The following is a 72,089-nucleotide window of genomic DNA, read 5'->3' on the forward strand; positions in this document are numbered from 1 at the left end:
GCTCCAAGGTCGGTTTTGTTGAGCTATATCTATTTCTGTTATAGGTGCTAGGGTACTAACTTCGAGGTTTTCCCCTCTCCAGGTTATGGAAGCTTTTAACGAGTTTGTTGTGACGATGGAGGATCGTGTGCATGCTCTTCGCAACGAGAGTGAGGTGGAGAAAGAAAAGGTTGAGGTCCAAAGGGTTACAGAGGAGCTTCGGACGACCAAGGAGGAGGCTAGGAAGAAAACTGGAGAGGCGATGATCTTGAGGGATGAATGGAAAAGGGCTCGCCAGGAAAGGGTGGTGTTTGAGACCGAGGTCGCTACCCTCAGGACCAAGGTCGTGGAGCTCGAGACTGATCGTGACCGGGATATCTGTGGGGGTTCTCGCGCCGCTCGTCGTGAAATTGCTAACGGCTTCCGAGAGGTTCTAACTTCCTTGGAGAAGAAATGGGTTGACAAGAAGAAGGAAGTGTTTGCTGAGATTCAACTCCACGAGGTGGTTGCCAAGCTCGATCTGCTGAATGAGATCAAGGATGAAGGGCTGGTTGTAGAAGACGAGATCGTTCGTCTGAAGGAGATGGAGAAAGATTGCAAGGTCGCTGCTAGTTTGGCCGCTGTTCCGGATTGGTCAGTCGCGGGTCTTGATCTTCCTCAAGTTTCCGAAGACTTGATTGACGACGAGGCTGCGAGCTCATCTGCTAGAGAAGAAGCTAACTCTTAGGTTGTCTTCTTTTTCATCGTTTCTGTACCGGATCCGAGCGATTTTTCTGTTTCATTTTTGATTTCGTGTTTTTGAATGGATAACTATGACTTTCGGAATATCTTTTCTTTTAAAGATTTTATTCCTCTTTCCAGTTGAAATCCTGTGGTGCCCTTGCCCTTTATAAGGTTTCGTTTTGTTTTGAATCGGTTCCATGTTTCGAACGAGGCTTCCTATTTTCTTTTATTGATATGTCGTCGAGAAGAGTGAATTCCCGTGAGTCCGAAAGGGTACGAGGCCGGAATGGGAGTGTCGGCACAGAAAGAATCTGTTCTGGTGATGTGAGCGAAGTGCTTACAGAAGTTCTTCGCGAGGAGACCCGACTTTCCCGTCCTCCCGCTAGTGGAGAGGGGAAGGATCTTGGGGGAGAAAGGGTGGTGGTTCGTACAAACCCGAACAGCCCGAACGGCTCGGAGGGGCGAGACCATCCTCCAAAGAAAGCGAAGGTTACTGGTACTGATCATCATCATGGCGTTTCGGGCGACAACACTGTTGCGTAACCGTTTCATTGGAAATTTTCTCATTCTAAGGATTGTCCGATCACGAAAGATCCAGACAACCTTGCTCATCTGGTCAGGCATTTCAAGCCGGCCGGATGTACGCTCCCTTCTCTTTGGAATATGACAGAGCGCGATGCATACGTTAAGATGGCTGTTGCGCTAGCTAAGGTCAGTTTTTAATATCAATGATATCGACTCCTCAATTTTTTTTTCTTCGTATTGATATGTCGTGTTCCAGGCTATGAAGGATAATAATGAATTCACAGTGACTTTAGAAAGGCGTTTGCAGGTTGTCCCGCGTTCCAACGAGCTTTACGAGATTAAGTAGGTCGTGTTCGAGAGCTAAAGCTCGGTTTGAAGATGGCTTGGGATCGAGAGCGTGCTAACGCTGCTCAGCTGGCTGCTGCCGAAAATCTAGGGAATCAGGCTGCTTCGCTCAAGGCTCGTTTACAAGTTGTGAGTAAGGAGAGGAAGTCGGCCCTCGAGCAGGTTTCCTTTTTGGAGGCGAAGATCGAGTCTTCCGCGAGTAAATTTGCCGATGATCTTTGTCGTTCTACTTACGATGCTAAGAAGGCCTTGGCCGACAATTATTTAGATATGTTGATATCTTTAAAGGAGAAATGGGAGAAGAAGAAGGCCGCAGCTGACTGTGTGGTCCGTCTTAAAGAAGTTATGGCTAATATCGATCTTCTGAAGGAGATAATGAACAATAACCTGTTGGCTTCGAATGAGTTGCTGCGTCTTCGAGCGAAGGAGGTCAAGCTCGGGTCCGAACTTGACGTGATGGCGGTGTCGGACTTCTCTGTTGGGAGGCTGGATCTTCCTCAGATATCGGAAAATTTACCGGAGGAATTCAAAGCGAAAGTTCCTTCTGAGTGGGTGAATGAACCGGGTGGCGAGACGAAGCGCGCGGGTGGCCAGTTCGAGGATGGCGAATTTGACGCCGAAGAGTAGTTTCAGGGATTCGCGTTTTGCTTTTGTTTTTCCCTTCTGTTTTTTTTTTGCATTATTCTTTCAATAAAGAAAAAGAACTGCGAGTTCCTGAATTATTTTTCTGTTCTTATGTGGGCCGATCTTTTGAGGCCATGGGTCGAGTTGTTGTAGATACTTTTTTCGATGTATGTTTGGTATGACAAAAAAATTTGTTAATGAGCTTTGCCGCGTTTCTGGCGGGGCTGATTGTGCCCGAAGACTTGATCAAGGTCTCGGTTTGCAGTCAGTCGTGTTTGAGTATTTCGAGGATTTGCACTTTGCAGATATGGGATATCTGAACTTGATGTGTTTTGAATCAAACTTGGATTTTATTCAAAATGTCGGTATGGTACAAAATTGGTACAAAAATGGTCGCTTGACGTTTAGTTCGAGGTTGATGTTGTCGTGTTAGCGTATTTCGATTGTTGAACGGAGTGGGTTGCGGTATGCATCTTTCGGACTTTGTGGTTGGTGGGTGACTGAACTCGTGTTGTGAGTTGCCTACGTATCCTCGACAAGGGATCAAGTCATAACATAGTTCGATTGTATTCCCAAGAGGTAGGGTCGTTTATTCTGTTGTTTGTGTACGTGTGTACGTTTATTCGGGGTCTTGAGCGCTGATTAAGGATGTGGCTCGATATCTTTAAAGCTTGTGAGGTGGCAGGTTCTGGAGCTTTTCTGGCTTCCTTTGATAGTTTCGATCCCTTTTGGAGTTGGGAACTTCATGCATTGGTGATAGGTTGAGGGAACTGCCTTCATGTTGTACAACTAAGGTCTTCCAAGGATTGCGTTGAACGGGGATGGACGATCTATCACGATGAACTCAGCGATTTTTTTACTTCCCCGGCAGTTACGGCGAGCTTGATTGATCCAAGGGAGTAAGTAGTTTCTCATGCAAATCCAATTAATGGGGTTCGTTCTTGTTTAAGGAGGGCTTCGGTGAATCCCATCCTTTTGAATGCGTCGTAGAAGAGGACTTCAGCCGAGCTTCCTATGTCAATCATGACCCGAGATAGTTCGCAACCGCCGACAACGAGTCGTATTATGAGGGCGTCGTCGTGTGGTTTATCGGGATCTGCAGTTTTGTTCTCGTCGAAAGTTATTTCGTGGTCTGTGGTCGGGACCTGATAGTGGCTCTCTGATTCCTACGTTGTTCTTGGGTTTTCCTTGGTGTGCTTTGATCGAGTTAACCGAGTTGCAAAATTTAGAGCCTCCGTATATAAAGTCGATTCGTTTTTGCTTTTTTCAGAAGCCGGGAAGCCCCATTCTTTGGTCGGTGCTAGTTGGTAGTGTTTCTGCTCCCCAGACAGGTCGCGATTAATCGTTCGCGTGCTGTCTTTTTCCGAATTTGGGGGCCGATCGGTCTCTCTAGCAGTTCCCGGACCTTGGCCATCTTATGTTTTCGCTTACGGTTAGGGATTTTCCTGAAGGGAGTCTTCGTATTTGGATTGTATTGGGGAGGGGAGGCTCTGTCGAGGTCTTCTAAGGTGCGGATTTCTACTGTGATATCGATGCACACTTTTCCTTTGGTCTGACCTTCGATTTTGTTGGGGATATTGCGTTTTGGTCCCTATGAAATCATGTCGACTCTTTTCTTTGGCGCTGAAGGTGGAGAGCTAGGTGATTCAAGCTCGGTTTCCCTATTTTTTTTATTCGAAGAGCTTTTAATTTTCCGGTTGGTTTTCGGAGTTACTGGCGCTTCTTCTTCTTCGTTATCTTCACTGGTTTCTTTATTTTCGTTTTGACTGCGAAGTGCTGCTCGACATTCCTCGGTCAAATGACCCTTCCGATTATGGAAGTCACAGTATTTGTTAAGATCGTACGTCGACGATTTCTTTTGCGGCGAATTGTTTATCGCATAGGAATGATGCCCTTTGGTTGCTGGTTCTTTAGAAGCATTAGTCTTTTTGGCGGCGTTATTTTTGTTCGCGCTTTATTGTTCCTTTAAAGCGGCGACCTCTTCTTCGTGGATTGCGAAATAGGAGGCTCGATGTAGGGCGTCGTCCAATGAGACAGGTGCTTGTACCGCTATTTCTTCTCTAAATTTGGATGAGAACCAGACGCCGTTCTTTAGTGCTGCCAAGGCCACAACTTCGTTCGTATGTGAAATCTTGGCCTTGATTTCTCTGAACTTGTTTATGTACGCTCTTAGCGGTTCGAAGGGTGCTTGCTTGAGATTCCAGAGATCCGCCTCGGTAACCCTTGTTTCTATGAAAATTGAGTATTGTTTGAGGTACGTAGATAATAACTGGGTGAAGTTATCGATTGAGTTTTCTTCCAGGCCAGCGAACCACTCGAGAGCGGCTCCGGTGAGATTTTCAGCGAAGAAGCGACAGTAACTGGCCTCTTTTTGTCATCGTTGATATGCGCTCTCGATATTGCTAGTCTGAAGGCTCGTACGTGAGCTTTGGGGTACGAGTTCCCGGCATACTCGGGGAATTTCAGTTTTCCAACATGGTGCAGTCTTACGCTGGCGATTCGATTCATGAACGGAGTTCTCCTTGTCTCTTCGATAACCATATCTATGTGCGAAGCTGAGCTTGTTGCCATATGAACGATGGCGTGTATCCTCTTAAGCTTGGCGTCGTTTCTTTCGATGTAATTCTGGAAAGTTCCAGTTTCATTCGGGATCCTCTAGTCTTCTCTTTGAGGATCTGCGTCTATGGATCTGCGGGTGTCATATCCTCGGGCTTGTCCTATTGGATCATTGAATCCAGTTTGCTAGAAAGTTCCCGTAGCAGGTGGGGTTCAATTCTCGGATGTTGGATGGCCCAGTGGTGGAGTTCGCGTTCTTGGCTCGCCAGGTCTTTCTGTGTACTCGTTTTGTGGTTGGATCGGCGTACTTCGTGGGCCTTGTAGCCCGGTATCTATTTCGTCCAGTACGCTATAGCTTAAGCTTCGGTAGGCCATGCCTTGTTCCAGGGTTCGTTGCGAGTTTTCTCCCATGCAGGATCGAGCACTCGGGAACTCTGGAGTGATGAAGGCTCCGAGATTGGTTGGCGGTTGGTTTCCTTCTCGGGTGCTAGCTCGGTGTTCTGCGATTTCCCTTTCGGCCTGATCCAGTCGATTAGCAATGGTTCGATAGGCGTTCTCTTGGTTTCGAGATTTATCAGTTAATGTCGAGACCATTCCTCGTAGCTCGGTTACTTCTTCTCGAGTTTGAGCAAGAGGTGATGTGCCGCGGTCCGAGCACCGACCTGCCTGGATCATGGACACGGCCCAAGGTGGCGATCTTGTCAACCATTTCGACCAAACCGAGGTTCACTCTTCTGATCATACTAGACAGACTGATCGAGCCGTGTACCGGATCGACCAGCGAACGTCCGGATTGGAGCTTTGGCCAGACCCACGACCAAATGATCGAACTGACCGAACTAAAGCTCGTCTTTCCCGAACAACTCGACAAGCTAAGGCTGATGGTCAAGCTATAATCAACTTAGGACGAGCCAGTTTCGATTCAGACCGCGACTTCTCTCTTTTGGCCTCTTTGGTTCGTACCGCATGCACCGGCGACTGTGCTGATTATCTTGCTTCCTTGTTCGATCTGATCATGGACTTCTCCTTTGGATATTTCTCTAAGGCAAGGATCCTTAAGCTCTCAGAAGACTTGGGCCACGCTGGAACGCAACTTATCCGATTCGAACGTCCCACGGCCTTTGCAGAACGTCATGCGGCCCTTGCTGATCGTCCCGCTCATGTGCTGATCCTTTCCGCCTTGGACACAGCCAGCTCAGATGAATCTTGACAGGAGCCGAACGTACATCTTGACTAGTCTTCTCCATTTTTCGTGTCTTGACCAGATCTAGTCAATTTTATAGTTTCTTGGTCTTGTTTTCCTACAATTCTATTTATTGTCTTTGACTACAAAACTCTATAAGTATGTAATCTCTTCTAAGGAATAAAGCAATAGATTTTGTCTGAATTTTCTGAGTTGAAACTCTTTGTTCTTTGTAAGAACTTGTCTTGTTTCTTAGTGAGTCATATCCAAGTAGACACTTCCTCTAATCGTTGGACTTGTGACTCATATCAAGCAACGACTAGGGACCCTTCTTTTGGTGGACTTGTGAGTCATATCAAGCACCAACTGAAGTCGGGAATATCAGAGGCCTTCCGCAACCTTCGTGCGACCCTTCAATCCATCTAGTTCTCCATCCAGAGTTCATATCCAAACCGTACCAGTAGAGTGATCCGTTCCTAGGGTCCTTCAAGTGGTATCAGAGCCACTGTTCTGGTATCTTCTGAATCATTCCATCTTCTCATCTTCCATTTCTTCATAAGCACTTCTTCTTCTACCTTTCTTGAATCCGAGCCCCTCATTAACATCCACCATATAAAAAAAAGATCTATAAAAAGAAAAAAAAAAGAGAAAAACAAAAAGAAATCGAATGTTTTATTTGTGGATTGGTGGTGGAAGAGAAAACATGCTGGCTGAAGAGAAATCCAGCCTTTGAGGTGGTTAAAACGGATTCCCAAACCAAAATCTCTTATCTTTCTCTCTTAAGAAATTCCCTTGTGTTTGCTTGGAAATTGTCCATTGTGTTTCTTTGATATGTTCTTCTTAGAACCTTGAGTGGAAACTTGTTTATGAGACTATCCAAATTCTGAGAGAAACACTTGAGTGGGCGAGATCAAACACTTAAGAGTGTGAGGATTATTTTTATCTGTCAACCTTGTGTGTTGAGTAATTTCAGGTTAAGATGTTTGAAGCTGATCAAAGAAGGCTTTTCAGTCAGTTTGAAGTTCGAGAGTTTTGTGACAACCTGGTAGAGGGAGTGGTGAAAGCCCTCAAGGACGTCAGCCAGATCCATAAGAAAAGCACATCCACATGTGCACCTATAGCTGAGCCATCATTATTCATCAGTGAAACATCCAAAGGTAAATCTGAAAACAACCTTGAAGATTTAAAAGATTTTTCAGATTCTTTACCAATTTTTGATGAGTATGATGAAGAGCTGATTGAAAGTTTGATGATTTGTGAGGATAATTGTGATCTTCCTTTTCCAGAACCTGATTTTATGTTTGATAAAGAAAATACTATTGCAGAACTAACTTTTTTTCAACTGGAGCATCCGAGTAGTCTTTTTCTATTTTCACAGATTTTGAGGAAAAGCCATTTGACTACACACATCAAGGACCGCTTCTTGGCACCAGGAGACCCATGGACGTTGATCTTTATCCCATCTTTGATGAGGAAGATGATCACTTGGACGAACTTGGTCCAACCTTTGTTGAGAAAGCACTAAGCATCATGCCCATCATCATGGAGAACCGACTTTGCTTTGATCCCGGCACAACTCCTACGCCTTTGTCCAAAGAGCACTGTAAGGAAATTTGTATCATCAGTTCTGTGCCTGACCTGTTTGATAAAGTCAGTTCCAATGACATAAAACGTTCTGGTCTTGATCATCTTGAAAAGTCGTTTGAGCTTGATTTGCAACAACTAGTTTTCTGTTCTATAAAATCGTTTGATTCATTTGTCTTCAAAGAAAATAGCTTTAGTCTGAGATCTTATGGACATGAACTGATCACTGGAATTTTGTTTTCATTTTCATATGCTTTGGACGATTTTTTGGTTAGCACATTGCTGGAACAGAATTCATATAAAGCTGAAACTGATTTTTGTGGTGATTCTGTTTTGAAACCTGTCCATTCTTATTCTGAATCTGATCTTGAACTAAAAATTTTGTGTTCTTAATCTGATCAAGTTATGCTCGTTTTGGAAATGTTCTATTGCAGTTCATGCCTTGAAAACATTCTGATTTACAACACCTTCTTTGATAAACATGCTGAGCCTTGGATAAGAAATTCTCAGTTTGAACTTAATCTTTTGTGTTCTAAATCTGAGAAACTTGCGCATGTTTTGAATTTGTTCTTTAGGAACTGTGCTATCACGTGCCTTGACACCATTCTAGTGTACAACACTTACTTTGATAGGATTCATGATGATCTGAAACGTGTGCTACATGTTCTAGGGAAAGAAACTTTGGTTTCTGATCTGAACAAGTACTTGTCTTGCACATATGATCCTGATATTTTAATGTTTGTTTTGAGTGTCCAGGATAAACATCATCAGTCTCCAAGAGGTGTCAGGAACAGAAGCAGAGATGGTGCTTATCAGTTTGAGATTTGGAGATGCATGTACTCGAGGAAACCAACTTCAAAACTCCAAGGAAGTTTCTGTCTAAAATGTTCATTCTCTGAATTTTACATGATTTTAAAATTCTTTTTGTCTGATTCATTTTCTTTTGATTCAAGTAAAATAGATTTGACGTCAAATCCTTTTGAAGAGGGAGGGAATGATGTGCCGCGGTCCGAGCACCGACCTGCCGGGATCATGGACACGGCCCGACCAGCTCGACCAAACTGAGGTTCACTCTTCCGATCGTACCAGACAGACTGATCGAGCCATGTACCGGATCAACCCGCGAACGTCCAGATTGGAGCTTCGGCCAGACCCACGACCAAATGATCGAACTGACCGAACTGAAGCTCGTCTTTCCCGAACAACTCGACAAGCTAAGGCTGATGTTCAAGCCAGAATCAATTTAGGACGAGCCAATTCTGATTCAGACCGCGACTTCTCTCTTTTGGCCCGTTTGGCTCGTACCGCATGTACCGGCGACTGTGCTGATGATCTTGCTTCCTTGTTCGATCCGATTATGGACTTCTCCTTTGGATACTTCTCTAAGGCAAGGATCCTTAAGCTCTCAGAAGAATTGGGCCACGCTGGAACGCAACTTGTCCGATCCGAACGTCCTGCGGCCTTTGCAGAACGTCCCGCGGCCCTTGCTGATCGTCCCGCTCATGTGCTGATCCTTTCCGCCTTGGACACAGCCAGCTCGGATGAATCTGGACAGGAGCCGAACGGACATCTTGACTAGTCTTCTCCATTTTCCGTGCCTTGACCAGATCTAGTCAAGTTTATATTTTCTATGTCTTGTTTTCCTACAATTCTATTTATTGTCTTTGACTACAAAACTCTATAAGTATGTAATCTCTTCTAAGGAATAAAGCCATCGATTTTTTCTGAATTTTCTGAGTTAAAACTCTTTGTTCTTGTAAGAACTTGTCTTGTTTCTTGGTTAGTCATATCCAAGTAAACACTTCCTCAAATCGTTGGACTTGTGAGTCATATCAAGCAACGACTAGAGAGAGACCCTTCTTTTGGTGGACTTTTGAGTCATATCAAGCACCAACTGAAGTCGGGAATATCGGAGGCCTTCCGCAACCTTCGTGCGACCCTTCAATCCATCCAGTTCTTCATCCGGAGTTCATATCCAAACCGTACCAGTAGAGTGATCCGTTCCTAGGGTCCTTCAAAAGGGGTCGGAGATATTGGCCCCGTCGATTGAGTTCGGGTTAGATCGTCGGCAGGCTTCCTTTCTCCAGGGCGATTCCAGACTCGAGCTCCGGTTCGGTCAGGGATCGAGGTCCGATCTGGAACCCAGGTTTGCTCTGGTGCCCAGGTCCGATCTGGTACCGAGGTCCGATCTGGTACTGAGGTCCGATCTGACCCTCGATCCTGGTTTGAGGTTCCGATCGAAGGGATCCGTTACGTTTGGGTTGTTTCGACCGTCCCATCAGCACCTGTCGGTCCAGTGGGTAAGTTTTCGGTTCTTGGGTCAGATCCAGCAAGATCGACGTCGTTGATTCTTGATTGCTGGGTTCCGATGGTTTGATTGGGATCCATAGTCGCGCTTAGGAAACTTAGATCAGTTTCTTAGCAAAGATATTTTTCGCTTATCTTCCCCACAGATGGCGCCAAAATGTAGATCCTAAAATCTACATTAAGTATTTTATAGTGATTGAAAGTTTAATCTGGAGCAGAAAAAGATGATGTGGGCAGCGATATCTTTAGAACACAACGATATAATCAGATTCCAGTAGGCAAAGATGGATTTTTATAGATTAATAAGATCGAATACACCAAGAGGAATAAGATCCAACATTACAAACGAGGTCGATAAGAGAAAAGACTTAAAGCGAAGTCAAACGCGGTTGATGTGTGTGTATTGCTCTCTGTCCTTCTTCGTATCAATCGATCTCTTCTTATAGCGGATCGATTCCGGATTTCTCTCAACCTCTCTGCGATCTCCTGCTCTTCAAAATCTATCTCATTTTGTTCGCCGGAGTCGGGCCTCTTCATTAGTTGCGCGGCCCAGGTTACTATGGCCTAATTACATAGTTGAACGAAATGGGGTCCAACAATTTTTATGCTTAAATAATAAATAAAACAGTCACATTAGGTTGAATATACAACTTCTAGAATCCAACATATAAAATACATCAACAATACATATTCAAAATTTATAGATCTACCTTTAAATGAGAAAAAGATGAGAACCATATAATGAAAAATCTGCAAAAACAAGATAAATTAGTTAGAAAGAGATAAGAAAAAAAAAGAGGAATTGATATAAATTTGGTGTTTTCAAGTTCAAAGAGACTGAAGAGGAGTTGAAGAATTTTAGAGTCAGAAACATTATACTTTTGTTGCAGCCATTTGAGAGGAAGAGATAAAATGATTAAATTTTATTTATATAAAAAGTCAAATTCCAATTAAGTGAGACATTTTTGATTTAGAAGACTTCCCTGGAAGTCGTCCAACATAAAATGCATTAGAAGACTTCCAGAGCAGTCTTCCGTGGAAGTCTTTTAGCATAAAATGCATTAGAAGCCTTCAAAGAAAGTCTTACATGGAAGTCTTCTAACATTGTTCCTTACTTGATCTTCCATCTCATGGGCCAGTGTATACTTGGAGCAACAAAAGGAGTGAAGGGATAATCTCCAAGAAGCTTGATTGGGCCTTGTTTAATGACTATTGGCTCAACTCCTTTCCTCAATCGTACAATGTGTTTGAAGCAGGGGGGTGTTCAGATCATTTACGAATTACGATGTAGGATACATTTGAGTTCTGAGCAGAGGCGACCAAAGCGGCCTTTTAAATTTGTTAATGTGGTGGCGGGTCCAGAAGGTTTCTTACCAATGATGTCGCAGTACTGGATGACGACGGAACTCATATATTCATCGACCTCATCTCTATATAGATTCTCCAAAAAATTGAAGAACCTGAAGCCTGAGATTCGGACTTTAGCAAAGGAGAGTATGGGGAACCTTACTACAAAAATGAAGGAAGCATATGCAGAGCTTTGTTTAAAACAAGAGCAATGTATGCAGAATCCTTCAGAGAGAAACTCAGAAGAAGAAAATAGAGCCTATGAGAGATGGGATAAAGTATCAGGTCTGGAGGAAAATTTCTTAAAGCAAAAATCAAAGGTGCATTGATTTAATGTTGATGACAAAAATAACAAGGTGTTTCATAGAGCAGCCACTACTCGAGACATTCAGAACTCGATCAAGGAAGTTGTATCTCGAGATGGAAGAGTGGTACAAAAACCAGACGAGATCAAAGAAGAAGCAGAGGGTTTTTTTAAGGAATTTTTGCAGCATAAGCCAGATGGGTATACGATTGAGTTCTTTAAGTCAGCATGGCCGATCATTGGAAAGGAATTCATTATCTCCATCAAATCTTTTTTCGAGAAAGGTTTTTTGCCTAAAGGCATCAACTCAACAATTCTGGTGCTGATACCTAAGAAGACTCCAGCTCGTGAGATGTGAGATTATCGCCCGATATCTTGCTGCAATGTCATCTATAAAGTCATCTCAAAGCTCATTCCCAACAGAGTAAATAATACTCTTCATGACTTCATCGCATTGAATCAATCAACTTTTGTAAAAGGCAGACTTCTTATTGAGAATCTCATACTTGCTACTGAGCTGTTGAAAGATTATCATAAGAATTCTATCTCAAGGCGGTGTGCTTTGAAAATTGACATCTCCAAGGCTTTTGATTCAGTCCAATGGACTTTTCTTTTGAAAACACTTGATGCAATGAATTTTTCAGGAAAATTCATTCACTGGATCTCTCTTTGTATCACGACAGCTTCCTTCTCTATTCAGGTGAATGGCGAGCTTGTTGGATATTTTCAAAGTGAGAGAGGGTTAAGGCAGGGATGTGCTCTCTCATCCTACCTTTTTGTCATCTGCATGGACGTGCTGTCAAAGCTTTTGGACAGATCTGCTCAAAGACATCAGCTCAGTTACCACCCTAAGTGCAAGAACTTGAGCCTCACGCACTTAAGTTTTGCGGACAATATTATGGTGTTCACGGATAGGAGAGTAAGATCAATAGACAGCATAGTGGCTGTATTTGATTATTTTGCAAAAATCTCGGGCCTAAGGATCAGTACGGAGAAGTCAACAATCTATTACACGGGTATATCATAGGAAGAACAACAGCAGCTAATAAATCAGTTTCAGTTTGCTTCGGGGATACTATCGTGCGGAATTGGTTTTTTTTTGTTGACAAATTTATTATCATGTATATTTGTTCACTATATTTAGGAATGAACGTTCGATTTTTGGTTTGATTCCAGATTCTTTTTCGGCTTAGTTCTGGTTCGCTTATAGTTTTTTGTTTAAAAAAATATAGAAAATGTTCGGTTATTTATGAATTTGGGTTTAGTCTAGATTTAGTTGTTTTGGTTTTGGTTTGGTTCAAATAATAATGGTAGAAATAGATAAAAAAAAAAAAATTCCGAGTTCAAATCGATAATTTTCTCATCAATTGTTAATTTTGTTGCAATTTGTTTTATATGTACGTTACCTCGTTCATTACCTCACTGAACCATTCCAGTGATCTCTTTTCTCTTGTTAATTACCCAATAGAAATAAGCTCGTTTTGTATTGCTTCTATGGACATCAAATTGTGGTTGGTACCGTCTTCGATGGATTTTTGGTTCTCGATGTTGTTAATGTAAAGGACGTCCCTAAGTATACTAATTAATGGGTTCACACTGATCTCTAAACCTACCAGAAGCAATACATCGTAGTTTCTATAATTTTGTTCCGGGGTCATCGATCAACACCCTCAGAAACTTTTCCATGCATGTATATACTGATTTATATTTAAAAATGAACAACATTTGTTTAATTGATACATAACAGAATTCTGGAAAACAAAAATCACGCTTGACATGGAAACATTTGAGCTTAAAACATAGACACGTTTAGTTAAAAAAATTTCTTTTACAGATGTTCATATAAGAAAATATACACACATTAAGTAATATCTTATTATATTGAACTTGTTTGGCAAAAAGAAATTATTATATGTAATGTGAAACAACTACATATGCAAAAATGCACCTTCAAAGTCTTTTCAAGTTAGTACGTAAATGTCATGATCTTTGTTAAGGGAAAAAGTGAAGCTTTTAAGGTCGTACAACCTTTTTTTTTGGCATCAAGGTCGTACAAATTGTTAGTGGAGATTAATGCTAATTTTTTTTTGTGCTGTGTACGAAAGTATTGAAATAACAAAAGCAGATATTATCAAGCTTAAGTTCATTACGAAAATAAGTCTTCTAATTTACTTCGATAGGACCTTGTGTAGACTAATAATATATATATATACCTAACAATTTTTAGTTTTAATGTTTATTTTTATTAAAAAGTTAAATTATTAAATTATACACAAATTTTAAATTAATTTTATAATATAAAAGGTGGAGTGCGATCTACTACCTCCATTCCTGAAAGTAAGATGTCTTAGATTTTTTTTTTGTTCCACAAAGATAGATTTTCTATATTGTTAAGATACTTTTTTATTGGTGGAAAGTTATTGGAAAGCGTATAAAAAGTAAAAAATAAATTAAATTATAAACATTTATTAAATTCTTAATAAGCGTGCATACTCTAGAAAATCTTACTTTCAGGAACAGAGGGAGTATATAGAACCTCAGATTGGGTAAGCAAAAAAGTTCCATTAATGAAATCAAATAGTGTATAGAAATGGAGAGGGGATTGATTGCTGGGGACGGGATTGATTGCTAGTAAGCCAGAACGGTGAACGCATGAAACGAAGACGACGGAGAAGACGAAGAGAAAGGAGCCGATACTCGATTTTGGACATCGCGTGTCTGGCGTGGCGGAGAGCTGTTCTCCTATTGGCCAGTTTTTTAATCTGACGTGGACACCTCTCTACTCCTCATGTAACCTTTTTAGTATTAGTTAGATAAGTCTTCTAATTTACTTCGATAGGAGTAGTTGATTATATGCACCTTGTGCAGACTAATAATATATATATACCTAACAATTTTTAGTTTTAATGTTTATTTTTATTAAAAAGTTAAATTATTAAATTAGACACAAATTTTAAATTAATTTTATAATATAAAATTTTGATATTCTATTCATATTGGTAATCAATGTATTAAATTTACTCTTTTATTTCATAGTTGTATCTATGGGATATAGATGTTGGATCAAAATCTTATATATACATATATACACTTAATGTATTTGTGGACTGAAAAGAAAAGAATTATAAACAATCACAACATAATATTAGTCATTAAAATTTTAAACTAAATATAAGATAAAAGTAATTATGAAATTATTGGTAGATATTATTAATATCAATTGTTAATATTTATTTATTAATTAAATATTCTAAATTTTTTGACAAGTATATATATTATAATATATATATATATATTTTAAATAACAGTATATATATATATCAGTTGAATAAGTTAATGTTTATTGATTATCTTAAATATAATTATATTTATTAAATAAAATTTTAAATAATTATATTAATTACATTAATGATTTATCCTAAAATCATGGACAAGATGACAAGTAATCAAATTCATTTCTCAAATAACAATATACAATATAACCTCTTTAAATTAATACTCTATAAATTAATATACACTAAAAATCTCTATAAAATAATATAATTTTATAGTCCCGAATCGAGTTTTTGGTTCAATTAGTATATCGATAAATTAATATCTCTATAAATTAATAAAAAAATTATAGTTTTGGTGTAGTTCCGACATTATTAATTTATAGAGGTTTCACTGTAGATACATTATCGTGTTAATAAACATATAATAAAGTGGTTTTCATTTTGTTTCGAAGCTTTTCACTGGAGCATTGTATTTTCCCAAACAGTAGTATGTTTGCAAGTGGTAAGCTTCTTTGATGGATTTTCAACATATTGGTGACTACATGTACGTTGTTAATCCAGCTTCCTGTTTCCTCTCTACCAGCAGCTGCCATTCAAGTTCCTCAATCTAGCAGATAAAGTGATATGTGATAGTTTCAGAAAAGATGAAATGTACTAAACCCATGTTCCTCTTGCGGTTATGGTAAATACTTTTACCTTTTCTTGAAGGGTTTGTTCTTAGTGTCTCGTTCCTTGATCTTTGGTTGTAAACCGAACATGGTCTCCATTATCTCATATTTTCGTATTTTTCTTTAATATTTTTCTTCCATTTTTCAACCTACAAAAAATAACACAACCCATATGTGGAAATGTCAACTTGAATTTAGGTTACTATTTTTCTCATATATCAAGATTTCAGTATTGTCTAGCTGCTTCTTGGCAGGCCCCAACTCTATCCCTCTAACTATGGTAGCAAAATTCAGTGAGTTTAGCGTTTCGTTTTTGTCCTTCTCGTTAGAGTCTCATCACACAAACAAGAATGTAACAGGACAATAATTCACAAAATCAAATCAAACCAAAGTTAGATCTAGATTATTCAAATTGAAATTATATGACTTTCAGGCAGTCCGGAACAAATTTCAATCGATTTCAATACACAAAACCTTAACAACCTAGATGGAACTTGCGGTCACACTTAAAGCTAGCCCATGCTCGAACGCCATCTTCAGCGACCCTCTTGAGACAAATCAAACACACAACCAAGCTAAAACCATCTCCTTCGACGCAAGAATAATCATTGGTGACACCACCTTTGTCGGCGAGATCATTGTCGCCCTAATCGATTTAGAACCGTGTTGCATAAACCCTATAACCAAAACCCAGTTAAAAACAATTGAATCAGTTAAGTTTGGTTTAAATTAGATCTGATTTAATTTTAAGGATTTTCCGAGCCATAAAATGTAAATATAATGAAATTTGTATTTTAATCCAGATTTTAACGTAAGTAATCGTATGTTTTAATCAATAAGTTCAAAAATTAATGACAATATTTTACGGTAGATAGAAATAAGAATTTAGGGATCCGATTGGTAATGGTTGTAGCTTTAAATTTTTGCTGTAAAAAAAGATCTGTAGACTTTTTGATGTGGCTTTAAATTTTATTACTGTAGAATTTTATGGAAAGCACTAAAAAATTGCTTTAGATATTTGGCTCTACAGAGCACTTTTACAACTGTAGATTATTTCAAGAGCTCTGGTTTCAAAAAAAAAAATTTAAAGCTTGATTGCTCTGAATTTGGTGCCGTAGAAATAAATATGGCTGTGGACAGCACCTACAACAACTACCAATCACCCCCTATATTATAGGGTCTGATTGGTAATGGCTGTAGCTTTAAAATTTTTGCTGTAGAAAAAAATTTGTAAACTTTTTGTTGTGACTTTAGATTTTATTGCTGTAGAATTTTATGGAAAGCACTAAAAATTGCTTTGGATATTTGGCTCTGCAGAGCACTTGTATAGCTGTAAGTCATTTCAAAAGCTGTGGTTTCAAAAAAAAATTTAAAACTTGATTGCTCTGAATTTGGTGCTTTAGAAATAAATAGGACTGTTGACATCCCCTACAGCAACTACCAATCACCTCCGTAATAATATAGTTGCTGCTGCTCTCTGATAAAGCTATCCACCTTAGCATCATGTGGGTCCCATAAAGGTAAAAAAAATTTTGGTCAACATTTTTATCTTTTGATTTGTAATACCATGTTTTGTTTACTATCAAATGGGCTTCGTAACAAAATTGAAGAAAATGCCCAGTTGACCTCTTTAGTCCGTAAGCTTTCTCTTGTAAGGAAATCTAAAAGCATCTTTATCGCTCTCTTTTGAGCGTCTATCAGGGGGGAGAGCCCACGGTTCAGAAAAAACAGTATGTTATATGTGTAAAATAAAAGATGTGTATTGTGTGTTTTTTGCACTGTTCACGGGCCCCACTGACACGTGTCGGTCCGCGATTGATGCGTTTTATAATTTTATTTTATTTTAATCAGGAAAAAAGATAATAAATAATACAAAAGTAAAAAATAAGAAACTGTTTTTTTAATGAGGTTTAGGGACAAAGATGCTCTAAGATTTTCATCATCTGTTCATACTCATTTGACAGCACACAGAGTGACGTTTGGATTTTCGTTAGCAGTTTATCTTCTTCAACCTCTACATCTCCCCATCTTTAATCAATTCATCATTAATGGTCCAAGAAAGACAGGTATAAAATCACGACATAATCGCAGTTCAAGGTTCATCTCTAATTGGATCTCTCTAGACACAGAGTCGCAACTCTCTCTCTCTCTCTCTCTCTCTCTCTCTCTCTCTCTGGTCAATTTCGGCAATCACCATGTCAAACCAACCTGAATCTTCCGACTTGTAAGTCTCCCCCCAGATCTTATCGTTTCGTTTTACGACCATAAAGTTTCGAACTTTCTTATCAAGATTAGGGTTTATAGTTGATCTCTCCTCTATAAGCTGGTTTTGACTCATCTGGTTTTGTTACATGAAGTAAGAATGATTTCAACTCAGCTATCCTTGAGAGGAAGAAGTCTCCTAATCGATTTGTTGTTGACGAAGCCATTGACGATGACAACTCTTCCTTCTCTCTCCATCACTCCACCATGGAAAAAGCTGCAGCTTTTCCGGGTGATGCAATTCTCATCAAGGTTTGTTTTTGTATTCTTTTTTTTTTCATATCTTAAGTCTGAATTGCTGGAATCTGAGATTGAATGTTGGTTTAATTGTTACCAAATTAGGGTTTTTGCTTGCTTGATTGATGAATTGTTACGTGATTGCACTTCTTCTCTCTTGATTTGTTGATGAATTCTACATCACTAAGACTTCTTTTCTATTGTTATTATCTTTGTAAATGCATGGAGTTAGGGTCTAATTGTCATGTCATGAAAAATGATCCACTTCTGGCTTTGCAGGCTAAGAAAAGGAAGGACATTGTCTTCATTTTGTTTGCTGATGAATCATGTGAGGATCCTAAGATCAGAATGAACAAGATCGTAAGGTCCAACTTGAGGGTTAGACTGGGTGATGTCATATTGTCATCTCTGCTCACCAATGCCCTGACATCAAGTACTGAAAGCGTGTGCACTAGGTTGCACGGGTACGTCGGGTTGGTGCCGTCTCACGTACCGGGTTCGGCGAGGGCACGGGTACTCCTCGAAACGTCCCCAATACGTCTCGAGTAATGCAGGGACGGCAAAGACTTATATGGGGACGGATCTGTGAGTTGACCGAGTCGTCTCAGAAACATTTCTAAGCCATGTTCTTGATATTTTGCTCGAAATATGATTAAGAAGGTTACATCTATCATTTACATGTTAAAAGCAATCAAAATGAGATAATGGAAACATAGAAATCAAGTAATGAAATTTCTGGTGGCCATAGATTTGGGTTGCAGATCTTCTGGGTGGAGAAGATAAAGGGTCAATGACTATTTTACCATTCATTAATAGAAATGGAAAAACTAATTATATGTTTATGAAGTCATGAAATTCAAGTAATGAAATTTAACACGTTTCTTTACCCAAACTAGAGAAGTCAAACTTATTATCAAATGTTGACTAACTGAACTACTGTGTTTTTCTGAAATATTTTCAGAAACAAATACTTTCGCCATCACATTGGTTTATTCTAATGTTTTAAAAAGATTAAATTAAATTTGAATATAGATTTTATCTTACTTTTATGTTTAACTGATTATATATATATATGTATATCTATATTTGTTGCCGTATCTAAAATTTTTGGTTTTGTTTTCCGTCCCCGTTCCCGACCCCGTTTCCAGTCCCCGTATCCGTGCCAGGGCTGCTTAGCGTGTGCATCTCTTGCCTGTTGATGATACTGTTGAAGGTGTTACTGGAAACCTCTTTGATGCTTACCTACAACGTAAGTTAGATCGAATCTTTAATTCTCTTTCATATCATTCATTATCAATCTCTATCTTTTGGAGTGTATGTTTGTTGCTTTTATGTCACTATTATAAGTTTTGAATGCCATATGTGAGAGGACGAATGAGGAGTATGGAGTTCAAAGTTATCGAGACTGATCCAGCTGAGTACTGTGTGGTCGCTCCAGATACATATATTCTCTGTGAGGGTGTACCAATTTCGTGGGAGGATGAAGAAAGGCTGGCTGATGTTGGTGATGTCAGGAAACAGATGGCTCAGATTTGAGAACCTCCTTTTAAGGCATCCATCCACAACTATGCAAGTCAACTGGTGTGAAACCACCAAAGGGTATTCAGAACCTCCTGGACCCGGAAAGACTCATTTGCTGCACTGTGGCTAATGAAACTGGAGCGTTTTTTCTGTATTAATGGACCAGAGATCATGTCGAAACTGGCTGGTGAGAGTGAGAGCAACCGCATGAAAGCTTTTGAAGAGGCTAAGAAGAACGATCCTTCCATCATATTTATTGATGAGATGGATTCTATTGCACCTAAGAGAAGACTAATGCGGAGAGATAACTCTCGTATCATATTTCCTGCAACTATTTATTATTGGGGGGATATTTATTTTGTTTTCTAATAGTTAATGAAGTGTGGACGGGATTTTCAGAATTGGTCATGTTGTTAACTAATTCCATTAAAACATGTTCACAAAGAAACACAAAATATGTTAACATAGCATCATCACTTGGAAACATATTTAGGACCCTATTTGGATTTTTAAATTTGAAACCAAATATGGATGACTGAAATCATACAGGGCCAAATGTTTTTATAACAAACGAAAATGGAAACACTCACATCTATTTGGAAATGACATAACCATGTCCACTTTTAATCACTATGATGTTTGCTTGATGCACACGTTCCATAATATACATTATACTATGAATTCTATGCCTCAAACCCTGGGTGAGAGAAATAAAAAAACAACCTGGTAACTCACATGAATGATATAAACTTTTAACACAAAAAAAAGAATCATGTAGTCAATTATTCTTGAAGATAATAGAGTTGATTGAGTACAAAATTAATATATGTTTCATTGATCTTGCTTACAGTAAAATTATGAAAAAATGTTGGCATCCTAATAACGAAAGACCTAAATAACCATACTTCAATACACCACACAATCATATTCAAGTACAAATAAAATTACGAAAAAAATGCTACATATAACGAAACACCTAAATAACCATACTTCAATACACCACCACAATCATATTCAAGTACAAATCTTAGCAAAGTAAAGACCACAACAAAATACTACATTACCAACATTTATACAGAGCAACAATCTACGTTGCACGGAAGCTTCATCGGACGTCCGCTTCCCGCTTCGGAACCGGAATCGGAATCGGAACCTTGTGGAAACTTACGGAATCTCGCTTCCAGAACGCTTCCAAAATATTCTTTTTAAAAACACGTTGGAAGCTTATGATTCCGTTTTGAAATCACGCTTCCGTTCTTTAAAAAAATACAAGGTTGAATATCAATAAAAATATAATCGTAGTTATTAATTTCTGTAAAATCAAAATTTTAATAGTAATGAATAGAGAGGATATAAATATTAAAATTAATACTATAAATTATCTTTATGTATTGAGGTTTTTACTAAACATATATCATATATTCAAATATATTGTGTCAATTATTTATGAAGAATTAACAATAATTAATATAATAATTTCTTTTAAACTTAATTTATGTCTATTTTCACAGTTTTAATATGAAATCATTACAAAATTATTACAAATGAATAAATAATTTATTTAAATTTATAACTTATAATTTTTAGTCCTAATTTTTTTTAAAGAAAATCTTATATTTTAATATATATATATATATACATATATATACATACATATGGATATACGCTTCCAATACGTACCCGCTTCCTAATTTTTCAAAAAATCTCGCTTCTGCGCTTCCATACGCTTCCGCTTCCGCGTACCCGCTTCCGTTTCCATGTAAGATAGGCAACAATCACATTCCGACCCCGCGCCTGGTATAAAATAATAGATTAGATGTTTATTCTGTTAATGGGCTTTGAACTTTAAAAAGTGGCGACGCTTTGATAATATCAGGATCAATATTATTTAATACCACAAATTGCAACGTGGCAATGTTTGCTTGGAAGTAACCAGCTCCTCACCGCTATAATGAAATGGATCTTTCATTTGAATTCGATATTTTTCAAAAAGAAAAAAAGCAAAGATATTTGATTCTGATCAATTCTTTTTTTGTAACGAATTGAAATTCTGATAAATTATGAAAAAGTCTTATGTTATTTCTTTTTTTTTCTAGATGGAATATATACTTTTTGTCTATTTTAACTGCCTTTGTTTTTTCATGTAATTATGTTGCCCCATTAAACTGATAAATATCCCCTTTTTCTTACACTAGGGGCGTAGTCCGCGGAGATATTGACAAATACATACGTTGTTGTGATTCTAAAATATTATAGGAGGTGGAGTCAAGTGTTTAATTTAATATAGTCGTAGACTCGTAGTGGTTATCAGAATAGATGTATAAGAAGTAGAGAAGGGGTAATGTGAATCATACAAATATGAATATATTGACAGCCAACAATCAGCTAAAAGTGAGCATGTTCGTTTTGGATATAAACTCATAGTACTGATTAAACCTCTTAAGTTGTTTCATTAATTTTGACCAAATTAAAAAAAAAAAAGTTGTTTCATTAATAATTGACATTTAATATTTTTTGGTGTCTAAATTTTCTAATCAATTTTAATATAATGGCTGTAAAAGAGGGAACATTCATGCAAGGTCTACGTGAATCTTCTATGGTTACGTGACATATGTTTTACTATGCGAACATGCAGTTGTGCATTTTGATAATGTATCTTTCATGTCCTCCGCAACTTCTTTTATCATTCAATTTCTTTCTTGTTATCAATATATGACTTCACCAAGTTGCAAGAACATTAATTTTAGTATCTTTCATGTCCTCCTCAACTTTCTTTTATCACTCACTTTTTTTCCTTCTACTTATTATGAAACTTAAAGTAAATAGTTACATTTTATAATTTTAATAATAAAATAAATAAACAAATAAATGTTAATTGAAATATTTTAACAAATACTAAAAATAATAAAAATTGTGCAAATTTATTTTATTTTTATTTATTAAATATTTAAATGTATTTATATTATTTTACCTTTTTCATCCTGAATTTTAGTAACCAATAAAATATATAATCAAACTATATGATGATGGTTGGTGCAAGAAAGATTAGATATTGAGATTCTCATACCAATTTTAACAATAAAATTATATTATGTTTGATTTAATGGTTGAAATTAAAAGAGAGTAATACACATTTGCAAAATAAACTATTTTAATTGATTCTCTTTGTAGTACCCTATTTTATTAGTTTCCAAATCTCAAATAGAGAAGACAACAAAAAAAACTTATAACTTGATCAATTTTTTATTTTGTGCTAACACTTCGGTTTTTGTTTGTTATTTGTATTGAAAAAGATAAAATCTTTTTCTTCATAAAATAATTAGGAACCAAATAATTAGAAGACGTCCAAAGGTTGAATCATATAGTTGAAAACGTCCAGAGGATCAACAGAATTACTAAGACCATCATTAACGCTGAAACCGTTTAGGTGGTTTCTTAGAAATTCTTTTTTATTTTATTTTTTATTTTTTTTGTCTGAAAAAAAAATCAAAAAGGAACCAATCGCGGACCGCCACGTGTCAGTAGGGCCCGCGAACAGTGCAAAAACCTCTCCAAGATCGGTCCTTATTTCATACTTTCTGTGACCGGTTTTTAATGGTTTTGTTGGACTCACGCACTAATTTTTCTTTAGAAACCACCTAAACTACCGTGATAATCCTGCTCTAATAAAGTGTCTGAGTTATTAATAAAGTGTCTAATGGAATAAAAACAAACTGAGAATACAGCACTTGGTGATGTCATCACCCCATACTTACACATAAACTTCCAAGGAAAACCAAAACATAATTTCTTCACTCGCAAGAAAAGAAAATTCAGATTTAAAATGCCCAAATTACGTAGAAACAGCTAAATCATGGCAGAAAGTCATGACGGTGAAATATATACATATGAAAAGACGACGATTAACCTGGTAATATATACATATTAAAGTGTTTAAAAAAACAAAAAAAAAGACGACGATTAACCTTATTCTTCCTCAAGTGTTTCCTATAAGTCTGCCTCCACGCTGACAATCCTCGCAAACGAATTTACGAAAGCTAATTTTCTCAGATACAACCCTGAAATATCGACTGGTTGTCTCACGAAGTTGGGGCTTGACCTTCTCGTTTTCTGATTGGCGGTGAAAACCGCAGCGGTGCGTCTTGGGAGAGCACAAACACTTTTGCTTCTGAAACGGCGGGTAGGAATTAGGGTAGTTTCCTAGAGATGCTCAACGGAGGTTGTATGATGACGACAATACATGTGGTTTTGGTTAATAATATACACAGCCCTAATTACGTTGCAAACTGATAACTCAAAACCCACTTAGCCAGTAGCCAAAATCTAGGAGTTTAAGTACTGGAATGATTCAGTTTACATGTCTTAAGGCAACTGACATGGCCAAAATAGCTCCCTTTCCATCTTCAGGAGGTTGAGTAATATGGTGTGCATCACCTAAATGCCAAGAAGATTTCATTCTGATGAAACTCAAAATGTGTTTTAGTATTATCCATGGAATAGTAAACTTTGTTTTTAATAATGTATGAGCCTAACCTCACATTCCATATCCACAAAGCTCAGCATAAACTTTTGCTCCACGTTTTTTTGCATGCTCAATTTCCTATTGTTTATAACCAGGAAATCAGAAGAGATTATGGCCAAGAAAACAGTTGTGGGGGATGACTTTAGAGTCTCACCTGCAATACTATAACCACTGAGCCTTCCCCTATCCTGCAACAAAATTAAAACTGTTATGACCTCAACATCTCCAAAACAGATTATTTCAAATAAACAACCAAGAATGTAACCCACAAAAAACGTTCCTGACCACAATCAAAAGGCCGTGAAGCTTCTTGCTGTGATGAACTATACTTAGTCGACAAAGCTCTTGATCTGGACAGAGAAAAGAGAATAATGAATTTGCAAGATAATTTTTCAAGGAAGCACACACAAAGTGTGTTAGTTATCTAGAGAATCCAGAAACAGAGAGAGCATCAATGCTGGACTCAGTTCCACCTGCTACCATAACATCTGCATCTCCAAACTGAATCATCCTAGAATTTTTTCGATCAAAGAGGACTTATATACCAATTTATGGCACTTTGCAACAGTCTGGCTAAACTGTTCAAAAGTTTCAGTAGGCATTCCGGCCAAGCGACTGAGCTCAATTTCATTCGAGCTTAACACGTCGACTGAGCTCATTAGAGATTGGCATATCCATTCCTCCCACGTCAAGGATGACCGGAACAACTGCTCTCTTCACAGCCTGCAACACATCCACCATAACCCTCAGTCTGTTCCATTGGCAATATCATCATGATGATTCAAATAATATATGATCAATCTACATTCCAGTTACAAATGCTATATCTTTTCCACGACACAGTTGCTCTATCTAATCCTAAAGATGCATCCTTTGAATAAAATCAAGATTGGAACCAGATAAATTTAAAAACTTGATACGAATCTTAGCAGCGATCTGAAGCTCATCACCACTCATCTTCTCAGACCACCCTCTCGTATTAGCACCAATCAGAAGCCTCTTGCCTGAAGCTTCGGGATACTTGTATAGGAGAATATAAAAGTTATTTCAAATAAGCAAGTAATGGTTAGCTTTACAGAATATTACTGGTCAGATGATGACTTACGGGTTGCAGAGCAACAGAGGCACACGGGTGGACCATTGGGTGATGGAACTTCTGATTCTGCGAAAACAACTGTAAGTGAACTGTATACTATTATTGGTAATGGTATGGACTCATGTCAACTGAATCCTCTGTTTTTCGCAGCACTTCTCTGGTGGTAATGGAAGCGGAGCCACCCCACATTCAGGAGGCCCAATCACCAATGACGTGGCCCCTCTGGATTCTGTTGACCATTGCCCATCTATGGGGGAGGCGCGGGAAGATGGCGTCGAAGATACGTCGGGTTCAGATGGTGGTCATGGCAAAACTCTTATAAGTTGTGAATCACACATATTTCATTTCAAATTAGTAGAAGGATATTAGAGTTACGTATACGCCAGGTTGCATGTAAACAAATCAAGTTTATTGCCTTTCTTAGTCTATACTATATGTTCATCAGTATAGTATTATGTGATCAAGAAAGTTAGTTCATATTGTCATGTCATATTTCACCATGTTAATGTTCGTCAGTGTGTCTTCAAGTGACGTGCATATAAAAACGTTTTTTTTCAGGCTGGTTCGGGTAACAATCTCGAGATCATACCTCCTGAGAATGAGGACACTGGTAAGGACGACTCCAGTGCCCCTCCTTCTCCAGCGGATGGATCTGAACCGACATCTATGGATGTTGAGCTTCCGCCACAAAGTTTCCCTAGTAAGGATGCTACGCTTCCAGATGATGTAAGTTTTATGGTTATGGTTAAAAGGTTTTTCGTGATGTAGTAAGTGTAGTAGGTTGTAACGCGGTAAAAGTGTTTATATTTGCAGCAAACTCGTGTAGAGAAGGCAGGGTCGCCGATGGTTGAGCCTAACCCAACCTTTCCAAACGTCCCCCTTGGAGGCCCTCATGTATTGATTTCAACAGAGGAAGGGCAAACAACAGGAAATCCAAATCCATCTGAAGTTGTTGAGAAAAGGACTAGCAAAAGGCTGCGTACACTATCAGTGCCGTTTTCACCTCCACAACCACAGCCTAAGAAGGCAAAGGGGAAAGGAGGACGGAAGAAAACAGGGAAGCGTAAAGAAAATGTCCAATCATAAATGGTAACTCTTTCCGAAGTATGTGCCTCTTCAACGACATCGTCCACCAAACTGACATTGCCATTTGAGACACCTACGATCGTTGGGCCTTTGGTTGGGGGGTTTTGTCCGTGTGCCCCTCTTAATGCATTTCGCCTAGCTGGGTTTAGCACTGCTATGCATACAGAGAGGTAAAATACACTTTTTTGCTTCTTACACGCTACCACGTTGGATATTAATGCTCCACCACGTTTTAGGGATGACAATCTTGGAGAAGGGGTTATTGTACAAAATTCAGTTTTCAAGTGTTTCTTTGAATCTGCGCTCCCACAACCTATTAAGGTACTCGAAAATTTGTATCATTTTTTCTTTCTCGATGCAACGCTAATGTTTTGTTACGGCAGACATGGTTGTTACATTTATTCGAAGGCGGATGCGTAAAGAAGGTATACAATCTTGTTTATTCCTACCAGGCAGTTTCGTGGAAGCGCTTCGGGGGGAGTACCAGCAAATCATTCGTGTTCAAGATATTGCAAAATTCAGTTTCTCCAGTATTTTCGGGGATCCATGCTTCCCCAATATGACCTGGTCCGACCAGGTCCAAGTACTGTTCTGCCCATTTCAAGTCGACGGGAGGCATTGGATTGGGTTGTGATCGATATAGCACAGTGGCGCATCCATGTTTTAGATTGCAATCGTGCTTGTGTGCAAGATGAAAAGTTGGAAGCACTCCTACAACCGTTTGTAGTGCTGATGCCTTTCCTAATACGCCTCAATGGAGGTGAGGCATTGAACGAAGCAGCTACGGAATCTCCTCTGCAGATTACCCGGCTTGACCTACCTATATGTTGTGAGCCAACCGGTATGTTTACTCCTTTCTATTTACAGAAACAGTATAGAATCCAGAAATGACGGACTAACTCAGTTTAATTGTCTTACTTCCGTTGTAACGACCCCGCAAGATTATCATGTGTTGCAACCCATATCCTCTTGGAACTGCATGCAACAGACAACATCGCGCAGGTCTCCAATCTCACCGAAGAGCGGCTTTCAATTGCAGCACAGACCTATGCAGTTGAAGCGTTCGCATATTTCAATCCGGAACACTTGAAGGAATTCCCAAGGAAGTAAGAAGTTGTAATCCACTTTATATGCAATGTCCTGCTTAGAATTTTAGTTGTTTGTGGACCTATCTATTGTCAAGCTATACCGTTGTTTCTGTATTTGTAAAACTTAAAATGTCGAATATCGTTGTTTCTTTTTACCCACCCTGTGTTTCGGTTTAGTAATACTATTTCATATTGCATGTTCCCTAATGCTTTGGTTGTGTGGGAGTTTTTTTCCCTCTTCAATGGGTATGTTATTCGAAAATTAATTATAGTATAGTTTGCCCTCTAAGAAGTGTAAGTTGTGCGATGGAGGGGTTCCCCTTGATGATTTACATCCACACGAAAATTAGGTACGTCCTATATCTGCACGTTTTGGTTACGTGAGAATGTACTTGGTCTTACTTAGGCCACGTGTCCAACGTAGTGCCAATTTATCTTCTCTCCCAAACACCCCCCCCCCCCCCCGTAACCCTAAAAGCCCCAATTCCCCCTTTTGAACCTTACTTCTCTGCCCATGGCCAGTACAGTTAGTGAGTATTCAGATGCCAATTCCTTTTGCTTAACAGAAGGCACCAACAAGGTTGGCCCTCTATGTTACTGTGGGCACAAAACCGAGATACTAAAATCATGGTCAGATGACAATCCAGGTAGGCTTTACTTCCGCTACACTGTCCATACTTTCGTCGCCTGGGCTGATGAGGAGACACCATGTATGTGGCAGAAGACAAGCTTATTAGAGGCACGAGACATAATGCGGCGCCAACGAGATGAAATTAGACATCTCAAAGCAGCAAACGCGAAACTCATACGGGAAGGGAATTGTGTTCAACACACTGAAGTCGCAGCCGGGGAGAATGTTGCCACGGTGGATGCGAATAAGAAGGTGGAGGTCGAACTTATCAAGGCGGCAGAGAGGGAGAAAATGCTCCGCCACTGTTTGACCATTTCATGGGCGGGTTTTATAATTGCGACAGCTATCATTGCGTCCCGGTGTCTGATGTAATTGATAAGTGTGTGTTATTCACCCGACTTTTGTTTTCCTCGTTTAAATTTCGTAACTGCTTCATCCATAAGAGAAAGCTGATTGTATTATATTAATCTCCAATTATGGTGTTACTTTTTTTTTGGTGTTTGATCAGCAACCACTGTGTGTTGTTCACTGTTATCTTTGTTGCATCTTAACATTTCTTTTTGTTGTAAGGGTTATGGAGACTATACTATATTTGTCATAGTCTAGTCATGTTTTTTCTGTTCATCTGTCGCAGTTTGCCAACACTTAGTTATCCGAGAAGGCAACCATTTTCACCTTTCCCTTTTGGTTTCTCTCCTTCCTGCAACGGTCCATGCACCAATGTAACCACAAAAAAACATTATACATCATGGCACACATATTAACAACATGTGTAGACTCAATATTACGACTACACTATACATGCTGTGGTCTGGTCTCGTTAGTTCTTTTAACGTTGGCAGGTGACCAACTACTTTTTCTCCCACATAATATAGTTAACGTCTTTATCAGTCCAATTTAGCCTTCGAACCCCTTCCCCACCTAGACAACGTTGTTTTTCACCGCAGTTACCCTTTCAATTACTCGTTCAGTTGGTGCTAACAGTTATCGTAGTTGGAGTTTTAGTGTTTTAGTTTCCGTTTATGTGGGACTATACTATTGTAATTGAAGTATCTTAGTGCTCTCGCTTTGAATACCAAGTCGAAGGATTTTACTCAGAACACTGACGGGAATATGGGGCTTTCATTTATCTTACACAAAAAAGAAGGTTACATCATGGCACATGTATTTACAACAAGCATCGACACAATATTTACAGATGCTTATACAAACAACTTATGGAATGTGCTAAAATACTTATGTATACTAGAAATGGATTTGGGTATACAGAAGTATTTTGCCTCCGTGAAAATACCATAGTTGCTCCCGAAACATCACTCCATCGGTTCAAATGGGTGGAACACTGACTGCGCCGGGCACAAAAACTAGTTCATTTACCCACCTTCGACCAACCCCCCCCCTTTTATATAGCACTACGGCATGAGGCCTTGTTGTGGCCTTCCCCCCCTGCATCTTGTGCATTTCCTACTTCCCTTCATTCCAGCATGCTGTAAACGCAGAGACAAATTTAATTATGTCATTCGAACTATTCCGTCCATTGTTATAGTATAGATAATGTTGACTATATTCACCATACCTTATCTTGCCCCCACGACAAGATACGGACCTTCCGTGGCCTCCCAGGTGGTCTCCTAACCTCAGGCGGTAGTAGATCCCCCGCATATTCTCCTCCAATTTTGTTTCCACCTACAGATGGAATGGGGTAAATTTTTGCCTCGTAAGTACTATGCCATGTGTCCGCATAATACGCAGCAGCCACCAAAGAGTCAGTACGGATATTAGCGCGGCCTGCTGCAGCCATCGCATGCGGACATGGGATGCGTAGCTCCTGGAACGCATTGCATGAACACGTGCCGGATAAGAGGTTGACCAAGAAACACTCCCCACTTTGGGCCATCACTTGAAACTCAGTTTCACTTATTCCACAAACGGCCGACGAAGTGGAGGATTCAAAGTTTAATTCAACGTGCCCTTGCACATTTGGTGTTAGCGTCCCTTTATGCTCCAACGCTTTGGCACGTCGAAGTGCAAACCAACTAATAAGTGTTGTACGTATGTACTCACACATGGAGATGAAGGGGAATTCTCGTGCTTCTTTTAATACTGCGTTCCATGATTTCGCTATATTAGAATCCATTATATTTTAACGGTCGCCAGAAAAATGCGCACGGGTCCAATGCTCAAAACCTGAGAGGCAACTTAAATTCAGTCAACATAGTGACTATACTATATGGACACATGAAATAGTAAGTCGCGCGTTTTACCAATGTCGACGAGATATGCTGCACACCCAGGGCTGACACGTTGAATGGTGATGAACACCTTATTGAATCCTTCCACAGTATATGCTCTCACTGCTGCTCCCATGAGAGATGATAGTCTTTGCGATTTGAACCTCGCCTTAATGTTCCTTCACAAGTGTACAGTGCATGCTGCATGTGTGGCCACCGGGAACACCTGCTTCACAATGTTACTGTTAAATTGATAAAACTATATTATGCATTCTTATAGAATGGAATATAATTAACAAGACTTACCTTTCCAATTGCGTTGTAGATGCTACCATGGTGGTCCGAGACGAACACCAAATGTACTTAGTCGACGACAAATCCCTTCAACTGTGTTAAGAACCACTCCCAAGATGCATCATTCTCACTATCAACCACCGCGAACGCAAGTGGAAAAATTTGAAAATTCTCATCTTGGCATAAGCTGACATTAAGCATCCCCCATACTTCCCTTTCAAACTGGTCCCATCGATGATTATGACTTTTCTCATGTATCTGTACCCTTTAATTGATGCGCCAAAGGCTATAAACGCATACTTAAATAGCGTACCACCATCCGAATTTTCAGTTGTTTGGAGTGCACAAATAGACCCCGGGTTTGTGGTCTGCAGCAGACCCATATACGCTGGCATGAGTGTGTAGCTTCCCGCCATGGATCCTAAGACACTTTCCATTGCAATCTCCCGGGACCGCCACGATTTCCTGTACGAGACATTAACATTAGGGTCGTCGAGCATCAGTTTCCTTATTGTTGCTGGTGTGGGCCCCCGCTTTATTCCAATGAAACGAGACTGTATGATCTCCCCAATGACTTGGGTGGTTGCCAACTTATGATAGTTGCGGCGTGCATCGACGGAGCAACTGTGCCTCAGTGTTGCTTGCCTTATCTGGAAGTTGTCGGTTCCATCAAGTTTTGCTGCGTAGACGCGCCATGGACAGTCAATGGCAACACATATCAGTACCATAAAATTGGGTGTTGATCGCTTAGTCTTGAAGTGAAACTTCCTATTTATGGCATGAATAGCAATTTTGATTTTGCAGTCGCTCTTCGACTTGAAAACTTGCCCAAAAAAGAGGTTGTCGCCTTCATAGGGTACAACTGCTAAAGCAGCACCAATCCCTGCAATTCATGGAAAGAATGGGTCATATATGTTTTTATTTACAATTATAGTATATTCTGCCACAGTACGTACCGTCCTCTTCGCCGCTGTCAATAACCGGTGGCGCATCCCGTGCGAAGAGTACCGGCTCAGAGCTTTCGTCATATAGGAGGTCATGTAAGGCGTCTTGAAAACGCGTCCACGTGTATACGCTGCTAGGTGGGGCCACCCCGGATGGGCTAACAACAGTTTGTGCTTCTATTGTCTCCCCTTGTGCGTTGGTGTGGTCGTCCACTTCAACAACTCGGTTGCTGGGTACAATTGGGCCATCAAACAAATGACGTCTAATCGCTTGACTACTTTCCCCGTTTCCCCCGTAAGCACCTTTGTTGATTGACGTCTCTGGGAGAAGGCAGTTCAGAGTCGGAGCATCTGTATCCCCTTCCGTTGCAATCGCTTTTCCTTTCCCTTTGTTTACTGGTTCCCTGGGAGGACTTGCAAGCCTAATTATTGGCTCTCGTATGACTATACCACGTTGGACGTTTGGAATAGTTTGGTTTCCAGGAACAGCAAAACTACCCCCAACGTCGTTTTTCTTGTGTGGACAAGTCAATGGGGTTTCTGACATCGCAAACTGTAGCCACTACTCCTCCAACATATCATCTGCGTCACTCTCTTCTTCATCTTCGTTTCGGATTAGTGTTTGGTGAGTAACAGTCGCAAATGGTGGTCTCGTTTTCCCGGTTGTCAAGCCGTTGTTATGCTCCGAGATGGTTACATACAAGTTAACGTCCTCTATTTTGCGCCTCATTTGCACAAATGGCTCAACGTCATAGTCGTCTGATATGAACTGCGGTGTTAACCCATCCCCCTCGTCAATCTGCATCCAGGAGGGGTATTGGTATGAAAGTTTTATGGTGACGTTGGGGGCGACGATGCGTAGGATTGACTTCACCATTTGGACTAAGTATTCATACTCGAGGCCAGGGAAGAGGGTAACGCTGTAACGGCCTTCTTCTGAAAGGGAATCGAATATCCATTTTCCGTATTGCTCACGCACCCACGATCCCGTTATCAGCCTAACGGTGTCCTGATCCGGTATCTGTATGCGCATGGTTCAGATCAGATGGTTAGTTCATGTATTTCTATTCATTTGAAATATATAGTATAGTCATCTGATCTACTTGTTTGTTGTTCCCCTTAGTCGTTACGCACTTATCTCATTTACCTCTATAAACAGAGCACCAAACTCATAAGCTATGGATCTATCACTACTTATAATAAGTCACCCTCCCTATCATAGTACCCAACCAACCTACCAGCATCCCAACAATAAAAGCGCTTTAATGAAGAAAGCTCCAAACCTGATCGTTGTCTCCTTGTGCTTTAACTCTACCGTTGTCTTCTTCTTCAGACATTTTCACTTTTTCACTGTCTATTTTTACCTTTCACTCAGTATAGTTCATTTTACTTACATATATATGAATACTTAAGGTTAGGGTCAGTGATCAATATTAGCCACACGTTCTTTATGAGCGGAAATTTCCCCTCGTTTGAATTATTTACATGTGGTTATGGTATTGAAATGACTTTCTATACTATCTATAGGTTTGGTACAAGGGAGAATTGCGCACATGGTTTTTTACTTCTTCCTCTATCTTCACGCGCACGCGCCAGACAAAGATTGTTTCGGGAATTTTGCCTCAAACCTGTCACTTCTGTGGGCCAATACTGTAGCATGGTCATTTTTACATTCTTCCCCTCGTTATGAATATCCGCCAAATTCACCCACTGGTATATGCTCCAAAATTATAAAGAATGAACATGTTTTTCTAATTACTTAAGACGACCATTGTTTTGTTGTCGTAAACGGTCAACAATAAAGAACCTCAAACTTGTGAGACAAAATAAACATAAAATAACATTTTCGAGTGATATTCTGTTTCACATAAAAGTATAGATTGGAAAACTTTAGAACCAATATACTATTTTTGAAAAAGTATCTATCTTCATTTTGAAAAATGTTGACGTATTTATAATTAATCAGTATTTACATAATAAAGTGTAATTTGACACACCGGCCCTATAACCACAAACACTGCAGGATCTACAACCATGGGGGGACGGGGAGGGGGGGATCACACTCTTGGTGCATGAGCCCAACACGGAGAAGACTAGCCGGACGTCTCTTCAGTATCCCACTCTCCTAGGATAGATTGACGAGCTCACCAGGGGTGTAAAGGCCCGATCCCCCGGCGTCCGACCGGGGTTATCGAAAGGGCGTTATGGACACGTGTCTACTCATTTAGACAACTCTACGTGTCCCGTTACTTGTCCCAAGAGTCGCCGGACGCATAACCTTCTTTAAAATACCGTCCCACCCACATCCATATACTTCTATTTACAGTCCTGCGCACAGGAAAATGGAAAGGGAGGGATGAGCAACAAGTTACTCAGTGAAGTGACTCTAGACCAGCCTGCCCGCATGACACTATATGCTACTCTATGCGGAAACTAGTGCTGACTAGCCACTACAATCAGTTGATGCATCTTAACATTCCATAGCATCATCATTTATTTCCACACATTCAATTCTCTACATTTCTAACAACCTAGCGATCAATCAGTACAATGATCTCACTCATTGTCACACACGTCAAACCATAGACTTAACCGACTCGACATACAATACCGACTCAATCTTATGACACCTTTAACACCCAGATACCCGACCATGAACTAAATACTCTACAATGCACGTTTTTATATCACGCCTCTCGCGGCTGGCTCATCTTTTCTCTTTTCTCCGTGGGTAGCTCTCGCTAGACTTCTACCCCATATTCTTGTGGATTCCACCACAGCTCCTATGGGTGCCTCCATATTCTTGTGGATTCCACCATAGCTCCTATGGATGCCTAGCATAGAACTACTACCCCACGTACTCCCTCTAGACTCTATATGATTTCCCAACCCATGATTAACCTTAACGTTATTCACTTATACATTCACTTATCCTTTCACATCCTTATTCACTTTCACTTATCCATTCTCATTCTCATTCACTTTCCTTTACACTTAGAATCGTACTTGAACTCATTCACTAGACGCCACCCGTTATCGGTGTCACACACAATACACATCACACTCAGGTTTCACTTACAGTAACAATAACAATCAGTAGTCATCTATCATCTTAGCATTCACTTCTTTCTAGCATCCTAGCTTTAATCACAAACAACACATGGGACTACACATCCAATCATACAAGCATCACCCATCAACCAATCAACATCACAACAACATAAATCAGTTCATTAAGTCCCGTTAACAGTGTGAGGGTCCTTATGCGTCATGATCCACTCATCTATCATCCTAATCAGTAAACATGTTCTATCAACCTAGCTCTCAAACATGGACTACTCAATCCTAACTCCAACATAAAGGAGTATACAGAATCATGAGAGAAAGTTGGGTTCAAGACACTCGACCTTAGCCTAGATCTGGATCTGGAACAAGAGACAAAGGGGATGAGATCTGAACAGATCTAACAAGTAAACAAGAGAGAGACGAGATCTGGTCACCACCACAACACCACACAGCCACCACCATCACCACACTCGGACGATCACCCCACCACCACTTGGACAACCACCACCACCACTACCGGCGGCTCGGCTTGCTCTCGGGGGACTCGCGGCGAGGAGAGAGAGGAAGAGATCCAACGGAAAGAGAAAGGAGAGGGAGAGAGAGAGAGAGAGGCGTGAGAGAAGACGAGAGAAAAGGAAAAGAAAAGCTTGACGGCTAGGGTTTCCTAGTCTCTCTAAATCTCTGCAGAGCTTCGCTCCAGTTTCAAAATGAGAGAAAAATGAGAGGAGACAGCTTCATTTATAGAAAAAGGAGGGAACCCTAGGTCATTTACCCTAATGGGCTGCAGTCTTAACGGGCTCTCCTTAAGAAATTTTTGGGCTAGGAACCGGGCCGGTACAATTCTCCCCTGTTAATCGGAATTCGTCCCCGAATTCCAAGGCTCCAGACTCCCGAACTTAACACCCGATCCCGAAAGGAACTCACACAATCACACATCATACAAGGGAGGCACACAAGGCGAGAACAACTTTGCTCGGGATTTTTTTAAAACCAATAAATGAATTAAGCTCAGAAAGAAATTCTGCAAGTAAAATGGATCTGATCAAAACCTTAATAGACTTATAGATATAGTGGGTGGTTTTGAAATTGTTTTCAGAACTTTTAGGAGAATCAAAACTTTAACAAACTCTTTTCTTTTAATGAAAACAATTTTTTTTTTAAAACGTCGGAAATGCTGATCCCTTGGGACAGAACTAAGGGATCTTAACCCGCTCTGATACCAATTGTAACGGCCCGATCCTCCGGCGTCCGACCGGGGTTATCGAAAGGGCGTCATGGACACGTGTCTACTCATTTAGACAACCCTACGTGTCCCGTTACTGGTCCCAAGAGTCGACGGACGCATAACCTTCTTTGAAATACCGTCCCACCCACATCCATATACTTCTACTTACAGTCCTGCGCACAGGGAAATGGAAAGGGAGGGATGAGCAACAAGTTACTCAGTGAAGTGACTCTAGACCAGCCTGTCCGCATGACACTCTATACTACTCTATGCGGGAACTAGGACTGACTAGCCACTACAATCAGTTGATGCATCTTAACATTCCATATCATCATCATTTATTTCCACACATTCAATTATATGCATTTCTAACAACCTAGTGATCAATCAGTACAATGATCTCACTCATTGTCACACACGTCAAACCATAGACTTAACCGACTCGACATACAAGACCAACTCAATCTTATGACACCTTTAACACCCAGATACCCGACCATGAACTAAGGACTCTACAATTCACGTTTTTATATCCCGCCTCTCGCGGCTGGCTCATCTTTTCTCTTTTCTCCGTGGGTAGCTCTCGCTAGACTTCTACCCCATATTCTTGTGGAAACCACCACAGCTCCTATGGGTGCCTCCATATTCTTGTGGATTCCACCACAGCTCCTATGGATGCCTAGCGTAGAACTACTACCCCACGTACTCCCTCTAGACTCTATATGATTTCCCAACCCATGCTTAACCTTAACGTTATTCACTTATACATTCACTTATCCTTTCACATCCTTATTCACGTTCACTTATCCATTCTCATTCTCATTCACTTTCCTTTACACTTAGACTCGTACTTGAACTCATTCACTAGACGCCACCCGTTATCGGTGTCACACACAATACACATCACACTCAGGTTTCACTTATAGTATCAATAACAATCAGTAGTCATCTATCATCTTAGCATTCACTTCTTTCTAGCATCCTAGCTTTAATCACAAACAACACATGGGACTACACATCCAATCATACAAGCATCACCCATCAACCAATCAACATCACAACAACATAAATCAGTTCATTAAGTCCCGTTAACAGTGTGAGGGTCCTTATGCGTCATGATCCACTCATCTATCATCCTAATCAGTAAACATGTTCTATCAACCTAGCTCTCAAACATGGACTACTCAATCCTAACTCCAACATAAAGGAGTATACAGAATCATGAGAGAAAGTTGGGTTCAAGACACTCGACCTTAGCCTAGATCTGGATCTGGAACAAGAGACAAAGGGGATGAGATCTGAACAGATCAGGAACAAATAAACAAGAGAGAGACGAGATCTGGTCACCACCACAACACCACACAGCCACCACCATCACCACACTCGGACGATCACCCCACCACCACTTGGACAACCACCACCACCACTACCGGCGGCTCGGCTTGCTCTCGGGGACTCACGGCGAGGAGAGAGGAAGAGATCCAACGGAAAGAGAAAGGAGAGGGAGAGAGAGAGAGAGAGAGGCGTGAGAGAAGAAGAGAGAAAAGGAAAAGAGAAGCTTGACGGCTAGGGTTTCTTAGTCTCTCTAAATCTCTGCAGAGCTTCGCTACAGTTTCAAAATGAGAGAAAAATGAGAGAATGTAGCTTCATTTATAGAAAAAAGAGAAAACCCTAGATCATTTACCCTAATGGGCTACATTTTTAACGGGCTCTTCTTAAGAAATTTTTGGGCTAGGAACCGAACCGTTACAAGGGGCACGAGATACGAACTCTCACTTAGTGAACGCTCTCCACAAAATTTGTGTCTGCACTTAGTGGTCTTTTTCTGGTTATCATCTACATGCTCTGTAGCATTTTACTTGAGAGGGCAAAATAATGTTTGTTCCCACGTTCCGTTTTCATTCAACTTTTTTCCTAAAACCAGAGTTGATCACAACATTGATCTCTTATCCCTTCACCTCCAGATAGCAACTGATAAACTTAAGCAAGATCATGTTGATTGCTTGATTTGTCGAAGATCATTTTGGTAGCAATTAGAAACTCTGATCAACCCGAAACACTTCCTTTATTGATTACCAAACCATATACAAGATACATAACAAATACTTAAACCATGACTCATGAGGACACGTCAAATCACATACATATAACTAAGGCATTAATACCGACGCACGCGACAAAGCACCCAACAGTAAACTTCTGGCGGAAAAATAGTCCGTCCCTTTCCTTCTTCTGCATTTGTCTATGCTTTAGCCAGCTCCTCTTCGCTTCTCTCTTCTCGATAGCAGATCACATAAGTACAGTACATGTCTTCTTCACCAACCCATTAATGTTCTTCTCACTTGATTAGCAATTTCATTTCTAACAGAAGCGCTACCAAGCTGGAACAAACAGTTCTCATCCAGAAGAAACCTGTACACTTCCCATTCTCGATTACCAGCAGTGTATCTTCTTATTTCAGCCTGAGAAAATAAGTAATTACAAAAAAGAAGAAGACAATTAAGCACTGATCCTTCGAATTTTGTTTGAAAAGATTGTGTGTCTTACAGAGAAAACGCAGATTCCAAGCACTTTTAGTGAAAGGGTAACGTCATAGAACACTCTTGGCCTGCCTTTCCCAGATAGCTCCACTGGATTAGCTACCACAAGTTCAGTGTCTGGTCCTCTGTTAGTTATTATGACACGTAACGGATGCAGCATTTCAGCTTTCAGACGTAAACATAACGAACTTTGCTTATCAGGATCCAATATCTTCTTCTCATCTTTCACCTGAACAAATCGCTCTATATCCCTATGACCTTGTGTTCGAGGCAAGAACCTGCCATATGATATCTGCACTCATGGAATCACAAACTGAGAGATGTCACCGAGGGAAAGCCCTTGTGTACTAATATTACCTTAACGTTAAAGTCTTTCAAGGTTCTTAATACATCATAGAGAAGGCCTCTGTGATCAGCGCAGCGTATTTGGAGTAATGTGTGAGACGGGCTCAGGGAGTTGTCAACTGTGACAGAGGAATTCTTCTTCATCTTTATCATATCATCACTAAGAGCCTGTGCGCGGTTGTCTTCTTCATCTGTGAGCTGCTCAGACATCATAAACAGTTCCTCAGCCACTTCTGGAGAAAGAGATGGAATTTTCTGATGATATTCATACTCAGGACCCGCCAACTTGAGTTCACAGCTTATACACGATTCTCCCAAGACAGAACGAAACTGCACTAGTGTCTCGTCTTGGCGCTTCTTTGTGTGCAAAAGATCCCTTGAGCAGACAGACAATGGTAAACGAATATGAATAATACAGATTCAAATAGCAGACTGTCTAAATTCACTCACAAGTTATCTGTAATGAAGAAAAGGTCAAGAACTCTCTCATCCGGCGTGGTGGTCACCTTCACGGATTGAATTGAGAGCTCGAGCTCAGTTAGTACTTGAGTAACATCTGCAAACATATCTTAACACATTCAAGATGACATTCATAAGAAACATCAATCCAAAAAGAAACAGTACCGTGTAGGAGTCCCGTCCGGTCTAGGCAGAAGAAGTTCAACAAGTAAACAGAAGTTGGTGTGGGAGAAGGGGACATCAAATTGAGTAGGAAGTAGGTTGGGCAAGAGGGGCACACAGATAGAAGCTGGGTCTTGAGATCATGTGACCATCTCAATATGAGAGAATCATAATGAGGAACCACCCACAAAACGATGTAGCACCATACTCCATCCGTTGTAACATCTACACTTCCAAAACAATCACTTTCAAACTTATTACACAAGTCCAAACCTCGATCGTCCCAAATTACTATTCGTACCTCCTTTTTTTATATAAAGGCCGAAATCGAGGACGATTCTACAAATATCACACCCTAAACCGGTCCTGTCCGGACAATTCACGGTAATAACATGCGGCTCTCCCGCCTTTTTCCCCTTTTCGATCACCACGGCGTCTTCGCTTCCCGGAGCTCTCATCGCTCCTCCGAGAATCATTAACTCAGGCGAGAGCCCAGGGTAGAAGAGCTAGCTCCAAGCTCCGTCTTCTCGTTCCCTCTAGAATGTTGTAGATTAATACTAGTTTCTGTTCTGATTTGCTAATATAATTATTTTTTAAACTAGGTAAGAAATCCGTGCTACATCGCACGAACACTCATTTTATAAAAATAAATATCTACATATTTTAATATATATGTTTAATACAAAGATAATCATAACAACTAAATTTCATTTCCAAAAATGACATAACATACGAATTTTATATCTCTTTATATATAAAGAAGACTTTGAATCACTTCCAATCGATTCATCTCGGATGCCATGTCATTAATTAGTACTATGCTGATGTGACACCTGTCCTCATTTAATCGAAAGTGTAATTGATTTGGGCTTCAGTTTTTATACATGCTTTATGTTCGGCTTAGTGGACCCAAACCGAATAAAGAGCAACTCGATATTTAATGAAACACGACGTTTTTGATTTAGGGCTGAACCTGTTCATCATCTCCGCTGTACTAAAGCTAAACTCGATCTATGCTTTCGAAAGCGTTCTTTCATCGCCTTCCTAAAAATCCGAGAGGCAATAGTTACAGGTTCATCCTCTTAAATTCGTTGCTTAAATCCATCACTCACGATCTCTCTTCAATGCGATCTTTAATCCTGGGAGGCTGTGGAATTACAACTATAAAAAGGTAGGCTTTCATGCTATGAGAACAATTTCCTCATTCGTTTTCAAAAACCATTAATCTTATTTTGAGTAGAATGACTAACACTACAGTCTTCCTTTCCGATTTGAAGACTGGTTGCTGCTCTTCCACCGTTCAAGTGCGGTTGCTCTGTTATTGGGAGGCTAGAAACGTCCAACGCGGTGAAGAACTCATGGGAGTCGATATGTTGCTACTTAATTACCAGGTTTGTTCTGTTCCTCCGCTTGAGTTCATTTACATTTTTAATGTTTCCGTTGTCTTTAATCCTTATAAGGTATAACCAACCATTCCTGTTTAGATCTTTGTTTGACATTTCTTAATAAGACAATTTAGAACCGATTAGTAATTGTTTTTTATATTGGTTTCTGTTTATATTTTTGGACATTCAGTGTGTTGAATCCTTATTACCAAGAGAAGGGAGAACAAAGTCGATATGCTTAGGGCTTTGGATGAGCTGAAACTATTGTTTGATTTTTTGGGGTTGTTCTTTGTTATGTTTATATGTCGTCTTAGTTTTGGTCTTATCATTAACCTTATTGGAACTTGAATTTTGTATGGAAATCACACCTTTCTTTTGTATTTTTCTCAAATATTTAAGATTGCTTTTGTATAGGTTGTAAAGAAATATGAAGATGTGAAAGTGATTGTAGCGGGGGATGACGATTCTACCATTTAAGCTTTGAGGTAGTTGTGTATGTCTTGAGTATTTTTTTTTCAACTATGTGCTGCCCATGTTGCTGTTAGAAGCTACGGTTTGAGCACTGCTAGCTTTAATTTGTTAATTCACCTCCTTGATGATATCACCAAAAGAGTTTCTTTGTTACACTTTGATTTTAAGTTTTGAATTGAAGTATGCAATGTATTAGAAACTATGGTTTCGTATGTTTGTGCTTCCTATGTTGCCATTAGAAGCTACTGTTTTTTCCTCCAACATTATATATCTCTTGGTCTATTTCACTTTCACATAAGCGATAAGTTTGGACACTGCTAACTGTTATTTGTTAACTCATCTTTGATGATATCACCCAGTCCCTATCATTACACTTTGATTCTTAAGTTCTGAATTGAAACATGCACTGCAAGTGAAAGAAGATCGAGCTCATGTCATTCACAAAAACTGTAGTAGATGTGGTGCAGGAAGCAGAGTAAGTAAAACTCCTTGAATGTTGAACTATACAAACTGCTGTTGGTGCTTTTAGAGGCGGGAATATACTAATGGAGTGTATGCAACAGCGCTTATGGTGGCTAAAGCTGGGAGCAGCGACCGTCCTGCCATTCCAGGCTTAAACAGCCCACCTTTCCTTCCTGTTGAGCTATGCAGGGAAGCTATGGTTCACAACTAATTTAGATTTTAGTAGTGAGCTAAGATTGATCAATATTTGAAGCTTTTTTATGAACGCATGGTGTGATCATCCATGTGTCATGCGAAGAAGCGTTACAAAATACAAGGCTCTGTTTCCCGCATTCGATTTTCCAACTGTAAGAACATCATATTGGTTAGATCTGATCAATATATCTCTACTGATAATAAATTGTTAGAAAGATTCTTATGCTTGCCTATGTTGGATTAGATTGTAATTGACGATGATATTTTGTGAAAGCCGAGTCCAAGAGAGACCTCAGACTAAGTTGCATCGAGAAGTGGATACTAAATACATTTTTGTTCCTTTTTAGTTACTAATTATTTTTCCATTGACTTCCTACAAGGTGTCTTGAGCTCTTACGGGGAGAATTGTGTTATGACAATAAGAAAAAGTTGTGTATACAGTAAGAGACCTAACGCACAAACCTGAAGAAATGCATCAATGGTTTACTAATATACTATGTAACATTTTCAGCTTCAAAAAAATTATGATAAAGTAGATGATCAAATATTATAGTCTCTAAATGCATAAGACATGCATAAAATATTTCTTTTTTTAATTGATACTTTTTTGATTCTATACACTACCACACTGATACGCTACTACAACTTGAGAATTACAAGGTAAAGCTTCTCAAATATTCCCCACTATTTTACACACAACAGACCGAGATGTATCACAATTCACAAAAGAAAAAGAAACATGACACTAGGTACTCATACGTAAATCAAACAGACTGCATGCACCTCTCCACACCCCTCAAAAACAAAAACAAAAATAATAGTAAAACTATCTGTAGCTCCAATGTAATATTTGCAGTCATTATTTTTATTCCATCCTAAACAAATGTTTTCAACGCTAAGATATGAAACATGACCCGACTGTCTACTTGAATTGTGTTAGCATTTGAAAATGAAGTATATTTTATTTTGTTATTTTTGTTAGAAATCATAAATTCGTGTTATGATAGTATTCGGGAGATAAATCTTTAGAACGACGGCTGACTGAATTCATTGGTTTTTAGCCAAAAATACCATGGATTATTTCTTATTTTTGTAGGTTTATTTACACTAACTAACTATGGATTATTTCTTATTTTTGTAGGTTTATTTTCTGAATTCATTGGTTTTTAGCCAAAAATAATTTCTTCTCTAAAACAAATAATGATTCAAGTGATGCTGAGACTAACAAATCATAGATTAGGTTCAATGCATTAGGTTTAATGGACAAAGAAACTAACACATTTAGGCGTAAGAACCTCAGCCTTTTTTTTTGGGTTTCAAATAACAATACTAAGAAGGTTTCTCATGTCATTTTTAGCTGTATAATTAGAATTTGGTGAAGACAATAATCACTTAACATAATCACACTCACAACCAACTGAACATAAAAAAAATTACACAATATAATAGTATTTTTCATAAAAATCAACACATCAAATTCCGCGCGTAGCACGGGCTTGCACTAGTCCTTATATATAAAAGAGACTTTTTCCCTTCTTCTCACAAGTGACATGAGAGAATTCTGACACTTTTCCCGCGCGAAAATTCACTTTACAAAATTCTGAATACCATACAAAATTCATGGTGCTTACCGTGTACAATACTATACAATTTAACAAACCAAATCCAATACGATACAATTTAACAAACCAAACCAATATACAATATATTGGTTTGCATTTACACTAAAGATATACAATATACAATATACAAGATTCTACGGCTTACCGCGATGAATAAAAATTCTCGTGTACAATACTATACAATATACAATACTATACAATATACAAGATATTCACAAATCAAATACAAATTCAGGGGATCTAAGGATAAAATTCAACAGCTGACATGAATAAAAAAAATTCAACTTACGAGAGAGATGGAGAGGATTAAGGGGATCTCAGACATGCTTCTTCTTCGTCTCTCCGATTACGTTTGTATTCAATCAGATGGGAGGTAGAGATTTTAATTCCTGGGTATGGAGAGGATTAAGGGGATCTCAAGCATGCTTCTTCTTTGTCTCTCCGATTACGTTTGTATCCGATCAGATAGAAGGTAGAGATTCTAACTCCTGGGTAATTACTTTGATTGTGATCTGATTCTCTCATTTCACAGTTTTTCTTCCTTTGCTTCCCCGATTAGGTCATGAGATCTTTCCAACAAGATTCGGCCTCCAGAATCTACTTCCTCTTACAGGGCTTGGATGAGAGACACTTGAAGCCTCCTCCTCTCCCACCCGTCGGTATCAAGGCTTATCAGCTTCGGGTCTCTCCTCCTCCTCCACCATATCTTCCTCTGCCTCCACGCCTTTCGACCCTATCTCCAGACCATATCTGAGTGATGTTGGGCTTTTGTTATTCCTCAAACCTTTTTTTTTTAATTTTATTGACCAATAAAATAGATTCTCAATCTTCATATAATTATGGTTAGTGTGAAAAGAATCAGATAGTGCACAATTAGAAGTATTGGGCAAAATTGCAATAATCTAAAAGAAGAACGTAAAATGTAAAAATAATAATTCATAAGGAACACGTGTCATCAAACAACGGCTGACAATTGTTGGAAAGACATCAAAAGATCTCTTCACGGCATACATGTTGAAACACTTCCATGTTACATTGCCACTCTCAAAACAGTGAAAGCGACAATCACATGTTATCCGGGCACAAAAACGGACAATCACATGTCATCCGGGCACAAAAATGAGTCGATGCAATTCATGCTTTTTCTACAAGCAAATGAGGAAATTTGTACTTTTTTATTAAAATCTCCTTTTTATTTATATTTAAATAATGGCAAATGTTAGCCTCAGTTCCTACTCCAAATAATAATTTATGTTTGCAATCAATAATAAAGTTATTTTCCTGAGTACACTTAGTGGGATAAAATTATAAACATATCTATTGTGATATTATAACTAATAATTGACTAGGTTTTAACGAAGACTAATAAAAAATACACCATATTATTATATCATACTATTTTATTAACTTAACATTCTTTTGTTTGCATTATATTTAACATTCGACTAAATTTAAAAATCATATAATATTATATTATAAGTGACCATAGAAAAATATGACATATAAAAAGGACAACAATTCTAAAATAAAAATAAAAAACAAAAAAATATGTTTGCCCCAGATTTTCGTTGTCCAAATAATAAATTTAGTTTAAAATAATACTAGAGTGAATTTACTCAGTAAACTTATTGACATAAAATAGAAAACATAGCTATTGTGATATTATAACCAATAATTGCTAGTTTTTGGACAAAAAAATACTAAAAAACCATATTGATATATCATATTATATTATTAACCATTCATTCTTAGGTTTGCATATGATTTAACATTTGACATATTTAAAAAATAATATTATTTAAAGATGTTTTTTTTACTTATTTTAAACCAATTTAGTGAATTCCTAATGATAACAGTTACTATAATAGTGTACTATACCACCTTTAATAAAAATGGCTTTAAAATGGTAAAATGACACACATAAAAATAAAATACAAACTTTTTTTCAAAAAAAATAATAATCAACAATTCCGCCCGTAGCGCGGGCACCCTCCTAATGAACATATATACTCAAGTGAAAGAGAAAAAATAATCATTTGTATACTTTCTTATTATTAAAAACTAAAAGATTTTCCGCTGCTTACTTTTTTTTAAACGAACTATTTTGGTTTAACCAAGAATATATATATTTTGAGTGGAAAATTACCTAGATCTATGTCCATTTTGTCTAACTCGTTGAAGATCTTTTATTCACCAGTTATTTTTTTTGTAGATTAATGAAAGAAAAATTGAATTTAAAACATAGTGTCAAATTGTATTTATAGAGGAACGAAACATTTATTAAACTAATTGGTGAAAAGACATGACCCTTTAAAATGCAACTATTCATTTCGGACGGGTTTAGTGCAACACGTATTAGGTTTGATGAAGACATTATAACGGCCGGCATTGTATATTATCTTGACTGGAGATTTTCATTATTATTTTCTATAGAGACCACAATTGGTAAATGGGAATATGCAGGTTTTTTCTGTTGATCAACAGCGGAATCAGGCCCTCGAAGCACATGCTGCTTCATTTGCCCAGTTCAAGGTGAACTATCCGGTTCTTTTGTGTTTTCATTATGTGGTCTGATCTTGAATTGTAGTATAACAAGCAACATTATTAACGATAGGTCCCTGGGAATGAGAATCCTTCTATTCTTATATCCTTTGCAAATAAGAGCTTTAACGCTGGACAGATAACATCAAAATTGAAAAGATTTAAAGGTAGATACTATTTATAGATTTTAAAAATCTATTTGAGTAGTCACAACCCTTCAATTTGAATAGTCGCATTCTTCCAATTTAAGGTATTTATTTTGAAAAGATACTTATAACTTATAAGAATAATCACAACTTTTCACTTTTTAAAAGATACTTATATGAATAGTCACAACTTTTAGACAATTTTTAGAAAATATACAACCTTCTAACATAGAACTTTTAGAAAAGACGCAACCTTTTACACATATTTTACAAAAGACACAACCTTTCAACATAAGTGGATTCACAGCCTTTGGAATTGACTGAGATTGCTATTATTAGTAGATAAGACAACAATCATTTGATTTGGGTTCTGAACTAAAGACCAATTTTGAACAGTTGGTTATGATTAAACCAATCCGGTTATTAAACTCTACCAAGAAAATTTTAACATCGATTTAACCATATTGCAACTACGATCCTCAACTTTTTGTAATTTTCTGTGTTAAACATCAAACTTTGAAATCAACAGTTTTATAGAAATAAAAGACAAAACAATTATAAAACCCTAGTCGGCAAATCCATAAAGGTTTCTTCTTTGCCTCTTGAGAGCATAAACTACATCAATGGCGGTCACAGTCTTCGTTCACCGTGGTCCGTGCTTAGGTGATGGTATCGCGAACGTTGGAACTATTTTTTGAACATTATGAATAGTGTATTCATACGTCAAAAATTGAAGTTTTATTTGAATGAAAAATAGAGGTATAATGTGTATTAGAATTTGATCTACGCCCCTTACGAATATTTGATTTAACGTGTGTTCAACGTAAACTCATAAACTGCTAGTTTGATAAAAAAAAAATCCATATATATATTTTATGTTTTGTAATTTACATATAGAGTAAAATATATTATTTTATAATAGAGATGTTTGATAATAATTATTTTATTTGTACATATTATAATATTATAAATTTTATAACTTGATACAATTTGATGTAATATAGGAAAATGTTATCTCTTTAATTCATGTGATTTAGTTAATATTCGTACAATAATAATAATGGTCAATATATGAATATCAATTTGGTTAGATAAACTTCAGAATTGTAATTAATTAATTTAAATTGATTTTAAATACAGTGGTAAAATATGTAAATAAAAATAAATAAATAAGGAAGTACTTAATTTATTATAAATACAAGAGATAAATGTGTAAATAAAAGAAAGTATTAAAAATACTGCTATTCATGTTTCTAGACAATTCTCATTTATAATGTTATTAGGGGTTGGGCCGCCTTACGGATGGGTGAGTTTATGCTAAAATTATTTTATACTAAAATATAATTTTATAAAATACTTAAAATTTTACTTTATACTGAAAATAATAAATGTAATCTATTATATTCTAAAATTATATTGTAAATTTAATTACATTTTGTTGGTTTGAGTTGAAAAGACCACTAACAATTTTTTTGTAGAGAACAAAAAATTGTTAAATTAAAAAATTAAAGAAAATGTAATGATTTCTATTTTTATATTTTATTTCTATTTCAAATTGATATTGTTGAAAAAAAATTCAAAGTACGAATAACTACTATCTTTTATTTCTAAAAATATCAGATTTTAATATTATTACAATACCTAATTTTCACGATAATAAATTAATACACTCACCTCCAAGCTTAATCAATTGGAAATCAAATATAATGTGATAAAATTATATAAAATGTTATATTTTAAAGTAATATATAAATAGATTCAATAATGTTATAAATAATAATTAATATATATTATATAACAACAAATGATGTTTAAAATATATGTTTGTCTCAGTTTATATTAGATTTTCAATTTATAATGAACTTTTCTTTAATTTTTAGTGTTTTACTAATTATTTTAGCATTTGCTGTAAAATATAACAAATTTTCACAATGATTTTTTAGTTATTTCATTTCCATAGTGATGTGTTCAGGTTGTTAATACAAACAAGTCAAAATCATCTACTACGGTTGACATTTTTATCCATTGAGAAGTTAAATTAAAAGTAATGTATGTTTAGTTTAATTATTATAATAATCAATTAGTTTAATTTTTTTTCATAGTAGAAAGATTGGTTCTTGGAATGCTAAAGAGAATACTAGTAACATCAACTAAATGAGGATTTGGGACGTTACGAAGCCATATTTACAAAATTAATGTAATTTAAGTTTAGCGCTACGACTTCAACAATGTTAGATCCTTGGAAGCGAGTAGGAGTAAGACAATGTGCAGTCAGACCAATTCATTGACTGGATGTCAGATTAGTAGACTGACAATTAAAAACAACGTCTCAAATATGAAAACATGAGCCAATATGCGAAATGTAAGGTTTTGAGAGCACACAAGATTTTGTGGACTGTAGACCTTACTATTTATGTTTAGTATAGTGACATGTTAATTCCCATTCTATTTTTTTTTATTTGTGTGTCGGTTAATTCAAATATATTTGTATTTTATGTGTTTATTTCATGATTAGTGGTAAGTTCACTTTCACATTATGAATTATGTTTTTACATAATATATCTTGGCAGATTTTGGTTTGCTAGATTTCTGATTGTTTTTTCAAGAATCTAATGTATTAAAACAAGAGTATATTTTGTACTCAGTCCTGAGTTTTTCTGATAATTACAAGTGAATGCCACTGAATTAATATTAATTATTTAAAAAAATTAGTCATCATTTATTATTTTATAAAACTTAACAATTTCAACGCTATTTCATGCAAGATGCTTTTTCGATTCTCACTCTACTTTTACCCAGCGAAGTTACTTGAAGAGCAACAACAAAAGGCAGAGCTTGATCACGTTTTTTCCATAAAAATTCCTCATAGTTTAAGATTAATCCAGTTGGATCATCAAAATGCAGCAACAAACACCTTGCTTGCTGAACCTTCTTTCGATTTCTCACTCAACCTCTACCCGAAGAACATAACTCTGTTTCGTTGCCTGCAACAACAAAAGACAGAGCTTGATCAAAAGTTCCATAAAAAAACCTCGTAAAATTCAAGATTAATACAGTTTGATCATCAAAGTGCAGCAACAAACACATTGCTTGATTAAGCTTCAATAATCGAGTACTAATTATTAATCCAGTTTTGTATATAGTTTTCAGAGTTCAAAAGATGTTTATACACATCTTTCTAAGTTTTGTTTTAGGCAAATTTAATATCGATAAAGAACACCCCCAGTGCTGATTCTTAATCCAGATATATATATAGCTTCCAGTGTTTAAAAGATGTATAGACACAGTTTAGTTGTATCTTATATATTAAAACATAAGTCACAACTTTGATTAATGTGTGATTTTTTTAAAAATGGACCTAATAGACCTATTCCTAGAAAGTTATATCTTATATATTAAAACAAAAATTACAACTTTGATTCATGTGTGATTTTTTTTAAAAATGAACCTAATAGACCTATTCCTATAAAGTCATATTACATTTAATCTATAATCTTATCATTTAAATTTTGGCCCTACTAGAAATTTTTATTGGGCTATCAATAATTAGATTTAAACAATAGATGATCTATTGGATTTATAGATAGTACAAATTAAATAGATATAATTTAATGTTGTAATACTATACCTTTATTTAAATATTTGTCGATGTTAACTTTTAAAATTATAAAGATTTTTTTTTTAAATAACAAAAATCATATTATCTAACAATGATTAATCTTTACTACCTTAAATGAATGAATTTTTTTTTAAACTATATAGTTTATTTTAAAAATTAAACCAAAACTAAATGTTTAATTATTTACTCGATAATATAAATTTATGAAGCGAAAAATTTAATTTTTTAAAAACTTTCTAATTTTGTGAAATGTTACAATATCTTTGGATATGACAATAAAATAATATTTTACTAATCTTGATATATATAGTTACGATTTTAATAATGAAATAATAATACGAAAATATATATATAGAAAAAGATACAAATACATGTGAAAGTTTGAAACAATCTATTCAATGAAAAAAATATACTGTAAACTTATTATGTTTTAAAAATTGATATACATATATATTATAATATATACCAATTTAGAATAAAAGAAAGCGTTTATATAAAAATAAATAAAAACAAAAATCCGCGCGGTTGCGCGGATCGAGATCTAGTTCTTGATTAAAGCGGAATTAGAAAACGATAGTTTTAGTTTGCTTTTATAAGTTTATATATTTCGTGATTAACAAAATGTATAAAGCTGGTTTCATTATACCATCTCTTTCCATATACCATCATTTTTGGATTCGACATTTAATTTTAAAATAATTAATCGAGATATAATATAAAACTAGACCCTGACCCGCGCGCCAGCGCGGATATGAATTTTTGGTTTATGGTTATTTATTTAACTAAATGATGTATTTGTAATATTTGATGTATTATATTCACCAAGTAAATAATTTTTTTTGACATCTTAAACCCTCTATTTATGATGAATATTCGATATCATATACAAAATTGAACAAATAGACGTAATTAGAGAATTGTAGACGATATATAAAAACAATGGTTATTAATGTAAAATATGAAGAAATATTATATCATGACTTAGTATGGCATAAAAGATTATAAATTAGTTATACATGTTTAAAGAAACTAAAATAATTTTTAAACTTCTATGAAAAATTTAACATATAAAAAAGAGTGATGAATTAGTCATCAAATTGTAAATAATTTCATACTTTTGTTAATAATAAATTATTTAAAGTCTTTGTTTTTCGTCAAGATAATTATTAAAGGCCATATTATGAAAGTCATATTATGAAAGCCCATGTTGTAATCTTTTTTTTTCTGGGAAGTGGCGGTGAGTTCCGAGTTCGACCTTTACCTTTAACTCTTCGTTTTGTTTAATTTCTATGTCGGTAAAAGATTAAAAAAAATCTCTCTATCTTTTTCAATGTTCAATTTGAAGCTTATTATGCGAAAATCATACGCAAATATAGGCAATTGGTTGGAATCTTTATATCTTTATATTCTTATAAATTTTAAATTTATTGTTTCCTCTTCTGCAAGCAAATCAATTACCGAAGTAATAGATCAATTGGTTGGAATCAAATCTATACTATTAAAGCAGGATCCTATTGTCATAATTACCTTAGTCTGCCCTCTTTTTTTTTGCTTTCTTACATTTCAAAGAATAAAAAAGGGTATTTACGTGAATTACGTTCAACACGTTTTGTTGAACGATTTTTTGAAATGGCCCAAGCTTGATTGTTAGCCCAATCGATTTTCTCCTTACCCATGTGTCTAAATGGCCCACGGCAAGCAGATATTAGGCAAATTCAATAACAAATATTTAAAATCTTAACCGTATAAATTCTCTAACAATTTTTCCTTTAATGAATCATAATATACTAGCTTGCCCATGAAGCAAACGTAATAACTACCCAAATATTTGTTTCATTTAATTCGTTTATGTTAAAAAGATATCTAAACCAACAGAATTGTAAATATTGTTAAGATATGTAAACAACCGTATGAAATATCGATCTCTAAATATCTTTTCTTGATCAATACTCTAACGATTTCCTATAGAAAACTAAGAATATACGAGAGATATTTTTTTACCAGACATTTAGAACCATCGATTAACCTACTACTATATAAACACCTTCAACATGCCTAAGCTTTCTCACATTTACTCACAACTACTTTAGCAATAAAAAAAAATGTCTACCGCAATGAAAGTGACCCCTTTGAAAGATGTGAAACCCTTCAAGAGTGGCTGGAAAGTACATGTGAAGGTTCTGCACTCTTGGAAGCAGTACAACCCAATGCACGGGGACACCCTCGAGATGGTCCTATCCGATGAAGCTGTGAGTGTTCTAATACGTAGTTGGTTATTTGTTGTTTAGCGTAATATGTAGCTTTACGTTTGTTCACTAACTTTCTTTTTGTTTTTTAACCTGAACTAGGGATGTAAAATACATGCCTCTTGCAAGAGAACTTACATGGAGAGTAAAGGCCGCCTTCTTCCTGTTGGAGCATGGAGGCACATTCAGAATTTCACCCTCAGTCCTTCAACTGGCATGTACCGAGCAACCGATCATCCCTTCAAAATGAGCATCATTCAGAATACGGCAATCACAAGGTCTCCTCTTACCAACGAAGACATGTTTCTAAGCTTGGTGGACTTCCAGACTGTTTTGGGTGGATCACTCAAAACATGTTTTCTCATTGGTAATTATTTACGCAATCTTCTTATCTATTGTACTCTCGTGGCCTCTGGCTAAGTATTGATGTTTTTTTTCAGATGTGATTGGTCAAGTTGTGGACTTGGGAGATCTTGAAGAAGATCTAAGCCATTTTTAATAAACATACTTTTAAACATAGATTCTAAAGCCGTCAATAATAATTCATCAGAAATTAGACTTTGTCAAAACAATCTTACGCTTTATTGGGACAGTTACTTGGCTTTTATTTAGGCAGAGATGTTGTCGAATCAATTTTAATTGATCAGATTTTCACCCGCTTCTGAACTTCGTCGGATTCTTGGAAACCATTCCAATCTCACATGCAAAAAAAAATCCAAAAAATGTTACATGCATATATTTGGTGACTAAATATCTGAGATTAACTTTTAACAAATGATTAAAAACTTAAATTATACTTACCGATTAGTTTTCTTTCAAATCTGATTATCACTCGGCGAAATTGAAACCCAAATATCAAACAACGGAAATAGAAATGAAGCCTTCGGATCTGACATGCAAAACAGTTACCAAATATTTCTTTAGATCTTCATCGAAAACGATCTATATAATCTGAAGAACAAAAGATTGAAAAAATAACCTTAAGAGACAGGAATACGAGAAGTCCTTGGTGGATCTTACGAGTTTCCAACCAACGGTTTGATTTTGTTTCCAAATCAGATTTGTTACCCTCATCGTTGAAGATCTTCAAGCCATCGTTACAGTATTTACCGGTATTGATATTGATTTCTGAACCTTCAATCGCCATGGATGGGGATGAAGCGTCGATTTGTTCCTTTCTATTATTTTTTCCTTCAATCGCCATGGATGGGAAAAGAAGCGTCGACAGATTTGGTCTTTTTTCCTTTTCTGTTTTTTTTTCTTTAAACATAGATGTGTCCGTCCCTTACCACCTATTTGGTCGGTGAAATATTTTATTTGGGCACTAATACTAAGTTCAAAAATAATTAATTATTCAACTATTGTTAATATAGCTGTATAATAACCAAAAAAATAAGCAGAAAATTATTTTAGTATATTCTTTTCTGAATATAATTTAAGCATTTATAAAATAGTTGCATTTTTTATTGAAAATATATATATTTATTAAAAATAATATACTAATTTGTGAACAGTTTAAATTATACAAAATCTCTTTACAAAAATAAATAAACAAGATAATAAAATTTATTTATTAAAGTTATACAAATTTTGATGCATAAAAAAATAAAGTTCAATTTTGTGAACATAAATGTTTCATTTAAAATGAAACATGATAAAGAAAAAGATAAAAAAAGTTATATAAAATAAAACACAAATATATGAAAATATGATATTTACTAAAAAAATTCCGTTTATAGAAAATTCGGTTTATGGAAACTAAACCCGCGCTTTCAAAGCGCGGGTCAAAATCTAGTATATTCTTATAATTAGTGTAATTATGGTTACAGTTTCTATATTTAATAGGTACATTAAAGATACGACTTTGAAGATATTCTGTTTTGATTAATAGAAGATATTGGATTTTGAGTTTGTATTTATTGATTTGTTTTTTATAAAGCTTAGAAAATCAGTGGGATGATTGGTTGGTTGATACATCCTATAAAGAAAACGAAAACTATAGGTGGTTTGACTATCATAATTCGATCGATGCATGATGTAAGTTGACTATATAAAACTTGAGCATAATCATTTCAAACTAAAGTATAGGTAGGTTATATGCATTTATTATATTGTAGTTAATATATTTTAAATATTACATAAGTCAAGTGATTCACGTTTTCGTAAAAATAAAATTCAAGTTCATTATTGTGCCGTACTCGTCCGTAATAAGCTACGTTAAATATGATGTATTTTTAGGTTCATTTAATGACATTAAGTTTAAATTTCATTAAGGAAAACTCATTAATTTAACTGGAAAAGACAAGCATTAAAATAGGTAGGTTCATTTAATGACATTAAATTTAAATTTGATTAAGGAAAACTCATTAATTTAACTGGAAAAGACAAGCACTAAAATAGGTAGTTTAATTTAATTCTCAGTGGCATGGAAGTGTAAATAAGTTAGAAAATTTAGGGGTATTTTTTAATGGGTAATTCCCTTTTAATAATATAGATTAGTTGACAAAATCTAAACTTAACAAATCCTAATTACAAACGTATCTCCTACATATCACGCAATCCTAATAACTATATTGTGTTGTGAAACTAGATAATATAATCTATGTTTTTGTATTATTCTTAAACATAAGAAACCCTTTATATATAGGGAATTACACCGTCATAGAATAATGGAAAGACTAAAGAAAGGAAATACAAATATGAAAAGAGTACAAATCATAATCTAATAAGGAAAATGCAAGATGCCGATTCTCTCTCTCTCTCTCTCCTCATGGTCGACTCTCTCTCTCTAGCATTGGACCGGTTATGAACCGGGCCGTTTATTGACATCCACAATTTGATTTATAACACTCCCCCTTGGATGTCATAACCATACAGGGATTGTAATATGCTTTAGATGTTGCCTCACTAAAACCTTACCAGGAAAACCCAGTGGGACAAAACCATGGTTAAGGAAAAAGAGTACAACACGTATTACTCCCCCTGTTCTGAACAACTCGCGGCTGGCCTCATGAACAGCCAAGATCTCCGAATGGTTTGAAGATGTGGCGGCGATCGCCTGCTTCATGGAACGCCATGATATGGCCGTTCCACCATGTGTGAAAACATAGTCTGTCTGTGATCGAGCATTGTGTGGACCCGAAAGATAACCTGCATCAGCAAAATCAACTAAACCTTCTTTGTTTTGGTTAGTATAAAATAAACCCAATTCTTTCGTTCCTTGCTGGTAACGAAGAACATGTTTAATCCCGTTCCAGTGCCTTTGGGTTGGACAAGAGCTTAATCTAGACAATAGATTCACGGCAAAACATATATCTGGTCGTGTGACTAGCCAGATACATCAAAGCTCCTATGGCACTGAGATATGGCACTTCGGGACCAAGGACATCTTTATCGTCCATCTTAGGACGGAACGGATCAGTGTCCAGGCCGAGAGACCTCAAGACCATGGGGCTAGATAAGGGGTGAGACTCGGCCATGTTGAATCTCTTGAGTACTTTTTCTGTATATGCCATTTGATGCACAAGGATTCCATCTCTTATGTACTAAAGCTGTAATCTCAAACAAAACTTTGTTTTTTCAAGATATTTCATCTCGAATTCTTTCTTAAGATATTCAACTGTTTGAGAGATTTCTCCAGAGGTTCCTAGGATATTCAAATCATCAACATACACTGCTATGATTACAAAGCCCTGGCCGAATTTCTTTATAAAGATACAAGGGCTGATCGGATCATTCTTATATCACTCTTTCACTAAGTACTCACTTAGTCTATTGTACCACATTCGGCATGATTGTTTCAATCCATAAAGTGATTTATTCAACTTTATACAATGTTGTTCTCGAGTAATCGATTTGTTTTTCAACTCTATACCCTCTGGTACTTTCATATAAATCTCATTATCGAGTGGCCCATATAAGTATGCAGTTACAACTTCCATTAACCGCAAGTCTAATTTTTTTTTATAGCCAGACTTATCAGGAATCTAAAAGTAGTAGTATCCACCACAGGGGAGTATGTCTCCTCATAATCTATTCCTGGTCTCTGTGAGTATCCTTGTGCAACAAGTCGTGCTTTATATCTAACGACATTACCATGTTCGTTTCTCTTTCTCACAAAGACCCACTTATGGCCGACTGGTTTAACATCATAAGGTGTCCGAACTATTGGTCCAAAGACATCTCTCTTCTTTAAAGAGTTTAACTCCACGTTTATAGCTTCTTTCCATTTGATCCAATCTGATCGTTGAGTGCACTCATAAATAGACGTGGGTTCATGATCCTTATTATCATCCATGATTTCAAGTGCTATATTGGATGCAAATATATCATCAATGTCGACATTCTTTCTGTTCCATTGTATCCCAGACAAGACATAGTTTATTGAGATCTCATTATTATCAGGACCTTGAATCTTGGCGTCCCAAGAATCAGTATTAGATACATCAGGGCCGGCCGCATCTAAGTATTCATGATCGGCCGCGATCGCTATTAGGGTTTTGGGATCGGCCGCGGTTAAGTCCTGGGATTTAGGAACGACCGCGGTCGTGTCTAGGGTTTCAACAACCTCGGTTTCATTCTCTGCACCTTTCTTAGTTTTCTGAGAGTTCTTATCTTTGGAACCTATTAGTCTACCACGTTTCAAACATTTTTTCTAGACTCTATAGCAACTTGATTGTGTCCCTCTTGAACATCAATTCTGATTGGTGCATTAGCAGCTGATATAAATGACTTAGTCACACTTTTCGGGTCAGCAAAGGAATCTGACAATTGATTAGCTAGCTTTTGTAAATGTATAATCTTTTGGACTTCTAAATCACATTCATAAGTCCGAGGATCTTGCCAAGATAAGGATGTTTGATTCCATGTAATCTTTTTTTACCAGCTTATTGCTATCTCCCCCTAATGTTGGATGTTCGGATTCATCAAAGTGACAATCCGCATACCTGGCCTTAAATAAATCACCCGTAGTTGGCTCAAGGTATTTTATAATCGGGGGAGAATCATATCCAACATATATCTCCATCCTCCTTTGAGATCCCATCTTTGTTCTTTGTGGTGGTGCAATTGGCACATAGACGGCACAACCAAATGTCTTAAGATGGGATATGTCTGGCTCATGACCCGTAAGCAATTGTGATGGGGAGAATTTATGTTCACTAGACGGTCTGATACAAATCAGTTTAGCCGCGTGCAAGACTGCGTGTCCCCAAGCTGTGGCCGGAAGCTTAGACCTCATAAGCAATAGTCTAGCTATCAGCTGAATTCGTTTTATGAATGATTCGGCCAAGCCGTTCTGTGTATGTACATGTGCCACGGAGTGTTCCACACTTACCCCCATGGACATACAGTAATCATTAAACGCTTGGAACGTGAACTCACCATCATTATCAAGACGTATAGTCTTTAAAAGGATGGCCGTTTGTATTCAAAAACCGGTCGTGCCAGAGAGTAAAATTCTCGGTGGCCACTTTATTAAATGCGGCACTGGCCTCCATCATACTGACCTTGGCGTAATAAAGGCCAGTAAAGAGCGTAGGTATAAACTCTAGGACTTTCTTATGTCCTTGGCCGATTTCTATGATCTGAAGGAACTCTTTGTTTCCTTTGCCCTTAGTCTCAATATGAAAACCATTCATTCGAATGTCTTTAAAGCTCAATAGGATTCTATTAGAGCTGGGTGAATACAATGCATTAGATATCTCTAGATGCGTACCCTTAGGCAACAGGATGTTAGCCTGGCCATAGCCCTCTACGAGACTGGCTATACCCGGAATAATACTTTAGAGATTTCATATAAAAACTTTCATTCATTAATAAAATAAGTTCAAAGCAATCAAAACATGGAAACACACAAAGCAAAGAACACAAAACATAGATGTCGAATTCAACTTCATTCTTTTAAACAATCTGAAGTTTCATAATCCATAAGATCGCCTCGTTCATGATTGAAATCATCTTCACCATCTTGATAAGTCATATGAGCTTCAGAATTCTTCCCTTTCAAACTCTCTTGGTAGAGGTCAACGAGATGTTTGGGAGTCCTACATGTCTTAGCCCAATGATTATCCATACCACATCTATGGCACACGGATTTGATCGAGTTTTGTGGCTTGAAAGATGTACCACGGCCTCGGCCATGTCCACGGCCTCCATAGGAGCCACGGCCATATGAGTTGCCTTGTCCTCGACAAAACGAGTTTCGGTCTCGACCACCACGTCCATGCCATTTTCCACGACCACAGTTGTGTTGGCTATCACTCTGGACATGGTTCGACTCTTTCTTAGCCTCTACGGTCGCATGTGCCTCAGGTAATGGGTTTGTTCCAGGAGGTCTCAATTCACTGTTTCTCATCAACAGTTCATTGTTCTGCTCAGCGAGCAATAGACAAGAGATCAGATTAGCATAAGTTGTGAAGCTATTCTCACGGTACTGTTGTTGTAACAACACATTACTTGTGTGGAAGGTGGAAAAGGTTTTCTCAAGCATATCCTTATCCGTTATATCCTCACCACACAGTTTCAATTTTGAAACTATTTTAAACAGGGCCGAGTTATACTCGTCCACGGACTTGAAGTTCTGGATTCTGAGATTCCTCCAATCATACATAGCCTTTGGTAATAACACCGTTCTCTGGTGATCATATCTCGTTTTCAACTCTGTCCAAAGGTCTAGAGGATTCTCAATAGTCAAATACTGATCTTTGAGACTCTCAATAAGATGATGGCGTATAATTAATATCGCACTGTATCTATCTTTCTCACTTGCATTATTTCCCTCGGTGATACATTCACCGAGTCCCTTGGATTTTAAGATGATCTTAGCATCAAGTGCCCATTGCAAGTAATTATCTCCAGAGAGACTTAGGGCAGCAAAATCCAAGTTGTTGATTTTCGACATCTGAAATCATATGTTTCATAATTTAGATTTAAAAGTGTTCAAACGAATGCAATCAATATGCTCAAGCAATCCGGATTCTAGGTATGATGCAACTAGGTTATTCGTATATGATGCATACATGTTCAATCTTAGCATTCAGATTCTATATGCAATCAGTTCGTACTATTATACATGCATGATGCAAACAAGCCGCACGTCTACAATCTTAGCAAATAGTTTCAATGAAATCAATACAATGGTTATTCGTTTTCAATCTTAGCAAACGGTTTTCTAAGAGTTCAATGTGTAATTGCAATCAAACACTCGAGCAATGCAACAATTAGGGTTCATTCGAGAATGTATGAAAACTATCAATACTAGCCGGATCATTATCAAGACGAGAATGCATAAATCATTTAACCTAGCAAGCGATTTCTATTTCAATTTAAGCATTCGGTTTTAATCAATCAAACAAGATAGTATTCGATTTTAATTTCAAGACATTAGGGTTTCGATCAAACAATCAATATGACTTCAATTTGAAAATCATTCAATCAGTTTTATCAATTCAAACAACCAAATTCAAGAATGAGATTATCAATCCTCGCAATCGATTTCTATGTGATCAAATTCAATACGGTTTTAATTAATCAAGGCTAGCATACTATATCCAAACATATAATCATTCAAACAATCAATTTCGATTCAAAGCATTAGATTAGGGTTTTGATTTTAATTCATTCAATCAATCAATTTGATTTCGAATTAGGGTTTATAAATCGAATGTGTTTTAGTATTAGGGTTTTAAATAAAATCGATTTCATGCATTCATGCAATAAGCATGTATGCGGCTAGGATCATGGATATTAGGGTTTCGATTTTGATCTTAGATCATTGGGGTTTTGAGATTCAAAACTATTAAGGTTTCGATTTTAATTGATCAAACAATCAATCTCGATTAGGGTTTGGGGTATCGAACTTATTATTATGAGCTTCGATTTACTCATTGGGGTTTTGATCTATTACCCTATGGTTTTGATTTCAACATTAGATCATACTATTAGGGTTTGTAGTTTTTATGGTTTCGATTCTTATCAAACAATCAAATTCGATTATGGGTTCTCTTTAAGGTTTCGAATTACCTTAACCCCAAGTAGGGTTGAATGGACCACCAAAGAGATGAACCGCGAGCTGGAACTGATCGGAACGCGAGCTGATGTTGTCGCGAGCTGTCTGATTGCTGAGATCGGGAACGCGAGCTGTGCAACGTGCTGCTCGGGTCGTGAACTGTCCCCGAACTGTCTGAGATCGTCTTGTTTGCGAGCTGAGGTTGAACAAGCCGAGATCATCTGAGCTAGGATCAGGAAAGCCTTGAGCTGAATCTGATCGGGAACAGATTGCAAACAAGGATCGGGATGTAAGGTTTCGCGATCGGGATTAGGATGGTTCGCCGGTAAGGATGTTCACCGATTAGGGTTAGGGTTTTAGGCGGCTTGTTTTAGCTTAGGGATTTAGATTCTATCATGCTGATAACGTGTTGTGAAACTAGATAATATAATCTATGTTTTTGTATTATTCATAAACATAAGGAGTCCTTTATATATAGGGAATTACACCGTCATAGAATAATGGAAAGATTAAAGAAAGGAAATACAAATATGGAAAGAATACAAATCATAATCTAATAAGGAAAAGACAAGATGTCGATTCTCTCTCTCTCTCCTCACGGTCGACTCTCTCTCTCTAACATTGGGCCGGTTATGAACATTCACAATATGATTTATAACAATTGCCGTATTTATACAATACATAATTTATTCCTAAAAAAAATTATAACTAACAAAACAAATTAATTTATTAAAGTTCTACGGGATTCAATCATATTTTCACCTTCCTTATCCAATAAATTCTACTAATATTTCAAATGATTTTGGAGTATAAAAAGGAAATATTATCATCTATATTAACTAATTTACATATATATATGCCTTCAATGTAGATTTTTAGTTTGATTGACTCCACAAAATCTAACTATTAAATACAAAATCATACTATTCTATACTGATAAAGCATCCTTCCATTCACTTTCTACATATTCAGAACAAGGAAAGAACAAAATCTCCACCAACCAAAATTTTGTTTTTTTTTTTTTTTTTCTCAACGACATATTCAATATGTTATATTTCAGACTGCCTGTGTCTTTTTGTCTAATACATTATTTGATCCAAGGTTCTAAAAATCAGTCTAGGCGCCCCGCCTAGGCGGCAACGCGGTTCTATCCGAAACGATTTTCTTAAAATCCGATTTATACCGATTTATACGATTCAAATTGGTTTAAACTATCCTAAATCGTTTAAATCGATTTAAATTTGTCTAAATATGTGAAATGAAGCAATAATATTATTACAAATCTACAAATTTGTCTAATTTATTATGTTTTGTATATCTAATTTTCATAATTCTTCATAATAATTTTATAATTGAGCATAAAAATAAAATATGTCATGTAAATGTATAATATAAATAAAATAAATCAATAATTTACTAACGCCGAGGCTTAGGCCCCGAATAATCCGCTTAGTCGCTAGTCCTCTATAAAGAGCCTTGTAACCGCCTAGCGAATTTTAGAACATTGATTTGATCAGTGTAGATTTCAGCGCATCAACGATGCGGCATCAAAGACTGGTTTCGTTATTTTGTTTAGCAACATCTACATTTTTGTGAACTACTTACTTTTTTAATGAAATTATCTTCCAATATTTCAAAGAAGTGTATCAAACACAATCATTCAAGTATATTGAGATATCCAAGAATCAGTCATAAGCGAAACAGAAATTATAAGGCAAAGGTTCAATCTGTATTCTAATCCTATATGATTCTAAATTGCTTTCTTCTTATGAATTAATGATGTTTTAATTGCAGTAGTACACAAGACAAAATGGAAGAAAGTATATTACAAACCCTACTTTGGTCATGATGTTAGGCATATGTGTATTGTTCTCTGTGATCCACCGATAAAGGATCGCTCTTCTCCAGGATGTACCTTTGTATGCAAAAAAAAAAGACATTTAATTATCCCTATACTAGGATCGGCCCGCCCTACGGACGGGAAATTATTATAAAAAATATTTTACATGAATTTATATTAACTTATGAAACATTTAAAATTATTATGTATTGAAAATAATATTATAAACAAAAAATAATGGAAATAATTCTGAGATCATATTGTTATTGATAATAAATATTTTTGATTTGAATTAAAATGACAACAACTTTCATTATTCTATATCGTTAAATAATACAACATTAACAAAAATAATTAAGAAAATGTAATAATAGAAATATTCTTATTATTTCTATTTCAATTTGACATAGTAAAAATATAAAGTTTATACAAATAATACTATATTTATTTTAAGAAGCTTCAAACTTTTAAAAACATTAACATAATTTTTTTTTCTAAAGAACCTACAGTCCAGTTAGTAAAAAGCCTTTGTATTGTTGTTAGTTTGTCACCATATAAATCCGGCTAATCTGTAATAAAACACACAAATCATTATACAGAAAAGATAATGAAAATCAAATTCACGCTCCCTAGAAGTTAACTGAGTGTACCTGCCAACCAGCTTCTATGCTGTTAAGATACTTTCTAAATAAGTCACTGAGAAGCCATATCTGCGAGAAGGTGAACTCGTACTGCTGCTGTATCTTTGGCTCTCACACATTTATAGTTATTTTAGTTCCATAGTATTTATTTTTCCCCTTCCACATAAGATATAGCATTTTACAGTTCTAAAAACCAAAACAAATAACACATCTTAGATTAAAAAACCAGAAAAAAACTTTTAACTCTTTTGATGATCACTTTGGTTCATGAAGACATGTTCCTCAGATTTAGGAAACGGGAAACTTTTATACTTTTTCATGCCATATTTTTTGTTTGAACTTTCTCTCAAGACAATATCTTCCTCTGTCATGGTTCCTTCAGCACATTTACCATATCGATGACATAACTGAGGGATATGTATGTCCTTCTATTTTTAACTTCGTAAAGACACTTTGTTGTTATCAAAGAATCCCTCATTAGGATACAATTTTTCAAAAAAAATTTTGAGATTATACAACCTTCTTCGTAAAAACAAATTATTTCAATACTAAGATATGCTTTAAAAAAATATCGTAGAATCAATAAAAAGCATGTCAATTTCCCAGAAACTGAGCAACCTCACCTCTAAGGTGGAAGAACAACCCATAATTCAGATCAGCAAGTCGAACAGAGGAGTTAACTATTATAATGAGAAAATGTCGAATGCTATTGGATTTGTGAGGATGATTTTCAAGATATGAAGCTTTACCTTTTTATAGGTGGAGATTCATTGCTAGGAAAAAAAGATAAAGCGAGATACAATGAATGAGAAATCATTGAAGCATTTATGAAGGTTGTTACATAACGCTTTGGAAGATTACAACAGAAGACGAAAAGACGCAATTAAAGCTTAGCACAGAGGTTTTCACGTCGATTTGATTCACTCTTTTTTTGAACACCCGTCGATTTGATTCACTCAATTCATCATATCTCCTCCATAGCTGGTGTAGATCGAATAGGACACGAGCCTTAATTTTTGGTCATGCCATCGGGGAAGACAACCTCTCTCCGTTGGGCCAATTAAATGTTTAGAAGCCCATTAACATGTGAACAAACGAAACATAACTCGATTAAATGAAACGCTGAGTTTTACTTATCTGAACACGTGTCAGCTCCAGAACGCATGACTTTCTGACGTGGCATCCTAGGTGGCAGCATAGGAGAGAAGCAAACATATTTATAGATATATAGATATATAGATATTCAGTCTAAATATTGAACTACACCTACATCAAAGGTCAACCGAGATTACTCTTTTCACATATGTTGCAGATATAGAACCATATAATTCTCTAAGAGAAACAAGATTATAAGACTTAAGCACAACCGACAAGTGAATTCTTCATATATAGGTAAGCAGTGATAAACACAGAGAGTTTAAAGACGAACAAGTAGAGTTGCAGCCACTTAAAATACCACCAAAATAGTGAATATGAAATCCATGGAGGTCAGGAGACAGTCCTTAAATCTTTTTTGTAACATTAGTGATCCCTGTTAAGTAAACACACAAAACAAATCAATACAAACGAATGCAGTAAACCATGTCCGAGATTTTACTTCACTGGTATTGATCTAAGCTAACTAATTTTCACACAATAAATAAGATGAGGACAAAATTTTATAGATCAAAAGAAACATAACGATAACAAGAAAATTAATTCAAATTTTCATACAGTTTATGTTTTTGTTTCATAACTCTACAGTCCAACAATTCGACCCTTCCTAGATTCTGAAATACTATTTACTAGACTTTTAGATGTTTTGTTGTATAAGTATTGCTTAAAACAAAAGAAAACAAGATAGAAGCTAATAATCATAACCTGTTTTATGAGGTACAATCGATGAGAAATTGTATCCTCCTCCAATAACATCGATGCATTGCATAATGAAGACAAAAACTCCCTATGTATATACCGGCGAATTTAATACAGATCTTTGACTCTGAACAAATTATAGTTAGGTTCTGTTAAGAAGATACGAAACCAAAACAATTTCAGTAGGATTCTTAATCATGCAATTCTACTATATTAGCATAAATTTTTTATATAAACGAGTTGGTTTATAAAAATAACCTTATCAAAACTCTAAGATTTGAGAGGGTTGCATGACATAAACCATTCATCTAAAAGCAATAGGTATACTGTAAACTAAGGAAGAAACGGTTGAGAATGTTCTGAGTCTTATTGATCATGTAGAATGTACATATATACTCGATACAATGTGATCTCACATAATAGATCTTCTCTTATCCGAGATATACTCGTGCTTATCTAAACAACATATATCAACTAACTTACTCACCAAGTATCTTATATCCTATACCACAACCGGTTTGCCTTAACCCAATATACCATCGCTAACACTCCCCCTCAAGTTGGTGCATGAAGGTTTTCAACGCCCAACTTGAACAGAAGATAGTGAAAAACAGGCGCTCCCAATGCCTTGCTCATGATGTCTGCTAGCTGCTCTGTTGTACGTACGTGCTGCGTCACAATCGACTTGTCTTGGACTGCATCTCTAACACTATGACAGTCAGCCTCGATGTGTTTCGTACGCTCATGAAACACATGATTTGCTGCGATATACAATGCCAACTTGCTGTCACAGAACATTTGGATTGGCGAAGAGTGCTCAACACCCAAGTCCCTCAGAAGTCGCTTGAGCCATTTAAGCTCTCGTAACGCCACTGCCATGGACCTGTACTCCGCTTCAGCCGAGGAATGAGACACCGTATCTTGTTTCTTTGTCTTCCAGGAGATAGGAGAGTTACCCAACAGCACGATGAAAGAAGATAGTGAACGTCGAGACCTTGGACAAGCCGCCCAATCTGCATCGCAGAACACACGAAGACGCAGGTCACTCACGGCTTTCAGCATAATGCCTTGCCCAGGAGTCCCCTTCAGATATCGTATTACTCGAACTACTGCATCCCAGTGCGCTTCTCTCGGATGTTGCATGACCTGCGAGACTACATGAACCGCATAGCTTAACTCCGGCCTCGTTATGACCAGATAAACAAGTTTACCGACAAAACGTCGATACCTTGCTGGATTCTTATAGAACGCTCCTTTATCTGACAGGAGCTTGTGATTCTGTTCCATTGGTGTAGATGTTGGCTTGCAACCGAGCAGGCCTGCCTCAGCAACTATATCTAATGCATATTTCCTCTGAGTCAAGAACATCCCTTGCGGTCCTCTTGCAATCTCAATACCAAGAAAATATTTTGCTTTTCCCAAGTCTTTCATCTTGAAGCAATCGCTCAGGTAGTCGTTGAACTTCGTCACTGTCTTCAAATCATTACCAGCTATGATCAAGTTATCCACATAAACAAGAACACGCAGCGATCTGTCTCCTTTAATGTAAGTGAAGAGTGAGTAGTCGGAGTAGGATTGCTTGAAGCCAAATTTCTTCAATGGACTCGTCAGCTTCGTGAACCAGCAACATGGAGCTTGTTTCAGTCCGTACATGGACTTTCTCAAGCGGCACACCTTGCCCTCTTCACCCTTTTGAAACCCAGGAGGCATTTTCATGTACACCTCTTCTTCAAGGTCTCCATGTAGAAAGGCGTTATGCACATCCATCTGGTGCACCTCCCAGTTCTTTACAGCGGCTACTTCTAGCAACGTACGAACCGTGGTTAACTTTGCTACAGGCGCAAAGGTCTCATCATAATCATGTCCTTCTACTTGCTTGTTTCCACACACGACTAGCCTGGCTTTGGGTCTTTCTACCGTACCATCGGCGTTATACTTGTACTTATAGATCCACATACAAGCTAGTGCCTTCTTTCCCTTGGGCAAGCTTGTCACATCCTATGTCCTTTGTTCTTCAAGAGCTACTACTTCAGCCGACATTGTCTCTCTAAAGCGTGGGTCTAACATTGCTTCTTTGAAGTTTCGTGGCTCTCTTTCTGAAGATATAGCTGCAAGGAACACTTGATGTTTCTCAGAGAACAGTGCATCGGTGACATACGCTGAGATAGGATATGAAGACGTACCTTGAACCGTCGAAGACCTTGATGGAGTGGCTGGTGGAACGAGAGTGGCGTTATGTTTATCAAGACATTGTGAGTTATATGCAACGTAGTCTTTAAGCCTGACAGAGGGTTTGGAGACTCGATGTCCTCTCCCTAGCTGTTCCTCTTGAGAACCATCGCTAACATCAGTCACCACTGCTTCATCTGCTTTAATTTATGTCTCAGTCACTGATTCTTCGGGAGGTTCAACTTCGGGAGCTATAACAACATCACTATCACTCCCCCTTAACTCCACAGCCGGGGTTTCACAGTATATCTCCCCCATACCATGAGGAACTGACGGACCAGGGTCGCTAGAGGAGACATCAGTGTCCATATCGAATGGGAAAGAATCCTCATTGAATACTACATCTCGAGAGACAAAGAACTCGTGACTTTCCAAGTCATACAGCTTCCAACCTCGTTTCCCAAAAGGATGTCCCACGAAGGCGCACCTTCTACTTCTCTCTTTGAACTTGTCTTGTCACGAGAAGCCCTGTGAGCAAAGCACAAGCACCCGAAAACCTTGATCTCATCGTACGATGGAGACATGCCGTACAAGCACTCGTAAGGCGTTTTTCCGTGTAGTAAACTAGATGGTGTCCTGTTAATCACATGTGCTGCGGCAAGGACACATTCTCCCCAAAATTTGATAGGAAGATTTGCTTGAAAGATCAATGATAGCGAGACATTTAGTATATGACGATGTTTACGTTCGACCCTACCGTTCTGTTGTGGGGTGGACACACACGACGTTTGGTGAATGATACCGTTTGCTGAGAAGTACTTTGAGAGACACATGAACTCAGTCCCGTTATTACTCCTAACCTTCTGAACAGACTTCCCAAACTGTCTTTGGACCAATGCGCAGAAGTTTGGCAAGATCGTCTTAACCTCTGATTTCTCAAGAAGCAGATGGATCCAGACTGCTCTGGAGTAATCGTCTACAATGGTAAGAAAATAAACGGCACCACAAGAAGATGGCTCACGGTAAGGACCCCAAAGATCGACATGTATTAACTCAAATGCAACAGAGGCTTTATTGAAACTTTCAGAAAACACCCCACGGGTTTGTTTGGATTTAAAACAAATATCACAACCACCAAAATTTTCCTTATTGTCTAAAACACCAGAAACAAAAGGCAAATGTCCTAAAACACCAAAGGCAGGATGCCCTAATCTCCGATGCCACAGTGTCTTGTCTTCAGCAGCTTTAACTCTGTGACCTCGTGCCAAAGTAACATCCCGATAAACATAAACTCCACCTCGTTCTTCACGGGCTCCAATCAGGGTCCTCGTAAAACGGTCCTGCAACATACAAAGAGTGTCAGTAAACACAGCAAGACAACCAGTCTGCTTGAGCAGTTTAGCGACTGATAGCAACGTGCAGTTCAAGTTAGGAACAAACAAAACGTTTCTTAATGTAAGCTTATCAGAAAGTCGCAATAAACCGCTCTTGGATGCCTTTACTTGGCTACCATCGACAAAGCTAACAGGACAGTATACCATGTCCATTGTATCGGTAAGAAGACCAAGATCACCGGTCATGTGATGAGATGCTCCGGTGTCAAGAATCACTTCACCCGTTTGTCTCTTACCGTTTAGCTTGTCGGGAATAGGTGTCGGTTTTTGTTGCTCAAGTAGCGCAGCCAATGATGCCCACTGCTCAGCTGATAGGCCCGGAACTCCAGACCCTGTTGCTGCTTGAGCCACGTTAGAGCGAGGCTGCTGACTACGACCTCGTCCTCTTCCTTTCCCTCGACCTCCTCCTTGATTACGTTCTGTCCACCAGTCCAGAAAACCAACAAGTTGTCAGCATTCCTTCTTGTCATGCCCAGAACGCCCACAGTGAGAGCAAACCACTAAACCTCCACGATTGCGAGCAACTGCTGCAACCAAACCATTCATCGTCGCATTTTCCGTAGAGCTAGCTTCTGCTTGCGACAAGAAACCTACCGCGTCTTGCTTCGTTTCAGCGCGAGAAGATGAGAGACGTCTCTCCTCCCTCACTACTCTCTGATACACTGAATCGAGATCAGGTAATGGCTCCATTCCGATGATGTTAGTGCACACGTTACCAAAGCGCGCATCGTCAAGTCCCATCAGGAATGTGTGCACCTTCTCTTCCTCATATTCTGCGACAATCTTTTCGGAAGCTCCGCACGTACACTTAGGAAGAGGCTTGTAGTTGAGGAGCTCTTCCCACTTCAGAACAAGTCGGCCAAAGTAGTCCATGACAGAGGAACCACCTTGTTTGCACGCCGACAATTCAGTTCTCAGTTGGTGCACACGCACTGCTTACCAACCGAGAATTTCTTCTTCAGATCACTCCACATCTTGTAAGCATCAGGCGTGAACGTCACGGTAGATCTGACCGCATGTGATATGGACGCTCTCATCTATCTAACGATCATGGAATTCACCGTCTTCCACATCTCTGCTTCAACTGGCTGTTCAGTCTCACTCGGCATTTTCAGTGTACCGTCAATGAAACCGAACTTGCGCTTCGCACGGAGCGCGTTTTCCAATTCCGACGACCACTCACCATAATTCTCTCCAGTCAACAAGACTGGGGAGATGGTTACTCCTGGGTTATCTGACGGGGCGAGGAAGTACGGCGACATACGGTCGGGTTCGCTACTTGCGGATTTGACAATATCTTTAGACATGATTTTGTTCTCAACGTTTCCTTACGAAGGATCTTCTTTTTTTTTTTTTTAGACTGACTCTGATACCATGTAAACTAAGGAAGAAAGGATTGAGAATGTTCTGAGTCTTATTGATCACGTAGAATGTACATATATACTCGATACAATGTGATCTCAACATAATAGATCTTCTCTTATCCGAGATATACTCTGCTTATCTAAACAACATATATCAACTAACTTACTCACCAAGTATCTTATATCCTATACCACAACCCAATATACCATCGCTAACGTATACCGTATACGAATCTGACCTTGATGAAGTTGAAGTGGTTGACTTAAGAAATTCTGATAATCGATCATAAACACGGAAACAATTTTTTTAGCTCCCTTTGTTTTGTTTGCTCTGTCGGTGGAGAGAAGCTGAAACACTTTGGAGAGAAGATGAAACACGAAACTTACTGATTTTTGTCTAAAATCTTTTTTTTTAAACAAATCATTAGTTAGGTTTTTACATCACTTCTTGAGTTTCCCGGAGTAATCTGTTTGACTCTTTTTGGGCTTGGTCCATGAAAAGATAACTAAAGCCTAATTTCCATATATTGTAATGAACATAGTGGATGATACGGTCCATTTTTATTAGTTTAGAAAATAAATATTGTTGAAAAACCTTTATTACTTAGAAAATAACGTTTGTGTTATAAACCAAGTGGTGATCGACCCATATCAGACCCAAACCGTCCGACCCATCAGCTATCCATCCGGTCCATTCGCTAATAACTTAGGCGAATGAGAGTTTACATTTATCTATACTTGATGTTTATCCTTTTCCATATGTATTTAGGATAAGTACTATTTCCTATTCCTATTAGGAATAGGATTTCCTTTTCTCTTATGACGGTCTAAATAAGATGGTCTAATACTTGTATAAATATAGACCTCTGGTCATGAGTAATAATAAGCTTACACATCATCTCTTTTATAACACATTATCAGCACGATAGCCTCTAACCCTAAGCCCCCACGAAATTCCTTAAACTCAGCCGAATATCACAAAACCCTAATTCCGACGAGCAATATATCAAATTGAAGCTCTCGCCGAGACGAATCAGACGCTGCAAACCGCTTGTCGATCCGATCACTGACGCGCCGTCACGCTCTGCTACATTAGTTCTTTCTAGACGTGATCAAGTAAACCAGACGTTCTCCTTCTTCCCTGTTCGTGATCCGACCAAGAAAGCAGCCCGTCCGCGACCCGACTCGAAGAACGATCAGCTCGCGGCCTCCTTCTCTCTTTGGTGGTCCAAATCTACACTCCATAAGTTTCTAAAGGTAAAACTCAAAACTTAAAAGAACCTACACTGAATTTGGTTGATTGATAAAGATCTGAACCATTAAAATTTGAAGAACCCTAATCTAGGATAATAGAAACCCTAACATATGGAACTAAGTTTTGGTTAGATTGTTTTCCTGTTAAGTTGATAGATCAATGGCTGTTAGGGTTGCTAGAACATTGATTGATCAGTAAGAGCATTGAAACCCTAAATCTAAATTATATGATCCGTTTCCTTTATGATGTTTTGAAAATCTGAAATATCAAAAAAACCTAAATTGATCCGACTGTTTTGATTGATTGATTTTGATGTATCTGAGTTTTAGGTTGCTAGATTAAAACCTTGAATTATCTTTGATGATTATTTGAGTAAATAGAACTGTTTAGAATCGAATTTGATCTTAAAATTGTTAAATTGCTGAAAACCCTAATTTTCCTTTTTTGCATAAATCGATTGATAAACAAGTTTCTATATTGTGATTAATTGTTTGAATATCGAATGAACTGATTAGGAAAATTGCTAGTTTTGATTAAAACCATAATGTATCCAGAATTGTGAATTTCTTTTTTGCTAAAAGTAGAAAATTTCATTTTTCCTGAAATTTCCTTTTTCCTGAACTGGAAAATTTCCTTTTTCCTGAACTGGAAAATTTCCTTTTACTGTTAGGATTGCTAGAGAATTGCTAAAATTGACTGATTCATCTGATTTAATTCTTTTGTAAAGCTTGATATTGATAAAATCAAACCGAAAAAATGAGCCTTCAAACCCTAATATGATCTGATGATACTTGCATTATTCTTCTGATTGCTTGATCATACTAAATGTTTTAAGAAAAGTAAAACATAAGAATTATTGACCTGGTCTCACATTGATTAAAAATCGGCCTGAATATGATTGTTGTTATGATTGATGCTTTGATTGCATTCAAATATAAAATCCGACCTCTAGGGTTGTTGCATCACAATTTTATAAGGCCATGTGGCCTAAAGCATCATATAGACCTCGCATACTTGTTTTTCTCGCACCATGGTCGAGTAGTTAATTGTTTGGTCGAGAGACTTGTGAAACCGTATGCATTGATTTTATTGACTCGGTTGCATCTTGAACTGATTAATAATATGTTTCAGATGTCGAAATTTGAGCCTTTGGATTATGCTGCCCTAAATCTCTCTGGAGATAAATATCTAGAATGGGTAATGAACACTTCAGTTGCCCTGAAGTCTAGAGGACTCGGGAAATGTATCATTGATGGCAATAATGAAATTGAAAGTGAAAAGCATAGAGCCATAACAATTATGAGCTATCATCTCACTGAGGATCTGAGAGATCAGTACTTAAATATTGAGGATCCTTGTGACCTTTGGACAAAACTAAATTCCAAATACTCAATGGCATTATGGCGAAAAGCCATGAATGAATGGAAGATTCTCACGTTCCAGGATTTGGAATCCGTGGACGAATATAATTTTGCTCTGATAAAAATCACCTATAGTCTTGAACTATGTGGTGAAGTGGTAACAAATGAGGATTTACTATATAAAACCTATTCCACATTCCATCCAAAGGATCTGTTGTTATCACATAAGACTAAGGGTTTCACCACCTATAATGACCTATTGTCATGCCTATTGGCAACTGAGCAAAGAGAGCAGAAAGTTATAGATACCATTAGCAGATTTGAAAAACTTCAGAAAAGATACATTGAGCAACGAAAAAGTGAGATGAGACCTCGTGAAGCCAATGA

The 72,089-nt window shown here is 37.4% G+C and overlaps 5 protein-coding genes and 3 long non-coding RNA genes across 10 annotated transcripts in view; 4 read left to right on the forward strand and 4 right to left on the reverse strand.

Moving 5' to 3' along the window:
* Positions 1 to 706, forward strand: part of LOC106373454 — a 1,960-nt gene extending 1,254 nt beyond the window's left edge. The window contains exons 3-4 of the mRNA XM_013813625.1: positions 1 to 8; positions 83 to 706. The exon at positions 1 to 8 is cut by the window's left edge and continues 405 nt beyond it. Of these exons, the coding sequence (XP_013669079.1) occupies positions 1 to 8; positions 83 to 706 (632 nt within the window). The remainder of the gene's footprint in view (positions 9 to 82) is intronic.
* Positions 707 to 17,196: 16,490 nt separating this feature from the next.
* LOC106374631 (cell division control protein 48 homolog E-like) lies at positions 17,197 to 18,666 on the forward strand. Its single transcript, XM_013814618.3, has 3 exons — positions 17,197 to 17,644; positions 17,778 to 17,934; positions 18,199 to 18,666. Exons 1-3 carry the CDS (start codon positions 17,616 to 17,618, stop codon positions 18,466 to 18,468), a joined length of 456 nt encoding a protein of 151 aa, XP_013670072.1. The 5' UTR covers positions 17,197 to 17,615; the 3' UTR covers positions 18,469 to 18,666.
* Positions 18,667 to 27,746: 9,080 nt separating this feature from the next.
* Positions 27,747 to 28,235, forward strand: LOC106373453. Its single transcript, XM_013813624.1, has one exon. The coding sequence runs from the start codon at positions 27,747 to 27,749 to the stop codon at positions 28,233 to 28,235; it is 489 nt and encodes a 162-aa protein (XP_013669078.1).
* Positions 28,236 to 29,275: 1,040 nt separating this feature from the next.
* On the reverse strand, positions 29,276 to 30,000 carry LOC106373452. The gene is made up of 2 exons (XM_013813623.1): positions 29,440 to 30,000; positions 29,276 to 29,350 (listed from the first exon to the last, which is right to left on the reverse strand). The coding sequence occupies exons 1-2, from the start codon at positions 29,998 to 30,000 to the stop codon at positions 29,276 to 29,278; spliced, it is 636 nt and encodes a 211-aa protein (XP_013669077.1).
* A 6,150-nt stretch (positions 30,001 to 36,150) lies between these two features.
* On the reverse strand, positions 36,151 to 39,605 carry LOC106375134 (ACT domain-containing protein ACR9-like). Its single transcript, XM_048743810.1, has 7 exons — positions 39,431 to 39,605; positions 39,133 to 39,354; positions 38,959 to 39,064; positions 38,521 to 38,884; positions 38,171 to 38,455; positions 37,966 to 38,085; positions 36,151 to 36,369 (listed from the first exon to the last, which is right to left on the reverse strand). The coding sequence occupies exons 1-7, from the start codon at positions 39,603 to 39,605 to the stop codon at positions 36,151 to 36,153; spliced, it is 1,491 nt and encodes a 496-aa protein (XP_048599767.1).
* Positions 39,606 to 39,781: 176 nt separating this feature from the next.
* LOC106374630 lies at positions 39,782 to 44,814 on the forward strand. Of its 2 annotated transcripts, XR_007318465.1 has the most exons (4): positions 39,782 to 40,300; positions 40,407 to 40,520; positions 40,929 to 41,460; positions 41,549 to 44,814. It is a non-coding gene; the product is annotated as an uncharacterized LOC106374630 (long non-coding RNA). The 2 variants fall into 2 exon arrangements; XR_001275003.3 differs by having other exon boundaries at positions 40,929 to 41,999.
* A 3,747-nt stretch (positions 44,815 to 48,561) lies between these two features.
* On the reverse strand, positions 48,562 to 53,090 carry LOC106376433. 2 transcript variants are annotated; one of them, XR_007318467.1, is made up of 5 exons: positions 52,796 to 53,089; positions 52,618 to 52,705; positions 52,395 to 52,512; positions 51,955 to 52,300; positions 48,562 to 48,935 (listed from the first exon to the last, which is right to left on the reverse strand). It is a non-coding gene; the product is annotated as an uncharacterized LOC106376433 (long non-coding RNA). The 2 variants fall into 2 exon arrangements; XR_007318466.1 differs by having other exon boundaries at positions 52,395 to 52,705; positions 52,796 to 53,090.
* A 10,587-nt stretch (positions 53,091 to 63,677) lies between these two features.
* LOC125580721 lies at positions 63,678 to 70,020 on the reverse strand. Its single transcript, XR_007318468.1, has 3 exons — positions 69,326 to 70,020; positions 64,166 to 64,308; positions 63,678 to 63,836 (listed from the first exon to the last, which is right to left on the reverse strand). It is a non-coding gene; the product is annotated as an uncharacterized LOC125580721 (long non-coding RNA).
* Positions 70,021 to 72,089: the final 2,069 nt, after the last annotated feature.

The sequence above is a fragment of the Brassica napus genome, chromosome C1 (genome assembly GCF_020379485.1).
Source record: "Brassica napus cultivar Da-Ae chromosome C1, Da-Ae, whole genome shotgun sequence".
In the NCBI taxonomy this organism is placed as follows: domain Eukaryota; kingdom Viridiplantae; phylum Streptophyta; class Magnoliopsida; order Brassicales; family Brassicaceae; genus Brassica; species Brassica napus.

Excerpts from the sequence above, each read along its gene's own strand:
- LOC106373452 (XM_013813623.1), bottom strand. The coding sequence starts at position 30,000 with ATGGATTCTAATATAGCGAAATCATGGAACGCAGTATTAAAAGAAGCA. Across the intron at positions 29,351-29,439 it reads TGTCGTGGGGGCAAGATAAG|CATGCTGGAATGAAGGGAAG; the intron begins GTATGGTGAATA and ends CTGCGTTTACAG.
- LOC106374631 (XM_013814618.3), top strand. The coding sequence starts at position 17,616 with ATGTCAAACCAACCTGAATCTTCCGACTT. Across the intron at positions 17,645-17,777 it reads CAACCTGAATCTTCCGACTT|TAAGAATGATTTCAACTCAG; the intron begins GTAAGTCTCCCC and ends TGTTACATGAAG. Across the intron at positions 17,935-18,198 it reads GTGATGCAATTCTCATCAAG|GCTAAGAAAAGGAAGGACAT; the intron begins GTTTGTTTTTGT and ends CTGGCTTTGCAG.
- LOC106373453 (XM_013813624.1), top strand. The coding sequence starts at position 27,747 with ATGGCCAGTACAGTTAGTGAGTATTCAGATGCCAATTCCTTTTGCTTA.
- LOC106375134 (XM_048743810.1), bottom strand. The coding sequence starts at position 39,605 with ATGATTCTCGGAGGAGCGATGAGAGCTCCGGGAAGCGAAGACGCCGTG. Across the intron at positions 38,885-38,958 it reads TTCTTCATTACAGATAACTT|GGATCTTTTGCACACAAAGA; the intron begins GTGAGTGAATTT and ends TGTCTGCTCAAG. Across the intron at positions 36,370-37,965 it reads GAAATGAAATTGCTAATCAA|GTTAAGCATGGGTTGGGAAA; the intron begins GTGAGAAGAACA and ends AATAACGTTAAG.